General features: G+C 34.2%; 1 protein-coding gene and 1 non-coding gene across 2 annotated transcripts; one reads left to right on the forward strand and one right to left on the reverse strand.

The window, feature by feature from the left end:
- Positions 1–3,899: 3,899 nt before the first annotated feature.
- LOC145030064 (pleiotropic drug resistance protein 1-like) lies at positions 3,900–15,057 on the reverse strand. The gene is made up of 20 exons (XM_078978495.1): positions 14,369–15,057; positions 12,323–12,443; positions 11,880–11,968; positions 11,681–11,765; positions 9,190–9,349; positions 9,021–9,097; positions 8,891–8,944; positions 8,271–8,663; positions 7,904–8,185; positions 7,332–7,648; positions 7,093–7,253; positions 6,895–6,998; positions 6,661–6,811; positions 6,395–6,570; positions 5,967–6,299; positions 5,594–5,884; positions 5,037–5,482; positions 4,789–4,960; positions 4,436–4,690; positions 3,900–4,342 (listed from the first exon to the last, which is right to left on the reverse strand). The coding sequence occupies exons 1-20, from the start codon at positions 14,737–14,739 to the stop codon at positions 4,085–4,087; spliced, it is 4,296 nt and encodes a 1,431-aa protein (XP_078834621.1). The 5' UTR covers positions 14,740–15,057; the 3' UTR covers positions 3,900–4,084.
- Positions 15,058–39,629: 24,572 nt separating this feature from the next.
- LOC145027997 (small nucleolar RNA R71) lies at positions 39,630–39,736 on the forward strand. Its single transcript, XR_013675756.1, has one exon. It is a non-coding gene; the product is annotated as a small nucleolar RNA R71 (small nucleolar RNA).
- The last annotated feature ends 32,353 nt before the right edge of the window (positions 39,737–72,089 follow it).

Below are 72,089 nucleotides of genomic sequence, written 5' to 3' on the forward strand. Positions count from 1 at the left end.
AACCATCCAGTAAACAAATAAATAGATCTTACAGATCACTAAGCATAACATCATCCTATCTACCAGGATATCGATCTGATAAATCACTATAGCATAACATCATCCTATCTACCAAGATGCCGATTTAACAGATCTCAACAATACAAAGCATGCCTAACAGGATATCAATCCAAGGGTCAACATTGGTGCCTTCGACCCAAGTACAGTGAGGAAAACTCACCTCACACTGTTGAATCACACTGAAAGTCTTCGGCTGCTAGCTCACAAAAATCCCTACACTAACACAACAAAATAATCATCCAATTAACAATCGGATTAGAGTCCTAGACCAATAATCCACACTGAAGGTAAACGGCCACTTTACCCTTTCCCTAGATGGGCTAAGACCCATACCCAAATCTTGATCCAAAACGCCCAAAAATAAATAATCACTCAAGGCCTATAATTGGCCTAATTTTCCAAATTGGCCCAACTCCTATTTGGGCCTTAATCTAAGGTCCAACACTTACTTTGGCCCAAAATACTCATAATCAGATGGACCAATAAGGGCCCAAGCATCCAAGCCCAAAAGGTGGCCCAAAGCTTGAAGTCACTACTCAAAAACCCAACAGGCTGAGTACGCTGGGCATACCTACCTGTATGCTCAGCGTACTCTTCATGGACTAGAATCGCACCTTTTGACCTCCTATGCCCAGCGTATCCCTTGGTAAGCCCATCGTATGCGGTGACCATGCAACACTTGATTAAGGACTTATCCCATTCAATCTAACGTCCAACTTTCTGATCTAGGTCCAAAGAGGTGTTCCAAACCATAAAGTTTCCAACTTTATGGTCATGCATGTCTTAATAAGGCCCAACATCAAGATTTTAGCTTGTCTTAACCACTAAAGACCTCATGCATGCACTAAAAGAGCCAAGATAGCATTTTTATGACTTATAGCACCACATTCTTTCCGAAAGGATGGATAATCTGGTCTTAGAGTAGCACATACTCATTAACACCAAGAAAAAGGACTAAGAACATATAGATTTCTCTCATGGCAAGCTCTAAAAGAAAAAAAAGGCAAGATTGAAGCTTTATTAAGAAGGTAAGAATCCCAGATCCATAAGTTGCTCCTTCATCAAGGCTTCACCAAAGATTCTCTTCTTCCTCTAACACACCAAGAGCACACCAAAAAGCACACACTTGAGCTCAAAAAGGCACACTCAAAGAGTAGGGTTTGCAAAAATGTCCCAAGGGAGTGGAGGCTAAAAGGTGGAAAGGAAATGAGTTAATATGATGGTTAAATACCCTCCAAACCCTACTAGGGCTTGCCCTAGTACGCTCAACGTATACACATGTATGCTTAGCGTACTCCTCCAACTCATTTTACCAAAATGCCACTAGGGCTTCAAGGCATAATTTTTTCACTTAGGGATCAAATAGACTTATAATTTAAAACAAGGGATGAATTTGAAAATACCTGAAATTCGGGGTGTTACAATGATGTTGTCTTGGATAATGGTTTTATTAATTTAAAAATCGAAATTTTTAGTCTTAAAATTTGGGATGTTACATGATCGAGACTTCTGAGGTCTATTATGGTGGACAGGATTGAGGGATGGATCTAAAGCGGGTGTAGGGTGAGTTGTAGTTAGATTCCTGCTCTCGGGGTTGTGCACGCAGTCCTTGCAACAGAAGCTTCTGGACAATATCTTGCTATAGTCGGTTGTCCCTTTTGGGACAATGAAATGGAATCAAGAGGAGTGTGTGTTGCTCAGGTGGAGTATCAATTGAAGGGTGGGTTGGCTCATTGAATAAATCGCTATCATTACTAGGATTAGAACTATTGTTTATTTATTAATCTACTTTAGGGTATAATGGATGCACTATTACACGAGTTTTGGTTGAGTTGATGAGATTGTTCACGAATTATCGAGTAGAATCAGTTGATAGTGCTATATGTGCAACAATCTTCCTTCAATGTCGAGCAACAGATATTTTGGATCTATGAGTAGAGCGTTGGAGTAACGTTGACTAGTTTTCTGGAAGGACTTCAAATCTACATGGAATCCCATATCGGCGGGTCGCACCAATAAGGATGGAAAAGGGTCAGTCTAATCTCGGTTCTAATAGCATTCAAGAAGTTTGATTCGACTAGTGGAGTAATTGTAGGATCGATTTGATTATTTAAATTAGAAGGATTTCCTTGAGAAGGTTTTATGGTGGAGATGTTTATTGATATGGATGGTGATCGAACTAGAAAAGCTTAAGGTATGGACACTACGGATTGTGGATGTATAGTAAAAGTCTTGAAGTCATTTGGGAGGGGCTGATTCCAAGTAGGGGAGAACCGCTTGGAAATATAAGCAATAATTTCAAGTACGAATTAACTTGGAATTTATATCTTTGGACAAGCGAATAGTTGTCTTTTGATCATAATCAGGGAATCAAAGGTTGAGGATTCAAGTTATCTTGTTCAGGGACGTGAAGCAGAGGTAGGGCGCCTTTTGGATCCGCAGCTAGGCTCAGGTCAGGGGTCTTGACTCATAATGATCTTTGATTAGGAATTCTTGTAGATGGTTGGAAAAACCATAGGCTAGGTACATGACAGATGTGGAAGAACTGTGTATTGTAGTATGGTATGGATCCTATGGTTTTGGTAATTGGTAAGAGAGACGTTTTTAGATTCATTTAGGTTGGTGGGATGATGGTCGTATGTCTATAGGCCCACCAGATGCTAGGTAGGAATTTATATGGCTAAGATTGGGATTTGGCAAGAACGGTAAGGAATCATGAGCTCCGCATCCTAATGGTTGGTTGGTGTCACGATGTATCGTGAACCAGTGGAAGAATGATTCTCATGGGTGAAACTTGATGGTCAATTGTTGAGGCTCTTAGGTCTTGGATCGTTAGTCTTTTTGGCATGTTAAGGTGATAGTGCATTGATTAGGAGTCGAGTGACTCAGTGAGCAACCACCTTGGATCAGGTGGACAATAAGAGTTTGTTGGAGTGTTATTTGTGCATCATAAGTCTTTTACTGAATATTTGCTTTGTAAACCTTGTTTGCTTGTTGGGCATCTATTTGAAGCTTGGTTACCAATATGGAGTATCAGTTCTGAAATCCTGAGTCATGAAGTTCGTTGTAAATATTTTGAGACTTTTGTTAGGTGAGTATACACCTGATCTGACGAGGGATTTGGATACAACGTGGGATTCTTGACCATCTTTATACTCGTGGGAGTAGCTGGTCAGTGATAACGTGTCGAGAAATCAAGAGTGTATACAAGGTTTTTGGGCATAATTTACGGAATTTGGAATTTGGTGAAATTCACGATCATGGTGTTTTGAGTATTCTTCCTATATGATTGGGTGGTGTTCCTAGTCACGGGATTGAGGGTATGTGCGATGGTTGGATGATCATCAGCCCTAGGGGAGAATTGCAACATCCTATTTCGAAAAGTTCTTATTTCATGATTGTGGAAATTTAATGGATTAAATGGAGGCATTGGGCTTCGATGGAATGGAGCTTAGACTCTCTTGGAGGTGTATGATGTTGGATAAGTTATTTAAACCTTGGATAGTTCGACGAAAACTGATGGTAAAATGGAAGGGTTATGTTTCGTGATTCTTGCATAAATTAAGGATTTTAGTTTGCGATGTTTTTAGTCATAAATATCAATATAGAATTATAGAACTCGTCGATATCTTTCCATGTATAGCTTTAAAATCGTAGTATATGAATCCTACTTTAAGTTAATATCGTTACACTTAAAAATTCGTTTTTTTGATCTCGATTACCATGCACCTAAAAAGCTCACACAATCTTCAATATTTGAAAATTTAGAATATTATTCTTTGGAACATATAACAAACTTATTATACATTATAATCTCGATTACCATGCACCTAAAAAGCTCACACAATCTTCAATATTTGAAAATTTAGAATAATATTCTTTGGAACATATAACAAACTTAAAATACATACCTTTTACAATAATTTCACACAAGATTTTGTCTCACACAGTTTGTTTACAACTAAAAATAATAATTAAAAATGTTGTCGTACAAGATTGTTTATCGAAAAGTTTGCTTATCTTTTTATCTTTTCTGGAAATTGAAGGCTCTAATGCAGTAGGCAAAGATGAACCCGAAAAACAGAACCAGTCCAATATGCACTCCGGCGATGGCGGGCAGGAAATCATGCTTGTAACCAAAATACCGACGCAAGTAACCTTTCACTGTCTCACCACTCGTAAGCCTGTCGTCGAAGTCCCCAAACTGAGATATAACCATTCCGTAGAGGGTCCAGGCCAATGGGTTCCCCCAATAGTACCATCTCCACCACACCGGAATCCTCTGTAAAAACGGCAAAAGATCGTATTATATCAGAAGGTGCAAATGCAATTATTGAAGAGTTATAACGAATGTAAACAACAATGAGTAACTTACGGGTCTTGGAATGACGAATCCTGAAAAGACGTTGAAGAGTCCGTAAAACGAGGCAGCGATGATGGCAGCGATGTTGGCGTTTGGCGTAATGGCGACCGTCATCATACCGTAATATGTCATGTAGAGTAAAGAGCAGAACTGGAAGAACAAGTACCAGAAGAACTTGGCTGCTGTCCAGTCGAACCCAATCATGGCGTACACTATAATACTATACACTGCACTTTGTGCGAAAACGTATGGGATTTCAACCAGAACCTGCAAAAATTGTAAGAATGTAAGAATATCTGGATTTGAAAATGTAAGTCTCTGTACCGAAGAATTGTATGTGTAATGATGTTAGATTTAGTACGTACCTGAGCTAAGGCGTATGGCAAAGCAGAATACATTCCGGCAGCTCGTTCTCTGTAAAATACAGTGCGTTCGATATCTACAACTGGTTGCACCGCCGATGCGTTTTGGATAGCTAGGAAGAGGGTTGCCGCATAAATTGAACCTATTGCGTTAGTTAACTCCCGTTGGGTGTTCCTGAATATGTTTTGATCAAGATTAGTACAACGAAACATCGGATTAATTTCATAAGTTTAGGGAATTAGGGTTTTACTTTTTGCTACCGAGATCCCAGAACATGGTACCGAACATGACGGCGATGAAGGTGGTGAAGGCAAAACGAACAGCAGTGTAAGGAGGGTTTCTCCAGTAGGACAAACGTTGTTTCCATAAACAAGCCATACATTGAACAATGAACGACTGCGAGTATTGTGTCGGGAAATACAGATCGTTTGTTCCGGGACGTGGGACGCTTAATTCAGCGATAAGTGCTTTGTTTCTCCTGTAAAGATCCGAGTTGTGGTAGATTTCGGTGAAATCGACCCCTAAAGCCATTTCTTGTGCTGAAGCACTGACCTCCAACATCCATGTCGCAGGGTTATATCCGTCTTTTATCTTACTTATCCCATTAATATCCTCGAAATACTTGATCAGCTCACAAGAATGGCGACCCACAGGTCCCACGTATAATTCTTGTCCTCCTCGTTTCATTAAGAACAACTGCAATTAAACCGATTGTTTTTTTTTTTTTTTTTTTAAGTTATGAATAAATACCCAAATATAGTAGTCATTTGTAATAGCCAATTACGTGCACATGACTTTCTTTGTTACCTCATCAAAAGCTTCAAAGATATCAATGCTGGGTTGATGAATGGTGCAGACGACTGTTCTTCCTGTGTCCACGGTGTTCCTAACAGTTCTCATGACAATAGCAGCAGCACGAGCATCAAGCCCTGAAGTTGGCTCATCCATGAAGATTATAGACGGATTGGCTACAAGCTCAACAGCAATTGTCAACCGCTTTCTTTGTTCAGTCGATAGCCCATTGACACCTGGCAACCCGACCAACGCGTCTCTTAATGGGTTCAGCTCCACCAGATCCATAACCTCATCAACAAAACTCTGTGAACAACATCAAATTTTGCCATATGTAAACAAACGTGAATCTTTAAATGTCAAGACCAATATTGTGATGTACACGAACCTTTCGGGTTTGCTCGTCAACATCTGTAGCCAGCCTTAGCCAGGCAGAATAAAGCAAAGACTCGTAAACGGTAACTTGAGGCGAGTGGATGTCGTTTTGCTCACAGTAACCAGAAATTCGGGCAAAAGTTTCTTGTTTCTTTGGATACCCGGAAATCCTAACATCACCTTCAATATAACCACCAGTTTTTCTTCCAGCCAAAACATCCATCAGAGTTGTTTTTCCAGCACCACTGACTCCCATGAGAGCTGTAAGAACACCAGGTCGGAATGCTCCACTCACTCCTTTAAGCAGCAGTAATCTGTCTTCACTCACCCCTTGCTCTTTCATTTCCTACAACATTTATCATCATCATATGAATCACACTTGGAACAGATTTGGACTCTTTGCTTGCATAGTTTCTGTGTATCTCGAAATTAATTAATTACCTGTGGCATATCAACAGAGTATTTGACATCATTAAAGGTCATTGAATGTGGTTCAAACGGAAGAATCATCCCTTTCTTCTTGGTCTGAGTGGCATCATCTCCTGTTGTCATGGCTGACAATTCAACTTCTGTGTCATTATCAGCATGTGCTGCATTGGACTGACTTTTCCCGAATGCTGCAGGGTTTAAAAAATGTTACAAAATGAAGCATTTTTATTATAAATAGTACTCTCTGAAAATGGAAAATCAAAGATGGAGATACTCACGGCCAAGGATAGTCAGAGATAAAGCAAAACACAAGTTCAAGACAAGAATGAATCCCAACAAGGCCGCAATTGAAATCCAGTACCAATAAGCTTCCGCATAGAACCCTCCGGATGTGATAATAGTTTTTCCTAATGTGGTGCCATTCAATGGCTATAACACCAAAAGCATTCATAAAAATAAGCCTCATGATACATCCATATTTAACACATACAAATCATATTTCCTTGACTTACTGCTTTCCATTGATTCCCAAGAAATTCGTTCACTACAATTCCATTCATGGCGTACATCAGTGGGGATGACCAGTAACCCCACAACCACCATTTCTTTACATCCTCTTTAAAAAAAAAAAAAAAAAAAAAAAAACATGTTAGTTGACAATAATAAGCAGATCAATGGTCATTTCGGTGCGTTTGTTAAGTAATTATTACCTCTAACAATAACAAAGCCACCCAAAGCAAAGATTAAAAGTAGCGCGAACGAACCAAATGTGTTTGCAACAATCATATTTCGACCCAATGCTCCAATGAACCGAAACATTCCAGAAGACATCTGGTTAACAAGCAACAGAATAAGGTACTGCTTGAAGAATCTGCAAATTAAGCATATGCAAATCAGAAAATATGATTTTACAATATCTAATTGGTATTTTTTAAATGTAGTTACTTACCTTGCGATATTAGGATCGAACCCCACTACATAATATGTGAGAATCGTCCAAAGAGCAGCTTCGATAAAAGAAATGGGAATTTTGACGATCCAGGCGGGCAGAGCATAAGACCACGAAGGGTAAAATAGGTAGTCCCTTTGTTTGTAGTATACAGGAAGCTTTGCAATTGTCATTGATATTTCAGACAACCCATTAAACGTGATCATAATAATACCAAAGAAAAGAGCACCAACATATATCCCCCCATCTTCAGTAGTACGTCTATGCATCTCGGTTCGGAAAAACAGAGTCAAAGTGATGAACGACAACACAAGTAGCTGAAACAAAGCAAAACATCATAAAGTTTGTTAAAAATTTAAGCATTAGACAAACTTTTTAAGGCTGTTTTTGATGCTGATGATGTGAAAAGTATTTCCATCTTTCATATTTGTTGGTGGGACAAAAGATTTTAATTATTTGTCCTATATGATCCCAGTCCAATGCATGCGAAAAGCATCATAAGGCCGTTTATACTAACATATGGAACAAACAGGGGCCAAAAAGATGTTTTTTTAGCGAAATACTACACTCACTTGGAATAACTTGAAGATATAAATGAAAGAATTTCTCTTCATGAGCAATATTTCTCTATCGACACAAGCCTTCAAGAGCTCCTTTTTATTTAAACCGTATTTTTCGGTTGTAAGCGCGGCAGGGTGGCTTTTTGTTTTGTCATAAGCCGTTGTAATATCTTCTCTCATTTTCCTTCCAACATGAAACGATTCATACGCCTCAGCAAATTCTTTAGCTGTCACAAACCTATAAGGTTGCTCTCTTCTCATCCAGTATTGCTTTTGATCTTTCTTTGATGTCACCTGTAAACCAAATTTGTTAATAATTACTGAATACAAAAGATCATCATGGTTATAATTAAAATCATCATAATTCGGGTATGCTTACTTCCTGCAAGAAATCAGCAACCCCTTTCCTCTCGGGGCATTTGAATCCCAAAGATTCGAAAAACTCGAGCACATGTTCACGTGGGCCTTGATATACGATCTTCCCATCAGTCAGGAGGATGATGTCATCGAACAAGTCATATGTTTCGGGTGCTGGCTGAAGGAGAGAAATGACGGCTGTTCCTTCTAGAATGTGTAGCATCTGCTTAAGTGATTTCACGATTTGGAAAGTTGTAGAACTATCCAAACCAGTAGATATCTCGTCCATAAGAAGAACCTTTGATGGTCCCACAATCATTTCACCTGTTGTCACACGCTTCTTTTGGCCACCGGAAATACCCCTTACCATTTGATCCCCTACCATCGTATCAGCACAGATGTCCAACCCCAATAACTGTAACATATAATGTTTTATATTAGATCATGAAATGAGGGTAGTGGAGTACTATAAGTCCTAATTCTTTTTTGTTTGCATGTATTTATCATTGTGAGCTCACGTTTCATATCTAACATCCCATTTACCTCATTCGTATGTGGTATGTGGGTATTGTTGTTAGATCTCGACCGTTTTCATTCCCATTTTGTTATATGTAATTAAAGTATTGTGTATATTATCATTACCTTGAGAGTATAATCTGTTACCACACTAGCTTCTTGTCCTGCTACTGCTGCAGCCTAAATAGTAAGAAAAAAATCATAAGATTTCGGTAGTTTTCTCAATAAAAGATATTGTTGGAAACACGTTATTTACCTTCATGTAGATATCGATGTCAGGATCGGGTTTAATATTTGCGTCTTTTTCTCTTCTTGACAACTCTGCCAACATCTCTGTAATTCATATGATAAAACATTATTAACCTTTCGTGAAAAATGATTTATTTTAATTCATATATTGGAACACCATGGAAAATGAAACTAACCGTAACGTGATCCAACCCCTTGGCATCGTGCAGAGAAAGCCAAAGTTTCTCTTACTGTCATTTCTCCAATATGAACATCGTTTTGACTGATATAGGCAGCCGTTCTTTCGGGTACAAACTCGTGCAATTCATGCCCATTGTACGTCACCTTTCCCGAGTTCTGCATTTATACATTGCAACTTTAGGATAAAATAGAAGTCTCAAATTGGTACTTCTAGAGAAGACCCATCGAGAGGGTCAAAAGAGTAAAACTTAAAAATTAATCTAAAAGTAGAAAGGATCAACATATTCAAATAATTACAACCTACTAAACCTTTCATTTAAAAACATGATTATTATTTTAATAATATATATTCTAGTTAGTTGTATAATTTTAAACAATACACAAAAGGAATTAGCGAGCCAAGCCAAATTGGTTGGACCCATGTTGACCAGTGTAAGGCTTTCCGGTATACCGAGCACGAGGCTCGTCGTCGTGGTTGCTCGTTGTCGTGGAGGATTGTGGTCACCACCACATTTGACCGCAAACTCTTCCTCTCTTCCATCTTTCTCCTTCTCTGTCTTCTTTCTCGCTTTGACCACAATCTTCTCTAGTGCACACTATCTAGGTTGTAAGGGGAAGAGTAGTTGTTGTGACGTAGAGGTGGAAGAAGATCGTGGTAGTGAAGACCATTACGAATGACCTTATAAATTACCCACTTTAACATTTTACAAAAGGAGTTGACTTTTTTGACCAACGAAGTCCCGAAATTATTTGGACTCTAAATTTTGAGTTTTAATTCGTTTTGCCCCTTATGACTTCCTATAGACGGTTAATCGGTTTCCTGCCTATGCGACATCCTAAATTAGACACCGAACTTCTAATCATGCAATATTAGACCACAAACTCTGAAATTTTAATTTTTTTTGTTAAAACGAAACTTGATTTAAGTTTCTTTATTGTTTTTTAATAGTTTTAGTATTAATGTAAGTTTACACAGAAACTAATAAATTATGTAAGCATGTAAATCTATTTATTATAATTTAATAACAAACAACTTATATCAACTGAAAATATATATTGTTGTTCTTATCATGTATAACCTTATTTTATATATATATATATATATATATATATATATATATATATATATATATATATATATATATATATATATATATATATATATATATATATAGGTTCTATGGAAAATAAGAAACCCTAAAAATCATAAAAAGGCATAAAAAAAATACTTAGAGATCACAAATCCTTTATTCTTTAAAACCGCACCTTTTTATATAAATTCGCTGAATTTAAAAAAAAAACCAAAAAATACTTAAATAAATAAATAAAATAAAATAAAATAAAAAATACAAAAAAAATCGTTTTTTAGTTTTTTTACCGAATTTATAAAAAAAGCTGCGATTTAAAAGAATATAAAGTAAAAAAAAGATTTGTGATCTCTAAGTATTTTTTTATGTATTTTTATGATTTTTAGGGTTTCGTTAGGGTTTTGTGTGTATATATATATATATATATATATATATATATATATATATATATATATATATATATATATATATATATATATATATATATATATATATTGAAGTTATAAATTTTTTAATTTAGTTTAATCAAAATAAAAAAAATTAGAAAAATCATAAATAACCAAAATTATATAAAAATAGAAAAAAAAAAAAAAAAAAACTTAAACGCTAAAATTATAATATACTCTAATATATTCATAAACTTCACATTTTTTGAAAAATATCATAAAAATTATCAAAATAAAAGAAAAATAAATTAATAAAACTAAAAAAATGAAAAAAAAAAACAAACAAAATAAAATAAAACTTACAACAATTTAGCTTTGACTAAAAAAAAATTTTAAAAGAAATTCAAAAACAAGTTTATTTTTAATAAAATAAATAAATAAATATAAATAATTAAAATTAAATTTCGGTGTCTAATTTAGTATGATCATAAGTCCATGGTCTAGTTTAAGATGTCACGTTGGTAGGTGAATCGGGTGACCGGCTACAAGAGGTCTTAAGGGGTAAAACGAGTCAAAACTTAGACTTCATAGTCTAGTTTAACGTGATCACGTGATCAGATCTTTTAGTGATTAAATCAGATTAATTTTAAGACTTAGATAGTCAAAAAAGTCTTTTAAAAAACAATTCAATGACTATTTTACCACCTCTTTTTTCTCAAGGGATTAAAGGACTAAAAGTTGCCGAAAGTGTTTGCAAATGCTTATAATTCTCGATCATTTTGTCAATATCTTATTAATTAATACTTAATTATGTAATCATATTTAATCTATTAATTGTTTATAGAATCCAAGAAAATAGACAAAAACATGTTTGTCATTTCTCTTTTTGGAACGGCAGGAGACAAAAAATAAAATGTTTGTTAGTCAAACTAATCCAACCCAATCCATTTTGCGATGTTACCACCAACCTGACTAATCAACACATTTTGACACCTTGAGGATTGAAAGATTACCTTAAGCTCCTTTGCAAGCTTCCCACCCAAGGCTAACAAGAGTGTTGTCTTCCCCGAGCTTGGAGGACCCAAAAGTAATGTCATTCTACAAACACATGTACATCAAATTTGAGTACAAAAAATGGATCTTGATACTAATAAAGCAATCAAAATGTAGTTATAATAATGGATGATTCTGTTTTCTTTGTTCTAATCTCACCTGCTAGGTTTAACAACACCACTAACATCATCAAGGATAGTTATATGCTTTTTCGAATTCGGAAGTAGATGGAACATGCTCAAGAACCCCTATAGAACATAAACATAAACCAGAATTATGTAAGATTTTGAAATTTGTAGAAAGTATTTGTGCATTTTGAGTGTAGGAATAATAGTTTACAATCTGGTTTTAACTTTGCAAAAGTTTCGTTTAGGGTAATACGGACAAAGCTGGTTAAAATTACGGTCCATATTAACATGAACTTTTTTGTGTAAAGTTCAATCCTTTTCTAGGCGATTTTCAATATTACTGACCAAATTAAAAATTCGATAAAATTCGTTGTTATTTTTTATTTACAGTTAACGTGTAAATAAAATGTATATTAAATTTGGAAAACTACATTAAAAAAATGAAACATTTTTTTTTTGATTCGTGTTGCTTACCTCAAAAAAATCAATGTGAAAGTTAATGAAACTTGGTAAAGCTCTGCTGCCTGTGTTAACATCTGCCTCCACGGTCAAATGTTCAAATTTGACTTCAATTGTTGGCAAATCAATCCCAACCCTATAATATTATATATCAAAATTAGTTTAGTAGTTATTTATAATATTTTAAATATTAGAAGAATAGAAGTCACAAGATGAAAAAGGCGAAATAACAATTGAGGCACCGGAAACTAAGCTATAGGAATGAAAAGAATAATAATCATAAAAGTACGAATGAAAAATTATTCATACATACTTTTTTTTTTTTTTGTAACCATCACGTTTTATATAATTTTACGTTACAACCTTTTAATATATATATATATATATATATATATATATATATATATATATATATATATATATATATATATATATATATATATATATATATATATCCCCAAATTAAAATAATTGAACAATAGAGTACAAAGAAATCATATGAACAGTCAATAATACACCCATCTCAAACATCCTTTTAAATTATACGATTGATCATTTGATTTTAATTTTTGGAATGAATAGTCCATAACACACCCATGTCAAACGTCCTTTTAAATTATATGACTGATCCTTTGTTTTCAATTTTTGGAATATAATAGCTAATATATATTTATAAAAACAAAGTCTTTATTGCATGTTACGGTCAAGATTAACTATTAATACATCAACGGTTCAAATAACTTCACGAATCAATTTAACTAGAGATATACACGGTGAACATTTCAAAGTCAACTAACCCTATATTTTCAAGATTGGATTGTATCTTATAATATTTTTATAATCATAACTTTATAAAAGTAATTAATAAATTTATTGTTGCGGTTCAAAAGAAAAAAAAAAGAACCCACCCCATTTACCACTTAAAAGTTCATTATCTTTGACTGAACTTAATTTTGATCCATTTATCTACAATAGTTGATTTATGCTGTATTTTAATGTGTTTATCAAATGAATGAAATAAAATAGGACAAATTGTCTCAATTAAATTATTAAATTTATAATTTTGTTGTAAGTTTACAAATCGATTTATTTGCTTTAAGTGTTTTATGTTTATCACTTATTAACTAGACAAAAAATTAAAAATTAATGTGGCTTTTACATATATTAATAGCTTAGAAACATTTTTCTTACTCAATTTCCATTATTTCTTATTCTTTTTTTTTAGATCACTATAATTTTGCTCAATGGCTTCTTAAGGTCGTTTAAATAGTTAACCATCTAAGAATGGTATAACCGTGTAAGCAAGACAAAAAAAAATTTAAAAAAATCCTTGAGTTGATGTTAATGTGGACAACCTTTCTTGCTTTGATACACCACTTTAGGTTGATGAACCACTTAAGCGAGTTTGGCAAACCATTGTATAAAATTATGATGCTCTAAGAAAATAATAATAATAATAATAAAAGGAAGGTGAGTACAAATCTATTTAGGGGTTCAATTTAACTCAAAATGTTGCTAACTAGATCATATGTGAAAATCACATTTTCTGTTTGTCTAATCAATATATGAGAAACATGAAACACCTTAAGCAAATCAATTGATTAGTTAAATTTGCAATAAAGTTATAAACTTAATGACTTAATTGAGAAGAAAAATAAACATGATATTAAAATCAAAATTTTATACAAATTTAATATCTTTTATTCAATTTATCCAAATAAATACACATATGTTAGTTAAAAAGACAAAAGTGGAAAGCAACTCAAACGTACGTACATAAAAATGGCTACCACCTTATATTGTTGTAGTAGAAGTAGATTATGATATCAATACTACAATTTTTCTAATTATATTCACAAGTTAATCCTTTCGCCAACCAAAATACATACAGATGCTTTAATTCCTTCTCGGCTATATTTATTTCAACCAAAATTATCATATTTAGACCAATATTTATAATTTTTTGAAAAAAAAAAAACAATTAGAAACGTATTAGACTGTTGAACTCATGTCGACTTTTTTTTTTTTTTTTTTTTTTTTGATAAAGAGATCGAGCGTTACCGGTCAATTCTGTGCCTGAGCTTCAACAAGAACTTCTCATTATCTTCATCAGCCACTCTCACTAGTCTGTCAAGCAAATGTTGTCTCTGTTCAAATCCAAGATCATTGACATCAACTTCATTAGAAGGTCCTGTTGATCCAAACAGCAAACCTTTCCTTAAACGATCAAAAGTCGGTAGCTTCTCAAGTGAAGCCCATTTAAGAGCCTCTTCATCATCTTCTTCACGAGAAGATCTCGAAAACACATCCATGCCAGAATTCCTCCATACAGAAGTACTTCCAGATCTCAAACTCGATGTTCTTCCACTCGTTGCCCTTAAACTCGCTAACCTTATACTACTACTAGCTTTATATATATCACCCCCGTCCATTTCCACCACGAAATCAACTAACCCCAATCAAAACCCCTCAACTTTTGCAAAAAACGACACAATATGTTTAGCCCTTTGAAAGAAAAAAAGCTAAGAATCTTTGTGGGTGTTTCAAGAAATCCTTGAATCACCTCAAAATCAATAAGGGTATTGAGCTTTCAAATTCCTCAAAAACGACTGAAATCGAAATGGGTATAGAGAAATCGTGGAGAAAAGAATGGACTTATCTGAAATGAAAATGGCGGTTTAGTGTTTTTACAGTCGGGTGTTGGAAGAACTGTTTGGAGGCTTGATTATGGATGCAAAGAAATAAAAGGCTTGTTTGTATATTTATAAGGGAACGCGAAATGGTGTACATGAGAATCAACTCATTAAGTTGTATTAAATAAAGCTAATCTCGTGATCGGCAATATCATATGAGGTATAAATGTCTAGCCAATATTTACAAGTCACAACATATTCAAAAGGCAACATCAAAATAGTAAAAAAAATCAAAATGACCATATTTTTACATTGTTGTACCCTTTATAATCCATAGAAAATTTTAAGCACTTTTTTTTGTCATTTTATTTTGTTTAAAATCTTTTTTATTAAACATATTTTTTCTTTTTCTTTCTTTTTTTTGTCTTTTTTTTACCGTTTTGTTGTCTTTTATCTTTTTAATAGTTTGAATGATAAAAATAACACAAAGATACTCTTAATGAAAAAATAACACAAACGTAGTATGAATGAAAAAAAATAATGTATGAATAGTTCGAACGGAAAAATAACACAGAGATAATCGGAACTGAAAACAATGCAAAGATGGTTAGAACGAAAAAAAATAACACACTAATAGTTTAAATGAAAATAAAAATAATCTGAACGAAAACATATTTATAATAATAATAATAATAATTATTATTATTTATTTATTTATTAAAAATAATGAAAAAAAACAAAAAAAATATATAAAAATAAATAGTTAAAACAAAAATAGTTCAAACGAAAAAAATATTATGTGTTTATTAAAAATACTAAAAACAAAAAAATAACAAAAAAAATAGTAAAAAAAAAAAAAAGAGAGAGAGAGAGGGTAGAAACTAGAAGGAGAAATTTGAGGGGTGCATAAATGAAAAAAACCATTATATAATTTATTATAAATTGAGAAATAGTCTTAATGGTTTTGTCGGATTCTTAGGTTTAGTTCAAAATTTAAAAACTTAATAGATTATGTCCTCGTGCTTTTTGAATATTGCAATAATGACCATTCTAATTAACTCCATCATAAATTAAACATTAACTCTAAGTAAAATGATCAATATACCCCTTATTTTGTATTCTATGTTATTTTTTATAAGTTACAGTTTTCGACCCTATGGTTTGTCCCAATTCATATTTTTTGTCCAACATTTGGAATTTTGATGGGACCCATCATTGTGGATTTAATAAACAGCGGCGATCCTTAAGACATATCACGTTTATTTAAGTCGTCAAACACAATCTCATTCCCCTCACATGAAGGGCATTTTTGTCAATTTGCTTTTGCGTTTTACGTTGCCGCCATCCTCTTAATTACATTAGTATCCATCATTATTATACTCTAATGTACCTACTCAAGCATCCTAATAAACCTCATTATCCTTCCTTCTTCCTCATTTGTTCGTTAGGGTTACTTTGTCCAAACATTGAGAATGGGTCCAACATTATGGAGTGCGTAAAAAATGTTCCTTCACCAAGCCTGTGATTGTCATTCATGATCGTTCTTTTTCTTTGCTTAGGTCTTAATATAAGGTTATTTTGCCATTATGCAGAAGGTTTGCTCCATATTTTCACAATGCGTATGTAACGCCCGTAGATTAGGTAGTCAATTTAAGAACAATAAGCGTCAAAAATGACTTTTTGATGGAAGATTATTTTGAAGGAATAATCTATACTAAGTTTTAGTATATGTTACAAAGATTCCGTACATATAAAGAAGGCCGAAATCCGAATTATAACGAAGAAGTTGTCACATGTCGAAGTTTTGCGAAAGAACGGACACGATGCTGAATTACGTAAAAAGTGAATTTACGTTAGAGCGATGTTTATCCTTAGCGAACCACACGAAAGTCGTAGAATATGTTAAATCGTGAGCGTACATAAAAAGAACGCCCAAATCTGATTTCGTATGAGGAAATTATGATTTTTCGAAGTTTCGGCTTAGCAATGTACAACCCGAAGTTTGAATATGAGATCGAGCGATATTTAGCCGAAACAATCTGAACGAGAATCGACGATCTTGTTGATAGTAGTGCAACAGTAAAAAGACAAACGAAAACGGACGTCGGATGAAGAAGTTATCAATTTATAACGGAGTTTTCTTGTCTCGTCCTACTAAAAATAAATAATAATAATAATAATAATAAATTCAAAATTAGCCAACAGAGTCTAAACGAAAGTTGTAGAGCGTAGTCTCACCTACGCGTGGATAATAAGAACGTTGAAAACGAAGTTCATATGAGGAAGATATGAATTTTTGAAGTTTATTAAATAATTAAAATATTAAAATTAATTATAAATTTCGATATTATCCAAAGACGGTAGGGAGTCAGCGACCTTATCCAGGTTACGCCCTGCTTAACTAAAGATTACGCCCAGCGTAATTCAAGGTTTCAGCCCCTATAAATAGATGTCGAGTGCAACCGAGTTTTGGTGCTCGATTCTTCCCCTTCTCTCGCGTTTTTACCTCGTTTTACGTGCAAGAAATACCCCGAAGCCCCGGTATCATTCCCGAGATCCAAAGCAAGTCCCGAAGCCCCGAAGATCCCGAGAAGTGAATTTCCCAAGCCGAAGCTCTGCCCGCAAGAAGCCAATTTTTTTTGTGGATCTTCTAGATCCACCGAAGAATACTACTTCTACAAGCCGTAGTGTTGTCCGATCATCTTCTGATCAAGTGAGTGTATAGTTACTTTCCTCTAACACATAAATATAAAGTATTAGCTATGAAAATACGTGCTATGTGTTATATATTATTTGTCTATTTGAGATGGGCTTGGAATTGATGTTTTTATACGGGTGTTAAATGATTTAAACTGCGTTTGTATTTATATCTACAAATATGTTGGGTAGAACATGGGTAGATGGAATAGTTGGTGATGATGCGACTTTGTGCCTTGAATAAGCCTTGGTGACGATGCGACTTCGTGCCTATTTGATAAACCTTGGTGACTATGTGACGTAGTGTCTGTTGTGTAAACCCTGGTGACTATGAGACGTAGTGCCTATCGTATGAACCCTGGTGACTATGTGACGTAGTGCCTGTTGTATAAAACGTGGTAGCAAATGGACTTTGTGTCAGTTCCTTAGGTAAATCCTTAGGAATGTATGAATGAAGGATAGTGGGTTCTTAGGGTAAACCCTTGAGAAAATAAAGGAGATATGGGGATGGGTATTTGGGTTGATTGTTTGATAATTGAATATAATAAATGTATTATTGTGGGTTGAAAACCCTATATGCTCACCAGGCTCCCAAGCCTGACCCACTCAGTTTTCTTTGCATTACAGGTAATGGCACAAGGATATAAGTTGGTGGACTTGATGAGAGATTTTGGATTATAGATCAGTAGTTATAAATAACTGTTGTAAGGTCTATTTTATATTGTTTATGTTTTTGGTCTGTATCGGAACATGAAATCCTGAGGTTTTATTATTTAATGAAAATACATTCTCTTGAGACATGTTTTGATAAATTTTATCATATTTTGTTTTGGGAACAAATTCCGCAACTCTTTTAATCAAATGATTACTCTGATTTTATAAAACAAAGCATAAATAAATCGGTCTTTTCTGACCGTGAAATTGAGGATGTCATAGTTGGTATTAGAGCATTAGTTTAAGCGAACTAGGAATTTGTAGGATTTCTAGACTTAAACTTAGAATGCTAAGCGATGATTGTGAGATGAATGTCTACCATATTTTAAGACACGAGCACTAGTATATTTTAGGAAAGTTGCCTAAGATGCTTTTATGTGCTAAATGTTATATGTTGCCATATATGATATTATTTGTTCGGATCTATGGTCTGTTGTCGACCGGATCGGGAAACCTTATGTGTTTAGGATTCTAAGCGTACGACTACGGTATTAGAGCTAGCATGTAAACATTTCGAAGTGATAAGGATGATTTGAATATCTACTGTGAATGAGGATCTAAATTCACCTTGTTCGGTGTATAGATCATCAATGGTGAGAACGAGAAGTGGAGTTGAAAACGCTGACGAACACAGGAATCAAGCACATGTGATTGAACCAGTAGTTGTGGCAGCAGTAGCACCTGAACCAATGACAATGGTCGGAGTTCAAGTGATGATCCAGGCAATGTTGGATCATCAGATGGAAGAAAGCAGATGTCTGATTAGGCAGAATTGCGAAGAATTGTCAATTCAAGTTGAAGAGCCCGAAGTAAATGAAGGGTTGTCTGAAGGAGGAAACTACAGTAGGACCGTTGGTCAAGCCAACCCACCAATATTTCACCGAAACAACCAGGATGGAGGAAATGACGGACGTGGGTGCAAGTACAAGGATTTCATGGCATCCAAACCACCGTGTCTTTCTGGGAGCCCGACACCGGTGCATGTCATGGACTGGACCTCCGAGATGGAGACAATGTTTGAAAGTTGCGAGTGTAGCAACAGACAGAAGACCGCTCTTGCAATTCCTCTGTTAAAATCTGGAGTACTGAGCTGGTGGAAGTTACTGGTTGGTTCGATGCCCAAGGGGGAAGCTAGCAAAATGTCTTGGGAAGAGTTCGTGGTGCAACTGGAAATGCAATACTACTCTGAGCAGGATCTTCTGGAAATCAACAATGAGTTTTAGAATCTGAAGAAGGGAAAATTGAGCGTCACTGAATACATTACAAGTTTTACGGAGAAGATGAAGCTTATTCCATACCTAATTCCAACTGAACTTTCCAAGGTCAACAAGTTTGTCAATGGATTACCAACGGACTTTTGTCCGATAGTCAAGCAAGAAACCACTCTAAAAGTTGCCATCTGGGCAGCCAAAAATGTTGAGACCCAAATAAAAGAAAAGGGTCTGGAGAGAGCTGAAGTTGGAGAGAAAAGGAAACATGAAGGATCTTCAATGATCAACAAAGAAACCAAATTCTCGAAATCTGGAGGAAGAGATGAAGCTAAGTGGTGTGAGAAGTGTAAAAAGAAACACTTCGGGAAGTGTAGCGAGGAGACGACCTGCTACAAATGTGGGAAGACAGGGCATTTCGCCAAAAAATGCGCAGCTAACAAAAATGTGTGTTACGGATGTAACGAAGAAGGGCATGTTTCTAGAGAATGCCCAAAGAAAAACGCACCGCCACAGCCAAGGGCATTCCACATGCTCCTCGACGAAGCAGAAAACAATGGGAGGATTAAAAGATGAAGACTTCATATTAATATATAAAGTTTGTATCAAGAAGCATAGCATGTTAGAGGCATAGTATAGGGTGAACTTGAACTTTTGTGTAATAGTTTCAAGAAATAATATAAACCTTGGTTTTGTTATCTGATGTGTTAAATGATTATATGATTTATGTATGGTGACTTGGTTAACTACAAGACAATACTTGGGATGAGTATGAGTAGGTGTGAATGGTAGTAGAGATCCATACTACCGGAAGCACAGGACTCGCACTTGGATCAAGGAAAGTCGCAAGGTTACCAAGAAGCTTGTAATTGAGTTCGTTTTTATTCAAGTATGTCGTTACCATTGTTTCGGTAATGACTAGTAAGATGGTTGTTATTCTGATCCTAGTGGTCATATAAAATTGGGTCCGACTACGATGAGAGGTCATCGGGACACGACCCATCGGTCTATTACAATAGATAAAGGAATGTATTTATCCTAAGAAGAAGAAGGAGTCCACAATAAGGATTTATTTTGTAACTTGAAGGTTATTATTGAAAGTCCAACATAGTATGAAGAGCAGATGAAAGATTGAGCATCACAATTATTACTTAGGATGGAGAGATAACTTATGGAGTCAGTATACGAATCCTATTTTGTTGATGATTTCGGGACGTAATCATCCTATGGGGGAGATAATTGTAACGACCGTAGATTAGGACTAGTCAATTTAAGGACAATAAGCGTCAAAAATGACTTTGTGATGGAAGATTATTTTGAAGAAATAATCTTAACTAAGTTGTAGTATATGTTACAAAGATGTCGTACATATAAAGAACGTCGAAATTTGAACTATAACGAGTTTCGCGACAGAACCGACACGACGCTGAATGACGTAAAAAGTGAATTTACGTTAGAGCAATATTTAGCCTTAGCGATCTAAACGAAAGTTGTAGAATGCATTAAACCGAAAGTGTACATAAAAAGAACGCCCAAATCTGACTTCGTATGAGGAAGTTATGATTTTCCGAAGTTTCGCCTTAACAGTGTACAACCCGAAGTTCGAATATGAGATCGAACGATATTTAGCCGAAACAATCTAAACGAGAATAGAAGATCTTGTTGATAGCAGTGCAACAATAAAAAGACAAACGAAAACGGACGTCGGATGAAGAAGTTATGAATTTATAACGGAGTTTTCTTGTCCCGGCCTACTAAAAATAAATTCAAAATTAGCCGACGGAGTTTAAACAAAAGTTGTAAAGCGTAGTCTCACCTACTCGTGGATATAAAGAACGTCGAAAACGAAGTTCGTATGAGGAAGATATGAATTTTTGAAGTTTATTAAATAATTAAAATATTAAAATTAATTATAAATTTCGATATTATCCAAAGACGGTAGGGAGTCAGCGACCTTATCCAGGTTACGCCCTGCTTAACTAAAGATTACGCCCAACGTAATTCAAGGTTTCAGCCCCTATAAATAGATGTCGAGTGCAGCCGAGTTTTGGTGCTCGATTCTTCCCCTTCTCTCGCGTTTTTACCTCGTTTTGCGTGTAAGAAATACCCCGAAGCCCCGGTATCATTCCCGAGAAGTGAATTTCCCGAGCCGAAGCTCTGCCCGCGAGAAGCCAATTTTTTTGTGGATCTTCTAGATCCACCGAAGAATACTACTTCTACAAGTCGTAGTGTTGTCCAATCATCTTCTGATCAAGTGAGTGTATAGTTACTTTCCTCTAACACATAAATATAAAGTATTAGCTATGAAATACGTGCTATGTGTTATATATTATTTGTCTATTTGAGATGGGCTTGGAATTGATGTTTTTATACGGGTGTTAAATGATTTAAACTGCGCTTGTATTTATATATACAAATATGTTGGGTAGAACATGGGTAGATGGAATAGTTGGTGATGATGCGACTTTGTGCCTTGAATAAGCCTTGGTGACGATGCGACTTCGTGCCTATTTGATAAACCTTGGTGACTATGTGACGTAGTGTCTCTTGTGTAAACCCTGGTAACTATGAGACGTAGTGCCTATCGTATGAACCCTGGTGACTATGTGACGTAGTGCCTGTTGTATAAAACGTGGTAGCAAATGGACTTTGTGTCAGTTCCTTAGGTAAATCCTTAGGAATGTATGAATGAAGGATAGTGGGTTCTTAGGGTAAACCCTTGAGAAAATAAAGGAGATATGGGGATGGGTATTTGGGTTGATTGTTTGGTAATTGAATATAATAAATGTATTATTGTGGGTTGAAAACCCTATATGCTCACCAGGCTTCCAAGCCTGACCCACTCAGTTTTCTTTGCATTACAGGTAATGGCACAAGGGTATAAGTTGGTGGACTTGACGAGAGATTTTGGATTATAGATCAATAGTTATAAATAACTGTTGTAAGGTCTATTTTATATTGTTTATGTTTTTGGTCTGTATCGGAACATGAAATCCCGAGGTTTTATTATTTAATGAAAATACATTCTCTTGAGACATGTTTTGATAAATTTTATCATATTTTGTTTTGGGAACAAATTCCGCAACTCTTTTAATCAAATGATTACTCTGATTTTATAAAACAAAACATAAATAAATCGGTTTTTTCTGACCGTGAAATTGGGGATGTCACACATATGAAGCCTACGGTTTTAATATTTTTCGTTTTTTTAAAGTTATCTCCATATACAAAAACTACTCCTAATCAAGAATAACGTAAAATTTCGATAAAAAAATAGACATACATCGTTGTTCTTTGGGTGCTCCGTTGAAAGAAAATAATAGACAAACCAATGAAAAAATTGTAAAAAGCAACCTAATCTGAAAAAGTAATATATTTAGGGTTGAACATAGTGCGGTTCGGTACGGTTTTTGGCTAAAACCGAACCAAAAACCGCAGCTTCGGTTTTTTGAAGTTTAGAAACCGCACCGTTCGGTTTGTATGCGCTTTGGGTTTTGCGGGTTTTTATGCAGTTTTTTGCAGTTCGGTTTTTTTGCGGTTTTTTCTCAGTTTTTTATTTTGTTTTCTTTTGCATTTTTATTAAAACTCAGGTAACTCAACGAGTTACTTTGACTCGGATGATGAGTGTTAATCATTTCTTAAGAAACTTCATATAGAGATGAATCGATACCGTCACCTATTAGTTTGAACTCAAATGACATAACCACTAATCAAACATGTTTACAATGCTTGAATATAATACGAATTAAATATAATATTTGTTTAGTATGTACATGAGATAATATTAAATAATGTATTCATAAAAATGATACTATCATCACTAGTACTCTTCATATTCATATGTTAAAAAATACAATAAACTTGATTTGTTCTTATATATATATATATATATATATATATATATATGTGTGTGTGTGTGTGTGTTTGTGTGTATGTTTAAAAAAAATATAATCATCATTTAATACGATAGATATTTATATTTATAAAAAATTTAATCGTCATGAGTTCTTCATTCTTACAAATGTCAATACTATATATATATATATATATATATATATATATATATATATATATATATATATATATATATATATATGTTCGGTGCGGTTCATTTTTTGTGGTTTTTACAAGACTAAAAACCGCACCGTCGGTTTTTGTTTCTGTTTCGGTTTTTTGGCTTCGGTTTATGTGGTTTTTTCGGTTTGCGGTTCGGTTTTTGCTCATCCCTAAATATATTATATATTATGTACCAATGGGTCACGAAAGAATAGACGAGCTTGAAAACAGTAGCTCATTGCCCTAAAACCGTAGCCAACTCTCGTTCATCGTAGTCAATGCTCGTTGATCGTAGTCAACTTTGGTCGGACTACTCTTTAGTGGATTATTTTTGGCTAATGTATTTTTTGCTATTTTTGGATAAGTAATTAGAGAAAATGACTAGATTAGTAATTTATTCTACAACAAATTGTAAATATAGTGATATGATTAAAAAAATACTTCTTAAAATCAAATTCTCCTTAATAAATGAAGGTTTTTTTTTATCACATGTCAATCTTTAATTAATTTTAACATTTGTCTTCTTATGATATTTTTTAAATAAATAATATTCACATCAATTTATGGTTTTTTTAATTTTGAAAATTAAAAAGACACGTAATCTTTTAATTATATATATAAAGTATTAAATATAATAAATATTATAATAAATTGCAAGTAATATGTTTTCTCGTTCATTATTTTAAAATTTTATTTTAAAAATATTTATTATTTATATTTTATTATTTTATTTTTTTAATAAATTTGTACGATACATAGGATTACATCTAGTTTTTATAATAATATAATAACATTTGTTGTGATTTGTTATTTAATTTAATTCGAAGATAAGATATGGTTGTTTGGCAACTTTATCAAATATAAATTGCGACTTTTAAGGTAGCTTTTATTAATAAATAATTAAGGTTTATATTTTATTGCATTGTTTAAATTACTGAATTAACAATATTAGTTAAAGAGTCGTAGGTTTTGACAAATTATGGAAGAAAAATATTTTGAAAGTCATTGTTTGGATCCAATATTATAGAATGAATTGCCTTTTTGGTCCTTGAGTTTAGTAATTTTTGTAATATTAATCTCATTTTAAAAAATATATTATCCGTTTAAATCATTATCCCAAAAAAATAAAAAAACGTTATTTTTTTTCTCCCTAATTATAACTACTGCTATGATTTTTGTCTCAAAAGGGTAATCACTAAAACTCATTTACCCCTTCAATTTTTTAAGCTATAAATATTCAGTCCTTATGATCGGTTACTTCAGGTTAGCCGAGAAAAATAACTTAATAACGTAATATATTTTTTATTTGGTATACATTTAGTCCTTAATATATATATTTTTTTCAAAATAAGTCATTTTTGTTTTTGTACTCATTCAGTACTTATAAATGATATCTTTAGATTTTTCACACGATATCTTACGTGAAACAACCATTGATCTGGTGTCTGAGGCTGTTGATGCTTATATCCATCGCTATCGTGATTACTTGGTTGCGTAGGTCTTGTGGTTTGGCTTAGGTCTTGTGTTTTGAATATCATAAATTCTAAATACGATATCAGAATTAACGATCTTTACATCCATGTGTTTTTTTTTTTTTTAGTCTAGTACAACTTGTGTTAAGATTACTCCCGTTAAAATATTATATATTTTTAGTTATGATTTTATAAAAAAAAAAAAAAAAAAAAAAAAAAAAAAAAAAAAAAAAAAAAAACATATTTATACATACATTCATAAAAAATGTATGGATACAAAGATCATAAGTAAAAATATGGTACTTTTTAACGGGAGTAATCTAAATGAGAGTTGTAGCAGACTAAAATACGAATGCATGGATATAAAGATCGTTAAAATGCGAGGATCGTCTAAAGAAGTTATGACGTTCGGGACACATGATTTAACCAACCAAGAAGTCGAGATTATGATGAACATAAGCATCAAAAACCACAAACATCTCATTAACGATTGCACTATGTAAGATATCGTGAGGAAAACATTAATAAATCATTCATAAGTACAAAATAAGTATAAAAACAAATGACTTATTTTGCAAAAAATAAATAAATAAATAAGGACTAATTGTGTACAAAAATATTAAAGACTAAATGTGTACAAAGTGAGAAATATATTACTCTATTAAGAAATTTTACCGGCTAACTTGGAGTAGTCGGTCATAAATACTAAATGTGTACAGTTTAACAAGTTAAAAAGGGTAAATATAAACGAAAAAAATTCACTAACCAAATGTATACAAATCAAAAATATATTACTTTTTTAAATCATTATCCATATTTTCTTCTACCTTACATGTTTTTAACAAACTAAATTCTTTTATTATAATATAAATTAATTTATATTTTATGTTATTATATTTCATGTTTAAAGTCGAATAAATAAAATAATTAGAATTATAACTTATATGATTAAATGGTGATCTTAAAATATGTTTTTTTGAACAAAATAAACATTATAATTATTTTGCAAAAGATTCATCTTAATGTTTATTAATCTACCTCTTCTAATAAATGAAATCTAAAAATAACATGTGTCAGTTTATTAGAATATCTTTTTGACACGGGATATTTTTCTATACATTTTTATTATTTCCTTTTTTTTTTTAACAAATTAAATTCAATTCAAAATTTGAAAATACATAATTATATCATAGTAGCATTATCATGTTTATTTTGCTTAACAAATTAATTCATAATTACTTACAATGGATAATATTTTAGTTTTTTTTTACAATTATTATTTTTAATCTATATCAAAATTTAAAATATATTGACAGTGGTTTCTACGAGTTATAACCTAGTATTTTTAAAAAATGTAACATTTGTGACAAAATTGGTTATTCCTTTTTATAACCCCATATAAAAGTTTATGACATTTATTTTTTTAATAACGTAAAGTATGTAATGGTTCAAATAAAAACACAAAAATATTAAAAACTGAGAAAACATATCATTTATAATATTAATACATGAATATTTTAATATTGTTCATTTATTAAGATATTATAATATGGATCATATATTAAACTACTAATATTATAAAAAAAAAATATTACAATATTAATAGTTTAATAAATGAATCACAATTTGATATTGCGAATGAACCCATATTTCCAAACATTTGTATGACTTCTATTTGAACTTTTCCTATTCTTATGTAATAAAACATTCGCAATTCAATTTAATATAATTATTTTATTCTAATAAAAAAGTTGTTTTAATTCAAATATTAGGCAAATCCCTTCAAAATTTAAATTTATTTTTTTAATTTTATGTTAAATTTGAAGGCATAATAGCTTTATAAATTTAATATATCTTTTAATTGATAATTTATTTAAAATAATTGACTAATTATTATAAACCTATGTTACGAAAATTTAATTAACTTTCCAACTGTATTTTTCATGTATTATAAACCACAACTGTAAATAAAGATAATAGACAATAGCGAGCTTTGAAACGGACAATAACGGAGACGCGAGTTAAATTCAAACATCAATATTATAAGAAAATGTCACCTTCTAGACATACGAATTCATGTATACTATTAGTGACAGAGATATTTAGAAAAGTATTATAATCAGTTTAATATATTTTTTAAAGTTCTTCTAAAGTCTAAACCTATTCAAAGTTCTTATAATAATAACAATGATAAACTAAAAACTCTAGTGAGAAAAATCGCACTCCTTACGATCGCATTAAGATAAAAGGAATATATATATATATATATATATATATATATATATATATATATATATATATATATATATATAAAAGTTCAAGTGAGACAGTCTAATTTTATGATACTGTAAGGCTCAATCGTAACCATTCATTTGATAGATAAAACAAAAAACATTTTTAAAATACAAAATAATAGAAAGTTTTCGAAAACTTTTTTTCAAATATTATTTTCGGAATTTATATTTTCCAAAAAAAATAAAAAAATATATTTAAAATAATTACACTTTTTTACATATTCTACTAGAATAAATAGAATATTTTACATATTTGAGAAATCTAGTATATTATTCTAACATTCTAAAAATCACATTAGAATATTTACAATGTAATATTCTATTGAATATTTCACGTATTAAAAAAAAAACTGTAATTTTTTTTAATTTTTTTAAATAATTAAAGTTCCAAAAATAATAATTAAAAAAAGAATTTTTGGATTTTTTCCTTTTATTTTTTATTTTAAAATTATTTGTAGATTTAGTTTCACTGTTTCACAAAGTTAACATTGGTCTCAAATAAACCTGAACCTATATATATATATATATATATATATATATATATATATATATATATATATATATATATATATATATATATATATATATATATATATATATATATATATATATATATATATATATATGACGGTTCATTTGAAATAAAAAAAAATAGAGATCTTGAGATTCAACCTGAGTCATACAGTTCTCATTTACCGCTCTAACGTTCCATTGTACTGACAGTAGCAGTGTATGTTTAATCATAAATGATTATACATATATGTCTATTCATAGACTGAATAATCATATATGATTATTACAGTCTGTGGCAGAAAATGTGGTGGTCACAGAGGTGGCAGTAGTATAACTGATGGATGTGACAATGGTGGGTTGGCTGATGTCAAAGGTGGTGGTTGTGGTGGTGGAGCTGGCGGTTGTGGTGGTGGGGATGGTGCCAGGGAAGAAAGGAAGGGACGACGGTATATAATCATTTATAATTATAATTGATATGTCGCGTCGGTATGCTGGAGGGTTAGAACGGCATACTTGAAATATGTTGGTTGAGGTTTAATCTTAAGATCTCTCTCTCTCTCTCTCTCTCTATATATATATATATATATATATATATATATATATATATATATATATATATATATATATATATATATATATATATATATATATATATATATATATATATATATATATATATATATAGGTTTAGTTTCTATGGAAAACTAAAAAACCCAAAAAATCATAAAAAATACATAAAAAAAAAACTTAAACATCACAAAAAAAATGGCTTTATATACCAAATAATCGCACATTTTTATAAAAATTCACGTAAAATAATTTTCAAAGAAAACCAAAAAAAATGATTTATTAATTTTCTTTTCAACAAATTAAAAAAAAAAAAGTAGTGGTTTTTTTATATATAAAGTCAAAAGAAAGATTTGTGATGTCTTAGTCTTTTTTTCATGCATTTTTATGATTTTTAAGGTTTTTTCATAACCCTTCCATATATATATATATATATATATATATATATATATATATATATATATATATATATATATATATATATATATATATATATATATATATATATATATATATATATATATATATATATATATATGTTCATGTGAGACAGTCTAATTTTATGATACCGTGAGATACAATCCTAGACATTCATTTGGTAGATAAAAATAAAAACATTTTTAAAATACAAAATAATAGAAAATTTTCGAAAACTTTTTTTTGAAATGTTATTTTCGGAATTTATATTTTCCAAAAAAAATAAAAAAAATATTTAAAAAATTACACTTATTTTACATATTCTAGTAAAATAAATATAATATTTTACATATTTGAGAAATCTAGTATAATATTCTAACATTCTAAAAACCATATTAGGATATTTACAGTCTAATATTCTATTAGAATATTTCACGTATTTAAAAAAAACTGTAATTTATTTTTATTTTTAAATTTTTTTAAGTAATTAAAGTTCCGAAAATAATAATTAAAAAAAGAATTTTTGGATTTTTTTATTTTAAAATTATTTCTAGATTTAGTTTCACTGTCTCACAAAATTAGCATTGGTCTCAAAAAATAAAGTTCTTGAGATTCAACCTGAGTCATACAATTCTCATTATCGCTCTAACGTTCCAGTGTACCGACGGTAGCAGTGTATGTTTAATCATAAATGATTATACATATAAGTCTATTCATAGACTGAATAATCATATACGATTATTACAGTCTGTGGCAGAAAATGTGGTGGTCATAGTGGTGGCAGTAGTATAACTGATGGATGTGATTATCATATTTTGTCTTGGGAACAAATTCCGCAACTCTTTTAAATCAAAAGAATTTACTCTGAAATTACTTTAAAAGCATAAATGAAACCGGTCTTTTTCTGGCAGATATTTTGGGGATGTCACAATTGGTATCAGAGCATTAGTTTAAGCGTATTAGGAATTTGTAAGATTTCTAAACTTAAACTTAGAATGCTAAGTGAAGGTTGTTAGATGTGTGTCTATTATATTTTAGACACGAGCACTAATTTATTTTAGGAGAGTTGCCTAAAATGCTTTTATGTGCTAAATGTTACATGTTTCCATATATGATATTATTTGTTCGGATCTATGGTATGTTGCCAACCGGATCTAGAAACCTTATGTGTTTAGGATTCTAAGCGTATGACAACGGTATTATAACTAGCATGTAACTTTTCAGAGTGATAAGGATGATTTGAATATCTATCGTGAATGAGGATCTAATTTCACCTTATTCGGTGTATAGATCAAAAATGGTGAGAACAAGGAGTGGAGTTGGAAACATGGACGAAAACAGGAATCAAATACATGTAATAGAGCAAGTAGCTATTGCAGCAGCAACAACACCTGAGCCAATAACAATGGTCGGAGTGCAATTGATGATTCAAACAATGTTGGATCGTCATATGGAGGAAACTAGACGTCTGCTTAGGCAGAATCGTGAAGAACTATCAATTCACGTCGAAGAGCCCGAAGTAAATGGAGGGCAGTCTGAAGGAGGAAACTTTAGTGGGATCATTGGTCAAGACGACCCACCGATGGTTAGACACAACAACCAGTATGGGGGAAATGGTGGGCATGGGTGTAAGTATAAGGATTTGATGGCATCCAAGCCACCATGTCTATCCGGAAGCCCGACACCAGTGGAAGTGATTAATTGGATCTCCGAAATGGAGACTATGTTTGAAAGTTACGAGTGCAGCAACTGACAGAAGAACGCTCTTGCAATCTCTCTGTTAAAATTTGGGGTACTAAGCTATTGGAAGTTACTAGTTGACTCGATGCCCAAGGGAGAAGCTAGCAAGATGTCTTCGGAAGACTTTGTGGAACAGTTGAAATTACAATACTACTCAGAGCAGGACCTTCTGGAAATCATTAACGATTTTCAGAATTTGAAGAAGGGAAAGATGAGCATTATTGAATACACTGCAAGCTTCACAGAGAAGATGAAACTGGTTCCATACCTAGTTCCAACTGAACTAGCAAAGGTCAACAAATTTTCTCGCGGTTTACCAGCAGACTTTGGTCCAATGGTTAAGCAAGCAACGAACTTGAAAGCTGTCATCTGGGCTGCTAAGAATGTTGAGACCCAGATAAGGAAGAAAGGTCTGGAGAGGTCAGAGGTTGGTGAAAAGAGGAAATTCGATGGATGTTTAGGGTCCAACATGAAAAACAAGTTCTCGAAGTCTAGTTCGAGAGGTGAAGGAGGCGGAACGAAATGGTGCGACAAATGTAAGAAGAAGCATCATGGAAAATGCGAGGTAGTGGCCACATGTTTTAAATGTGGAAAGCCAGGGCACTATGCCAACGAATGCACCCTCACCAAAAAAGTTTGCTATGGGTGTGGTGAGGAGGGGCACATCTCAAGGGATTGCCCGAAGAAGAAGGAGGCAACTAGACCCAATATTCCAACAAAGTCGAAGGCGAGAGCCTTCCAGATGACAGTAGAAGCTGATAAAGATGAAGTTGATGTCACTTCAGGTACCTTTCTTGATAACAAATTGCCTGCCCAAATTTATTTGATTCTGGAGCCAACTACTCCTTTATTTCGCATGAATTTGGTAGAAAACTAGCATTTCCTGTTGATAGACTAGATAATGCTTTGTTAGTCGAAGTTGCTAGTGGCAAGTTTGTACCTGTTAGCTATCGAATGAAAAATATCTTAATTGACTTGAATGGGAATAAGTTTCACGAGGAATTATTGCCTATCGAACTTAACAGTTTCGAAATCGTGCTTGGAATGGATTGGCTTAGCGCCAATGACGCCGAGATATTGTGCAAGAAGAAGATAGTCAAAGTAAACCCACCTGGGAAAGAGTCGTTTATGGTGTATGGAGATAAATGTAGAGTAAATTTTGGGATCATTTCATTGATGAAAGCCAAAAAGCGTTTGGCCAAAGGATGTACGTCGTATCTAGCATTTGTGATAGATGCTAAGAAGGAGAAAAAGGCGATGCAGAGCATTCCTGTCGTATGTGAGTATCCGGAAGTATTTCCCGAAGATCTTCCGGGATTACCACCTGATAGACAAGTGGAGTTCAGAATAGACTTGTTACCAGGGACGACGCCAATAGCAAAAGCACCTTATCGATTAGCACCGACGGAGATGTAGGAAATGATGATGCAACTTCAGGAGTTATTGGACAAAGGTTTCATAAGACCTAGTTTATCACCCTGGGGAGCTCCGGTGTTATTCGTGAAGAAGAAAGATGGGAGTATGAGAATGTGCATCGATTACAGAGAGCTGAATAAAGCAACGATAAAGAATACATATCCATTGCCGAGGATTGATGACCTGTTTGATCAACTTAAAGGTTCGAGCTATTTCTCGAAGATCGATCTTAGGTCAGGATATCATCAGTTGAAAGTAAGAGAGCATGATATAGAAAAGACTGCATTCAGAACACGATATGGACACTATGAGTTTTTGGTTATGTCGTTTGGACTAACCAATGCTCCAGCAGCATTCATGGATTTAATGAACAGGGTTTGTAATGCGTTCCTTGATAAATCTGTGATAGTGTTCATAGATGACATTCTGATTTACTCAAAAAGTCGAGAGGAGCATGGCATACACTTGCGAGAAGTGTTGGAAGTGTTGAAGAAGGAGAAGTTGTATGCAAAGTTCTCCAAATGTGATTTTTGGATTCGAGAAGTCCAATTCTTGGGTCACGTGGTCAACCAAGAAGGGATAATGGTTGATCCAACAAAGATCGAAGCTGTGATGAAGTGGGAACAACCGAAAAGTCCCACTGAGATCCGAAGCTTTTTAGGATCAGCCGGATATTACCGAAGGTGTATCCAACGCTTTTCTTTGATCGCTACTCCATTAACACCCTTGACCCACAAAGGAGCTACTTATGCTTGGAATGATAAGCATAAAGAAGCATTCGAGAAGCTAAAGAAGAAACTATGTGAGGCACTGATACTTTCTCTACCCGATGGAGTTGAAGACTTCGCTATTTGTAGCGATGCGTCAGGTGTTGGATTGGGTTGTGTTTTGACCCACAGATATAAGGTGATTGTGTATGCATCTCGACAGCTGAAAGAGCATGAAAAGAACTACCCGACTCATGATTTGGAGTTGGCAGCGGTAGTTTTCGCTCTAAAAATATGGAGGCATTACCTCTATGGCACGAAGTGCAAACTTTTTACTGATCATAAGAGTCTCCAATATCACTTTAGGCAGAAAGAATTGAATATGAGACAACGACGTTGACTACAATTACTTAAAGACTACGACTGTGAGATACTTTACCACCCCGGTAAAGCAAATGTTGTAGCTGATGCTCTCAATCGGAAAGTCAATCTTGAAAGGAAAAGGCCAAGAGCGTTGAGAATAGAAGTTGTCTCAACCATTGTGGAGGGTATAAAGAAAGCTCAAGATGAAGCTTCATAGAAGAATGACCAAAAGGAAGAATGTTTGGGCAAAACGTTGGTGTTCGGTATAAATAGTCATTGATTGAAGGTGTTCCAAGATCGGATTTGGATACCTAAGACAGGAGAAGTCAGAGATCTTCTGATGAAAGAAGCTCACAAGACCATGTACTCGATTAATCCCGGTAGCACTAAAATGTATATGGACCTAAAACCCTATTATTGGTGGTCGACGATGAAGCTTGATGTTGCAAAGTATGTGGCCGAGTGTGTAACTTGTGCTAGAGTCAAGACACAACATTAGAAACCGTATGGGAGTTTAGAACCTTTGCCTGTGCCTATGGGTAAGTGGGAAGACATTGCTATAGATTTTGTCACTCAACTGCCCAGAACAAAAAGTGGTCACGACATGATTTGGGTGGTCGTTGATCGATTCACTAAGAGTGCGCATTTCATACCAGTCAATGAGAAATGGTCTATGGAAAACCTTGCGAATTCTTACGTGAAGGAAATTGTGAGGCTTCAAGGTGTTCCGTTAACGATTGTATCGGATCATGATAGCCGTTTCACCTCGAGGTTTTGGAAAAGTCTACAAGAGGAAATAGGTACCAAGTTGTGTTTAAGTACAACTTACCATCCGCAGACTGATGGTCAGAGAGAAAGAACGATACAAACACTTGAAGATATGCTAAGAGCATGTACCCTGGAATTCCTAGGTAATTGGGATGAACATTTACCTTTGGTAGAATTTTCCAACAATAATAGGTTTCACTCGAACATAAAGATGGCACCTTATCAAGCTTTCTACGGACAGAAGTGTCGTACGCCGTCTTGTTGGCTTGAGGTTGGGGAAAAGCAATTTATGGGACCCGAGATGGTTCATCAAACCGCTGAAAAGTTGAAAACAATTAGGGAAAGAATGTTAGTCGCTCAGGATCGTCAAAAGAGCTATGCTGACAAAAAGCGAAGACCGATGACTTTTGAAGTTGGAGATTCGGTTTTGCTTAAAGTATCGCCGCGGAAGGGACTTATAAGATTTTGTAAAAGGGGAAAATTAAGTCCAAGGTTTACTGGACCGTTTAAAGTTCTTCATAGGGTTGGGAACCAAACTTACAAGCTCGAACTACCAGAAGAACTGAAGGGAATTCATAACACTTTCCATGTGTGTTATTTGAAGAAGTTCACAGGAGAAGTACCCGACATAAATCCAATTTATGAGTTAAGAATTGATGAGAACAAGAGGTTGATTGAAGAACCTGAAGCAATCGTTGACCGAAAGACTAAGCAGTTGCAACGCATAAACCACTGCTAGCAACTCTTTCTTGGTAGTAGTATAGTTCTCTTGAGTTGGGTTCAAGGTTTTACTTGCATAATATATAGTCTAAAAATGCTTGTCAATTCTTTGTCCCAAAACATCTTCTACCGCGTAGTCACTAGCATCACACATTAGCTAGAAAGGAAGATTCCAATTTAGGGCTATAATAATAGGATTAGTGGTCAACCTTTCTTTTAACAACTGCAATGCTTGATGACATTCTTTATAGACTTCAAATGGAGCTTCCTTCAAAAGGAGTTGAGTCAAAGGCTTAGTGATCTTGGAAAAATCTTTAATAAAGCAACGATAAAATCTCGTGTGTCCAAGAAAGCTCCTTACCCCTTTTACATTTGTTGGGGGTGGTAGTTTAGTTATCGTGTCAACTTTTGTTTTATCTACCTCGATCCCCAACCTTGAAACCTTGTGTCATAGGACAAACCCTTCTTTTACCATGAAGTGACACTTTTCCCAATTTAGGACTAGGTTTGTCTTCTCGCATCGTGCTAGCATGAGATCTAAGTTGGATAAGAAATCCTCAAAAGAGGATCTAAAAACCGAGAAGTCATCCATGAAAACCTCCATAAATTTCTCGATCATATCGTGGAAGATAGCCATCATGCACCTTCGGAATGTAGCAAGTGCATTGCACAACCCAAAAGGCATGCGTCTGTATGCAAATGTCCCACTTGGGCATGTAAAAGTGGTTTTTTATTAATCTTGTGGGTCAATTGGAATTTGAAAATACCCGATAAACCATCAAGAAAACAATAGTATAGATGCTCGGAAAGTCTTTCTAGCATTTGGTCAATAAATGGTAACGGAAAGTGATCCTTGCGTGTAGCATCATTAAGCTTTCTGTAGTCGATACAAACACGCCACTCGGTTACTGTTCTTGTTAGGATTAACTCTTTATCTTCATTGGTAACCACCGTCATCCCTCCTTTATTTGGTACCACGTGCACTGGACTTACCCATGGGCTATCGGAGATTAAGTAAATGATATCAGCATCTAAAAGTTTAACTACCTCCTTTTTAACTACTTCTTGCGTATTTGGATTAAGTCTTCTTTGGCATTGAACTACAGCTTTAGCCCCATCTTCTAGGTTAATCTTATGAGAACAATAAGTTGGACTAATCCCCTTGATATCAGTTATCTTCCATGCTATGGCACCTTGTCTTTTATTTAGTACTCCCAAAAGGCTTTCTTTTTCATGTTTAGCTAGATCAGAAGCTATAATTACTATTTTTTTACCATCTTCAAGATATGCGTATTACAGATGATCCGGTAGAAGTTTTAGCTTAGATTTCATGTTCTGTATGTTGAACACGTCGAATCTAGTGAGGGGACTCGTCGACTCCCAAGCAAAATTTGTGTTTGGTCGTGTTTAGTACTTCTGATTAATTCATTATACTCAACTTTCTCGAGCAATCTCTCTATCTCTATAAGGTCTCTTTCAGCATCAAATTCCTCTTCAAAGGTAATGGTGGACTCGCTTGGCTTGTCTTCTTTCCATTCTTCCAATAATTCTTCCAACATGTCAACCGAGAATCTCGTGTCATCTGTAACGCCTGTGCTTCTGGGCTTGTCATTAATAGCAATGTATTAGTCTACGTTAACCTTTGTAACCCATTTTGAAATAATAAGAATGTATTATTTGAGTATTATATGTTTTGTGCTTAGTTGTGTGACTTAAATGAATTAAGAATAAAAAAACAAGTGTCAAAATAAAATAGTAGATAAAGCCGATATCTTTGGATAATGTTTTAGTAGTTGAAACGAGGTTTCCGAATATATAAAGAATTCCGAAATCCGAGTTATAACGAAGAAGTTATGATATGTCGAAGTTTCGCGACAGAACCGACACGACGTCGAATGACGTAAAATACGAATTTAAGATAGAAAGATATCTAGCCTTAGTAATCTAGACGAAAGTTGAAGATTTCATTAAACCGAGAGCATGCATAAAAAGAACGCCCAAATCTGACTTTGTATGAGGAAGTTATGATTTTTTGAAGTTTCGACTTAGCAGTATGTAGCCCGAATACTCGATTTGAGATCGAGCAGTTTTTAGCCGAAACAATCTAAACGAGAATCGAAGATCTCGTTAATATTAGTGAAACGATTAAAAGATAGGCGAAAACAGACGTCGGATGAAGAAGTTATCAATTTATAACGGAGTTTTCCTGTCCCGACCTACTAAAAATAATATATAAGTAATATATCTATAGTATATTAAAAATAAAGTCAAAATTAGCCATCAGAGTCTAAACGAGAGTTGTAGATCATAATCTCACCTACGCGTCGATATAAAGAACATCGAAAACGGAGTTCGTATGCCAAAGTTATGAATTTATGAAGTTCGGGACGTGAAACCCCAAAACTGCGAGATACCACGACGTGGCAAGCAGTGCTACGACGTGACAAGTCTTGTGACACCTCCTGGAGTCCCCCAGATGCAACTTGCAATGACGCATGCAGTGACGACCAAGCCCACGACGTGGAAAAAGGTGCCACGACGTGGCAAGGGCAAATTTTGCCCTATAAATAGATTTGAAGGGCCAGCCGTTTAGGGTTGCTATTTTCTCTCCACTCTCCCGTTCTACCTCGATTTACATGCAAAGAAGTACCCCCGAAGCCCCGGTATCATCCCGATACCCGAAGCGAGTCTCGAAGCCCGAAGATCCCGAGAAGAAAAGAGTTTCCGAGCCGAAGCTCTGCCCGCGAGTAGCCTAGTTTTTGTGAAGATCTTCCAGATCTACCGAAGAATACTACTTCTACAAGTCGTAGTGCTGTCTGATCATCTTCTGATCAAGTGAGTGTATATTCCTTTTCTTCTAACACATAGATATAAAGTATCTCCGAGTGAATACGTGTTATGTGCGTGTGTGTGTCTATATATATATATATATATATATATATATATATATATATATATATTATCTATTACTTGGAATGAATCTGTATATTTGGAACGAGTATTAAATGATTATCTTATCAGTTTTTAAGTTGCATATGTATGCATATGTATATTGTTATCTACAAAATGTTGGGTAGATAGTTGAAGTGTGATAAACTGATGAGAGGCCTCGATGTTGTTGATGTTGACCTAGTCATCTAGCGGAGTATGGATGACCACCACAGACTCTTTCTAGACAGTCCAGTGGAACGCTAGCAGGTTCATAACTTGTAGGTGTTGTGAACGATGTGTTCACCGGTGTACTCTATCCCCCTCATGGTTGCCTTTAGGACATCTATTGCTGAGGAAACCCCTTTGCAGTAATGTCTGTCCCGATGAAAATCCTAGATTAGGTCCCTTGTAATAGATGTTGTTTTAGGGATGTAAAGTGAGGATAACGGGAATGGGTAATCGGGTAATTGTTGGTTGTTGAAAATTAAATATAATTAATTATTTTGGGTTGTAAAACCTATATGCTCACCAGGCTCCCAAGCCTGACCCACTCAGTCTTATTTGTATTACAGGAGGTGGCGCGAGGGCGTAAGATGGATGAATCATCAAGTTGTTTTGTTTATGAGCCTGTATATGTATATAATTGTTGTATGGCTTGTAATATGTTGTTTATGCTTTTGGTCTGTTTATTGGAACATGACATCCTGAATATTTTTATATAATGAAAATGCATCTCTTGATGAAATGCTTTGATAAAATTTATTTTATCATATTTTGTTTTGGGAACAAATTCCGCAGCTCTTTTAAATCAAAAGAATTTACTCTGAAATTATTTTAAAAGAATAAATGAAACCGGTCTTTTCTGGCCGAGATTTTTGGGATGTCACATCATCATTATGCCTTGCATGCTTCAATGCTTGATCAACCCCAAATGTAACTGAATCGTCTCCCACTCGAAGGATAAGTTTAGAATCTCGCATGTCAACTATAGCACCCACGGTGTTGAGGAAAGGTCTTCCAAGTGTTATCAGGACATGAGGGTTATAGTACTATGAAGTCCGCGGGGAACACAAATTTATCAACTTTCACCAATAGATCTTTGCATATCCCCTTTGGAAATGTCACCGTTTATTTGCTAACTGAATTGCCATTCGAATTGGACTTAGCTCCTTAAGATTTAATTTCTTGAAGAATGAAGATGACATGAGGTTAACACTTGCCCCCGAATCAGCCAATGCATGTATAGTTGCTAAATTTCCAAATTGACAAGGCAAGGTCAAACTTCCCAGATCACCCTTCTTCCTAGGTAGTTTATTCAATATGGAGGCTGGACAATTCTTATTTAGAACAACCTCCTTTACTTCTTCCATCTTCTTTCTATTTGTAAGAAGCTCCTTTAGAAATTTGACATATTTAGGCATTTGTGCAACCGACTCGATGAATGGCATATTAATTTGAAGGGCCTTTATGTGTTCCAAGAACTTTTGGAAATCAACATCATGCTTTTCTTGTCTGGCTCGACCTAGAAATGGCAATGGAGGCTGATACGGTTTAATATGAGGCTTGTTTTTCTGTTCAGGTGGGGGACTCGTCAAGTCCATATCTGAGACTCGGAGAGTCGGATCTGGAATTTGCAATTTTTCAGTTTCTGCTTCTTCCTCTTGCACCAACTTAGGATCTTCTTTCTGAATAGGGGCCAGAGGATTTATAATCATTCCACTCCTAGTTGTTATGATGATTTATAACACACTTGTACTTTCGGTTCCCGTTCTCGTCAAGGTCACAATATTTAGTAAGGTGGGGGCCTCTAAAATTTTCACATCCCACTCTAATGGCATCGATGGATTGATCCATCATAGTCATTCTTCGATCCATGTTTTCCAACGTTGCCATCATTGCTACCATGTCATCAGAAATAGCATTCACTATCCCTTTAGTTGAGTCATTTCTTAGGTTATAATATTCTCTAGAGTGTTTAGAGAATTCTTCAATCAGTTCTTTTATCACTGGGGGAGGTTCTTTTTGAGTGGTCCTTGTGAATCAAGGAGTTGCCTTGTTGTTACATTCACTCCATCATAGAAAATAGAGACTTATTTTTGACTGTTTAAATCATGGTGTGGGTAGTTCCTTAGTAAGCCTTTGTATCTCTCTCATGCCTCATAAAGTGAATCTCCAGCTTGTTGCTCAAAATTGGTTATGGCTTTCTTCAATTTTGCTATTTTTGAGGGAGGGCAGAATTAATCAATAAACTATTCATGCATTTTAGCCCAAGTAGTGATGGATCCTGGAGGAAGTGATTTCAACCAATCTTTCGTGACTCCCTTAAATGTGACCGCTAACATACGAAGCAAAACAGTATCACGAGTCACATTAGGAATATTAAAGTAATTGGCTATGTCGTTGACCTCGTATAGATGCTTGTATGCATCTTTGTGATCTTTCCCGAAGAATGGGATTTCCTTAAGTTGGGAAAATATGTGGCCTTTAAGTTCAAAGTTGGCTGTTGCAGGAATCGCGTGTTGCAAGAGTCCTGGGTCGGTATCGTCACGCATCCTTTTCTTCCATTCACCCATAGGAACTTCATCGATATTAGCCATGGTGTTAGCAGGTTCACCATCAAATTCGCTATCTTCTTCGTATCCAGACTCGTATTCGGTTACTTTTGGAATTGGATTTTCTTCAAAATGTTCAAACTTGCTTTCCTCGCTCTTTTGACTGCTAGACTCACTTGTTTTCTTGCTTTTCTTCTTCACAAAGACTGATTTAAGGTCCTTGAAAGGTGATTTCCTTGACAGGTTAGTGTCTTCAACGGCTTTGTCTTTGTTCTTCCTAAGAGCGGATTCCGGATCTTCGTATGGAGGAACTAGAGGTGTGTTTGAACCTCGGGTCATGTAACACCTGCAATCAAAACAAGAAACACACGTAAAAAGAACAAAAATGAAATAAAAACAAAACTGGAAATCTGCCTTAGACTCGCCGAGTACCTGCGAGCGGACTCGACGAGTTCGAGGGTAAAACAGAAAAAAAAAAAAAAAAAAAAAAAAAAAAAAAAAAAAACCTAAAAAAAACAGAAAAACTAAAAACTTAAAATTACTAAAGCGGTAACTTTGTGCAAGATAAATCTCACACAAAAGATCGATAATACTAGTCATTAAGATTAATTTTAGAATCGTTCCCCGGCAACGGCGCTAAAAACTTGATGTGTGTGAAATGCACTAGTTTTGGTCCTACTTTTAAAATATATTTTAGACACACAAAGGCAGTGAACCTGTTAATTTTAGTGGTATAATTGAATAAGAAGGGTATCAAACACAAGGAACGACAATTAAGTTAATTACTAGAATTATCTAACGCAAGTAATAAAAGGGAAATGTTTTCTCTAGTTTTGCAATACTAGAAACTTAAACAATTAAACAAAACTCAAACTAAGCAACTAACAGCTAAAACAAATAAACAATCAACTAAATTCAATAATGGAGAAGACTTCTGTTTAGGTTCAATTCATTTACTCTTATGGTTGATTTCATGGCAAGTGCAATGGATTAATTGTAATTGGCTACCGATTAATGTGATTAGGTTCACGTTCGCTATTACTAATCCTTAGAAGACAAATCAATTCAAACAGTGGCCAATTGCTTAAACTAATTTGTTTCCTAGTTTATTGATTCGAATTAAGTAAGACTTATAGTTAGCTAATCAAATTACTTATTCAATTAACCCCTTGTTGATGGTTTGTTATACAAGCTCACACATTAACTTACCTATTTTCTAGATAACCCTAGTTTCAAATTCGCTATTCCTAGGCACATAACAATCTTTTCACATAAATCATATGAGATAAACAATTAAGAGATGATCATACAGCTTAATTTACTTGGTAATTAACTGAAAATAATTGTTGTTAACACATAAGGTTCTTTAACAAGCTTAACAAAACTAAAATCACGAATTTGCAATTAGTCCAACCATAAATCAAACCATAGTCATAAATTCATCAACCCTAAACATAAGATATGAGTTTTAGCTCATAATTACAGCAGGAAGTAACTCAAAAACGAAATCTAAAGGTTTACACATAGTTTAAACAAGAGATTAAGTAAAGAGTAAACTAAAATTGCCTTTTATCTTCTCAAGATTAAAAGCTAGGGTTGTTCCACGAATTCCAGAGCTCTAGCTATACCTTCAGTTGCAAAGTAATCCCAAAGGGTTCCAGAGAAGGTTTAAATTTCGGGTTTATGTATTCTATTTAGAGATTTCAGAAAACAGAGGCTACTCGCTGAGTCCAGTAACCGACTCGTCGAGTCCCTCATTAAAAACTCGTGTACAACAAGGTATTCTATATGCTTCGCGAATGTTCGTGTCTACTCGTCGTGTAGACCTCCGACTCGCTGAGTAGACATGGTTTTTGACTCTTTTTCTTCTTTCTTCAATTCCCGAGCTTCCGATTACATTTCCCGCTTCCTTTTGCTTCCGAGCACATCTTTTAGACTAAAAATACAATTTGAACATAATTAAGTACCTTTTGGCCATAAATTGCAATAAAATAGTCAAAATAGTATTAAGATTTAACACAAAATATATGACTAATTATGCACATATCAGTAAAGAAAATTTTAAAATATATTTTTAATCGGATAACCAAAATCATAAATTTTAATTATAAACAAACAATAGCTTTGCTTATTCCAAAATATTTAGTCCGATTGTCACCGGTTACATCATTTTGAGCAATTGAAGTATAAGTCACATATGCTTGTTTGTTTGTTTATTATTATTATTATTATTATTATTATTATTATTATTATTATTATAGAACGGTTCATTATATTGTTTGAATACTCCACGGAATCTCCATTCAAATCAAAAAAATGAATATCTTTTGTATTGAAATGTTTGTGTTTCCCTCTTGTGGATTTAGTTGTGTTATTTTCTTGAAATGTAACACATCTATTGGAAACAACTAAATCATTAGATAAGCTCAATGAATGTATTGGAAATGTTTGTGGAGTAATTTTGAAAGATGAGAATATGTTTAAAGTGAAATATAGCGAGCGCGTAAATGTATGATCAAATAAAAAATAATATATATTAATTAATAATGAAAGAATATGAATTCTATGACCACAGTTCAGATGCGTCTTGCGTACATTTAAAGTTGTTGAATTTTGAATTTTTTTGTCATTTGAAATTGGTAACATACTTCAACTCTTTATAATTATTCATTGGTTGTGGAGTTAAACATAATATAAAAGTAATTATGAAATACTTACCGTGACGAGTGATTTGTGAGAGTGACTGCATTGATGAAATAAATTAATATTGTACATTCAGGGTAGGGGTGTCAATTTATGACACGACACGACAAAAATACACGAAACGAAACGAAATTAGGACGAAATCAAAATTCGAATTCGTGTTCGTGTCGTGTTCGTGTCAAGATTAAAAAACACGATGTCGTGTCGTGTCGTGTTCGTGTTCATAAATCGATACGAAATTGACACGATTAAGCATGTGGTTGTCGGGTTTTTCATGTTTGTCGTGTTATATATCTTTAAGTATGAATGAAATACACTAATATTTATGTAGTATTATCTTTGTCGTGTCGTGTCGTGTTGTCGTTTTTTAATTGGTTCTTTTTCGTGTTAATGAAAAAAAACACGACATCGTATCGTGTCGTGTTCGTGTTATACAAAACTTTGTCGTGTCGTGTCGTGTCAGACAAAAACACGACACGACTGCCCGATTTGACAGCCCTAATTCAGGGTGTATAAGGTTATTAGAGGATGAGTTTGAAAGTGATTTAATAACTTTTCGAGTAATTTGACAATTAGGCGGTAGAAAGAAATTATTGTCTTTAAAAAAAATGTATTGTAAAAGACAAGCAAAATATAAATATTTAATATTAAAATACATATATTGAAAGTAAATTTATGATCAATAAAAGAAAAAGTTATAGTAAATAGTAATATAAGAATAGGAAAACAATTACCAGAGTTGTGATGCATCCTCACAGCCTTGAAACATGTATCATTTTGATTTGTTATGTCATTTGAAGCGGATGACGTACAAGAACCCCTTACAACTGTGAGTTAGTTACCATAACAATTAAAAATTTTGGAAATTACAATAGTCGTTATATGATTTTCAATAGCGGGGTGAAAATAATATAAAAGTAATTATTAAAAATTTACCATGATTTGTTATTTGTGAAATTGACGACCTTGATGAAATTGTTGTAGGTTACACATTCAAGTTTATTTGTTATGGATATCCCACAGAAGGCTCGAGTTCGACTCCTGGCAGCTCTAAATCTTCCGTCTCTGTTCAAGTTTTTTAATTAAAGAATGGGCACTGATGTGGTTGACATGTCAGCACGTCATGTCATCAGTTATGGCCTAGTAAGCAATTCCAGTTGGTTTGGTGACCGGCTGAGATGTGCTAAACCGGATAAAATGGTGAAAATGATAAAATCAACCAAAATATGAGGTATTAATGTATTATTGAGCCTAAAATTTTTTAAAAGGTAAAACAAAACATTTAATAAAAATTTGAAAGTTTTTATTTCATTTTCATTTAATGAAAATTTGAAAGTTTTTAATGAAAATTTGAAAGTTTTAATTTCATTTTCCCTAAATTCAAATAATTGTGTTTTAACCCAGAGAATGTTGGGTTATCTGGCCCATGTAATCATGTTCCTTGCGTTGTGGGCTGTTGGCTTTAAGAAAACGTAAAACTAAACATTAGGTCTGAGTCTATATCTCTACGTGATTATAGGCTTAAAAAAATAATAAATAAATAAATAAGTGGGCCTAAGGCACTTGAGGCTAAGCCTACGTTTTCTGTTGATAAATGAGAAAGAAATTATATATATTGTTTTGGATTTCTTTTATTCTAGGCTCTGATTTGTTTGAAACATCTTGTCATTATTTTCTGAATTTAATATTTGACTCTAATATTTGAAAATGGGTACTCCTATACGCAAAAAGGATTCGTATATAAAGGTCAAATATGACATTGACATTTGACAAGATCCCTCAACTTGCAAGATTTTTCAAAATACACCCTTAATGTTTATAGTATTTACTTTAAACTTTATTAATTTTTGTTATATGGTTAAATTAGTTTTATTTTATTTTATAATTTTTTCCTGTTTGTTTTCTATCAATCATCCGCCCTATAAATATGTCATATTAGAAAACTTATTATTTTTTTGTTTTTCTAAACCATTTAATATATATTAGTCAATATTTTTTTTTTATGTTTTATAACTTTAACTTTTTTCCCAATTAATTATATTATATTTTATTATATTATTAATTTTAATTTTGAATATATTATTTTAAACTATTGGTTATATCTATTAAATATTTAATGACATTTTATTTAAGAAATATAAATTTTAATAACAAAGTCGCGAGTTTCGCATAACAGGTAGATGTGATACCGTCGATATATTGATTCAATAAAACAGGTATCTTAACGTTTTATTACTAAATATTAATTAAAGATTACAATTTAAAAATTAAAATTTACAAATTTATTTATCGGCAACGTTTTATTAATATGTAATTTCACTATGTTGTATTATAATAAATAATATGTTATATTTTTAAAATATTTTTAAGATTTATATATATTTTAATTGTTTAGAATAAAAAAAATTAAGTAACTTAATAAATTAACTTATTGACTATAAAATAAAATAATGTATAAATAAAAAAAATAATAATATATGATTTGTTTGTTGATAAAAAAATGTTATTTTTAATATAAATTGTTATATTAACTTGAGAAAGAAAATTAAAAAAGAAAAAAGAAAAAACAAAAAGACATATGGTATTACATGGTTTAATGGGGATTGAACTTCTCATTCATTACATTCTAGCTACAATACATTTTTGTTTCATTCAATGTTATAGTACCACTTTTTAACCTATTAAACTCTTCATAAAACCCTCGAGATGATCAAACTTTATTATCATTTTTTAGCAAGGAAATTACTAAACTTAATCACGCCGTCAACAACTTCAGTTTCTGAACCTGCTACTCACAAAAATACTCGTGGGCACCCCTCCTTAAAGAAGAAACTTTTCAAGAAAACTCATATCGATTTAAACCACGACCCACCAACTCAACATCCACCACCTCAAGATCAACCGACTCAAGCGCCACCAACTCAATATCCGTCTCGACGTAGCATTTCTACTTATACGCTTGTTATATGCGGTCTAATTTGCACTGACGCATTCCCATCAAATTCTATATTTTACATTTTTGACAATTAATATCTTCAAATGGTCAAATTTAGTAACGGACATATATCAGTCAATCAATCATTTGTGTATTTGGAAATTGATTCGTGTATTTAGAAATATCCTATTTTTATTCAACACCCCACAACTTATAATAATAATCTATATTAAACCTTCAACTTTTTAATTCTTTTACTTTCAAACCTTTATTGCTAAAGTTATTTATATATAATAATATATTAAAAATATATATTTTTAACAACATTTTATAAATAATATTTTTAAAGTAAAAAAATTCCCGTAATTGTGTCCAAAATAATTGACACTATGAAAGAGAAAATTTGAATTCATGTTCATATCATGACATTATAAATATAAAAAAATATAAAAATTAAGCGAAAACAAAGGAGAATGTTTCAATCGTTATCTTTTAAAAATTATCTCTACCTATTTTCTCATATGGCCATAGGATGTTCCAGAAAAAACTTATGTAATTTTACTGAATTACCATCTACCCACCGTTTAATTAAATAAAAATGATATGGTTTATAAGAAATACCAAAATTACATTTCTTAATCATAGCATGGGGTGGTAGTGGTGGCGACGGTTGTAGTGGTAGCGATGCTGGACAAGGTGACGGATGTGGTGGCGGTGGTAGTGACAACGATGATGAAGGTGGTGGCAAGGATAGCGGTGGCACTGGTGGTAGCAGGGGTAGTTGAGGTTAGAGCGGCAGAAGTGAAATACATAGTTGAGTTTGAATCTCAAGATCTCTATTTTATTATCAATATATTACTTCTCCATTTTAAATTTTTTAGACCTCCTCATTAATGTGATGTTATTTGTTAATGTATTTATTCTCTATTATAAAGTTTAAGTTTTATATTAATGTTTGCATTAATTCACAAATAAAAAATGTCTAATATATTAAAAATTAATTTTACATATTTATTTGAATCAACGATTATAATTTCGCATAACTAAAAAACTATCTCTTAAATTTATAATTTATTTAAAATAACGGATTAATAATTTTAAATTTTTACTATAAAATTTAATTAAGTTTATAACCGTGGTTCCCACGGGTTATAAACTAGTGTGTGTATATATATATATATATATATATATATATATATATATATATATATATATATATATATATATATATTAAAGTTGTAAAATAGTATAAGGTTTGATTTTAAAATTATTACAAGTGTAAGGGCATTTAATGTAACTTGGAAAGGAATTTCTTCGTGAATTTGTATAACAGCGGTTTATGATACAAATTTAATATAAATATATTTAGAATAGTCAAATTTGGTAACTGTCATATCTCATTCAATCAATTCATTCGTGTATTTGGAAGTGAATTCGTCAATCAATTCATTCGTGTATTTGGAAGTGAATTCGTGCATTTAGAATATGAATTTTAGAAGATTTGTAATCACTTTCTCAATATAATATTCCGACTCTACCGCTGGGTTATACGAAAATTTTATTTTAAGAATAATTTTTTTTAAGGAGCAGTTTCTATCAAAACACATATATGAAAATATGAACTATGGTTTTTATGGGTGTTCTCTTTTCTGTGTTTTGCCTATTAAAAAATAAATAGATTTTCATATATGTTTGGTCATCGACACACATAAATGGTGAAAAGTATATTTCTTTTGAAAAAAAAAAAAAAAACATTCTGCTGGCTGAAAAACCATGCATAATTTTCGGCGAAATACCTATATTTCATCAAATGCACAAATAATAATTGTAATATTCAAAGAATTAATTTATTTTATAAATAATAAAATGACTACCTTGTAAAATTGGTCCTTGCGGTTTACCAAAAAGTGCGGTTTTAATATATTTTTTATGTCGTATGGTTAGCTCAAAATTGAAACTTCGATGCAGATTTGTTCCCTTCAAAATTAGAATGCACTTGAGAATGCTCTTATACCCTTACTAATTTTTTTTTCCATTTCTTTTAATTCTTTATCTATTTTTTAAAAAAAGAAAAAATATATTATCCAAACATGTTTGGACAAGCCATTGATTTGCTAAACACCACCAATTAAAGGCCTAAGTAGAAGTTACTATTTACTAACCGGCTAAGTATAGAAGTTACTATTTACTAACCGGCTAAGTGAGTGCATGTAGATATTTATGACTTTTCAATGTATAAATGTTTGATATTAAGTTTTTTTTCACGTTAAATGATTGTGTTCTCAGGTGGAGATTAGAAACGTATTGCTAGTAGTTTAATATGGAAACTTTAGCATACATTATGTTTATTGATTACAAGGCATTGCTACTAATTCTAATATGAAAGCTTTAGCATTTAATATGATTGATATCGAATATTAGGATAGTGGTATTATGTGTAAAACCGCAAATGAGTTTATTGGATATATATATATATATATATATATATATATATATATATATATATATATATATATATATATATACACACACACACACACACACACACACACACACACACACACACACACACGACGAATGCCCGTGTGTTGTGCGAAAAACACTTATATAGTTGAAGTCTTTACAAATATATGTTTTTGAAAAATATAACTATAATGTTGTTGAAAAATCTGATATCATAATTTGTATACTAATTTGATATAAAATATTGATCATTTTGAATTATATGATAATATATATACATTTATTATAACTGCATTATCTCAATAGTTTGAATGACTTCTACCCGCAAATTACACGTGAATAAATTTAAATATAATATATGATTTAATATTATTTATAGTTGTTATTATTGTTAATTAATTTTTTTAAAATTTATTTGCTTAATGTTTTAATTTCTATCTTTATAATTATTTAAAAAATCAAACAATGTTTTTTGATTTTAAATGTAACAATATAATAATTTATATTGAGTTATTTTTAATTATTGTTATTGTAGTTATTTTAAGCTACTTATTTGAAAACTTTTAACGATTATAAAAATATATTTGAGAAATATTTTAGTTAAATTGGATTACAGTTTAGGTTTTGCATTTATTACTACAATTTATCACTTTTAACTATTTACAAAATATTCTTTGGTTTTTTTAAGTGGAAATAAAATTTATATTTAAGCTGACACTCTAATTTATATTTAAATTAACAATATAAGTATTTTTGTCCATACTGTTCAAAAATTGTAGCTTTAAACTGATGATGGTTTACATACAACAATATTTTAAATCTAATAAATTAAGTATAATATATTAAAAGTTAAAGACATAACTTTATAAATATAAGTAAATATATTATTTTAAAATTGAAATTTAGTTTATTTATGATTACACTTTAGATTTGATATTTATTTAACCTTACTAACTAACTTATAATCATTATCAGAAAGACACTACAATTTATCACTTTTAACAATTTACAAAATATTTTTTGGATTGTTTAAGGTAAACTAAAATTTATAATTAAGTTGAGTCTGTAATGTTATATTTAAATTAATAATTTAAGTATTTTATACAAAATTTTCCAATATTGTATCTTTAAAATGATAACGATTTACTTCCAAAATATATTAACACTAATAAATTAAGTATAATATGTTAAATGTTAAAAAACATAACTTTATAAATAGAAGTAAATATATTATTTTAATATTGAAATTTACTTTATATATGATTACACTTTAGGTTTGATATTTATTTAATCTTATTAACCATTTATAATTATTAATAGAAAGTAATTGAAAAGTCATGCGAGTTTCAATTGAATATGGTGAAAGGTAAAATGCAAGGGAATTTCAAATGCATGAGGTTCAAGGAAAAATGCTAGCTTTATAAGATATATATATATATATATATATATATATATATATATATATATATATATATATATATATAGTAGTGGCGTGATATACTCCAAAGTGAGTATTAGAGATCACAGTTGTGGATTCATGACAATTATCGAAATTCTATTTCTTGTAATTAGTAGTTGCCAGTGAATTTATTCATGTTATAGAAACTAGTGACAGGTTACGGTCAAAAGTTACCTAATGACAAGTTATAATTACAAATTCTTATAGAGAAACCCGATTTATAGATTCCAGTAGCAGGACATAATGACATGAGGTAATGATTTCTCATCAGCTTCAGGATAATTGTATTCTCGAAGATAGTAAAGATTTGATTATGGATTAATTAGAGGTATTGATTCTTATATGTCCAATTTTATGTTTTTGGATACTAGGCCCTATGGGTGCAGTGCATGGTAATTTATGTGAGTGTAGTCTTATCTGTAGGGTTATGTTCATGAATGCAATCTCCTTTGTATAGTTATATTCATGAGTGTAGTCTTAACAATAGAGTTATGTCTGTGGGTGTAGGGTTATGTCTTCGAGTGTAGTCTTATCTAAAGGTTAGATGTTGGGATACGAAAGCACAACATGTATAATTTTATTTGTAAGGTTATGCTTTAGGAGTGTGGCATTCCTCATCTTCGTTTATTATGACATGTTCAGATGTTAAAAAGGTTGCCAATGTGTTTTCAGTGTAATATTGAAAGCATGTTTGTGTTGTTTTGTTAAGGTAAAACCCATGTAGCTCACCAGACTTTTCGAATTACGTGTTAGTTTAAATGTGTTATTTACTTAGGTATCAAAGTAAAGTTTATAGAGATGATGATAAAGAAGGTTCATATAAGACTTAGCGAAGCCTTCAGATGGTTTGATATATTCTCTTGTACTATGGTTGTTGATATTATTGTTGCAACACCAAACAATTGTAAATTCTCATAAATCAAAGAGAGATTTTTATACAACTAGATCTTACTATGATCGATTTTTACAGTAACTGATCAAGAATGATAAATATTAAAAAGATAAAAGTATGGGTGTTACAGTTGACATCCTGACGTACATCAGCATCCTTTCTTTTATTTATGTTTAATTATATTTTGTGTTTTTATCATTATTGAATTAAAAATAGAATATAAAATATATATATATATATATATATATATATATATATATATATATATATATATATATATATAGACATATTCACCAAACAATTAACACTTCTTTTTTGTTTAATTTTTAGTTATTTTATACATAAATTTACATGTTTAATCAAATTAAGCTATCACTTAATATCTATAACAGGATTGTACTTATGTTTTTATATTATCAAATAAATCTATAAGTATTATCCAATATAACTTATCATCTTTTTCAATAAAATAGAAAATAATTCTTAGAGATAAAATAAAATCAATTACCTAGTGTCGTACAGGACAAAACACTAATCACTCATATAAAGTATTCGGTTTTCAAGTTTTGGGGGTTCAATTAAGAGATGGTCATGAGAGAGTATATGATGTACTTCGATATATTACGTACAGTGGCGGAACCAGAAAATTTTGCAAGGGGTAGCACAAAATAAAATTTTCGATAAAAGATAACAAGATAAGTGTTTAAAAATTACAATTTTAATAGAAATAACAAACTACCGCAAAAGTCTAACATTTCAAAGTTGACCTCTTCGTTTACCCATTTTTTGAAAGCGCTCCATCACTCGTTCAATCTTAACATCCACAAATGCTTCTTTTTCTACACTACAAATCAAAACATCATTCATAAAATCATCACCTATTTTATTACGCAAGTTGGTTTTCAAGAGCTTCATTGTGGAAAAACATCTCTAAATGGTTGCAGTTGCAATGGGCAAAACCAAAGTCAACTTTAATAACCTATAAACCAAAGGAAAAGAACAATGTTTTCTAGTTTCCACCATTAAACGAGAATGTAACACCCCAAAAATACAAGCCAAAAATTTCGTTTTTAAAATTATTTAACAACCATACTATCATCATCATAAAACAAAGTCATCAAACATGTATCTCAAAATCTCATAAAATCTGTCAACATATAACTGTCTCATATAAAATATCAGAGTAAGTTCCCAGGCTAATACAACTGTGGTGGGTGTCATGTCATCAACACGAGCCCTTCGCTTTGCTAGTTAAAGTACTTGAAACCAACACTGGAATTGTAAGCACGAAGGTTAGTGAGTTCCTCCAAACTACCACATACCACACAAAGCATATATGCAAATTTTCATAACTCTAGGACTACTCCCAACTGCATCGGGCTCACCCCGGCATCGGGATTACACCGACACATACATAGCATAGCATATAACATAAACACATATCATAATCACATAATCTGCATCGGGCTTGCCCCGACATTGGACCGTAGTCCGGAACAACAACATATAGCACATAAACTAGCATACATCGGGCTTGCCTCGAAATACATAATACATGGCATAATAATTAACTTACATCGGGATTGCCCCCTGCATCAGGCTTACCCAGGAACACATAACATTTAAACATGCATGAATCACAAAGACATCAAGCATACATAACTACTTCTCGGGACCGCCCCAACATCAGACTGTAGTCCGAAACATATAAAATGCATCGGGCTAACCCCGGCTTACTCTAGTACTTAAACGGGCCATCCTTGGTGCCTTAGACCCGTTTCTACTGAAGGAAAACTCACCTCTCAATTCGGTTGTTGAAAACTTGTGTGAGGTAATCTCCACTTGATGCTCCGATGTCTCCGCGCCAACTCTATTGAGAACTGTTGGATTAGGTGTCTAAGCACATAACTATAATTGGTAGGTACTTGAATTGATAGTAGCAATATCCTTTTGGATTGCCTTCAAACCTTGCAATGGAATAGGATAATTGTTGGAGAGAGAAGAATGATTTATTAATTTATTACTTGGTTAATAAATTAATTTGAAATCAAAATAAATGATTTATTAATGTATTATGGATATAATATATTGATTAGAAATCATATTGTTTAATTAATATTTAATTAGAAATTAATTTGGAATTAATTTTAGGATTAAAGGAATTAATTGAAACTGTCGGGACTAAAGGTGACAATGTTCAAAAGTTGAGCATTGAAGCATTCTAGAACCTCCCTTAGAGGTGGGGAACGAAATCTAGAGTGTCCTAGGGTTTCCTTGGGCTCTAAGGGTGCCTTGGAAGCCTTAGGCAGGAAGTTAAAGGATTAGGATTATCTAAGATACACCTATCTTATCCTAAACCTTCTTTATCACCTATATAAACCCTTATAGGGTTGGATTTCGTCGAAGGCACTCCAAGAGAGGCTTAGAGCTGAATTTTCCACTTCCCTTCTCTCTCCATAGTAATCCTTGGTTGCTAGGTTTGTTTGTGAGCCATCAGAGGCGCGACACTTGTGGCGCTTGCTACCAAAGTTCAAGATCTTCAAGGATTTGATTGTTATTACAATATAACAATCAAGGTATGTATCCTAACCCTAATTATATGTTAATTTTGAAAATTACATGTGCCTCCTAGGGTTTTCTAGTTTTTGTGTTCAATGCTTGTATGTCTAATAGTGAAAAACATAGATCCTCAAATTAGGGTTGCATGCACACAAAGGATTGTTTGCTATGTATAAAACCCATCAGTGGTATCAGAGCCTTAGGTTTTTGTTTTCAATTAGATTTGATACACATGTATGAATATGACAATTAAGGTTTATGGCTAATAAACACTGGAGGCTTGATTATCAAAATTAGGGTTTCTAAACCCTAGATTTTGAAATTTTGGTAGGGTTTCCTAAACCCTTATCCTTTGGCCCCAGGATTTCGATTATAGGGTTGCCTAACCCTAGAATTTTGAAATTTGCCTTGTCCCCTAGATAGGATTCCCAAATTTTAGGGATTTGGATAATGTCATATCTTGTAATTATCTTTGATTCCTTAAATAGATAATTAAAGATCTTATGAATTATCTCATTCCATAAATTTTCAAATCTTAGGGAATATGGGATTAGATTAAATTAATTGTTTAATTTAACAGATAATCTTACAAGATTTATGTAACGACCCAAAATTTAAGACCAAAAATTTTTTTTAATAAAACATTACTTAAAGCAAAGTCATCATTCCAAAACATAATATGAGTATAATTTTTCAAAACACATGTTCATTATCAGAGTAAACATTCCCGGTTGTCTAATCTATGGTGTGTGCCATGCGATCACCCCGAGCTCTTCCCTCCGCTACCGGAAGTACCTGAAACCAAAACTGAAAACCGTAAGCACGAAGCTTAGTGAGTTCCCCACCCTACCACATACCATGCATAATCACATACTGCACATACTGGGCCACGCCCACTATCTTGGGCCTCGCCACCTACCTCGGGCCTTGCCCGCTACAACGGCCCCGCCGCTCCAGGCCCCGCCTGACTTCGAGCCCCGCTCGGATACAAATATGTTTTACTTAGGCCTCGCCTGTCACAGGGCCTCGCCCGCCAACAAATAATAACACATAAACATATCACAACACATAACTAAACACATGCAACTGGTTATGTCCTAAGGCCTCGCCTATCCTGGGCCTCGCTCATGTCCTGCTACTGATGAGTCATGGAACCCCGTCCACGCCCCTAATGGTAGTGAGATACGGGCCCAACCCATTCTCACTCCTGTTCTAGTTTGGGCCTCGCCCCTGTTCTGCTACTAATGAGATATGGAACCCCATCCACACTCTGCTATTGGTGAGATACGGGACCCCGCCCACACTCGCCTCCCTACCAGGTACATACATGTATCATACAGACAACAAGTATAATCTATCATATAAACAAATCCTTGGGCACCTGCCCGCTATTACTGGACCTCGTCCTGAATATCATACTAGTATACTGTGCCTAGGTCTCACCCCTGGGTCTTCTATTCATAACTACATGGGCCGACATTTTGGCCTTAGACCCATTCACACAAAGGGAAACTCACCTGCACTGACTGAACTTGCTGATGATCTCACTAGCTATTGCCTGACAACTCACTGAACTCCTGCTCCCCTTGCTCCCCGAACTACCAATATCAAAGCAATACTGAGTCTAACTGACCCCCGAAAGACAACCAAGTCAACCCTGGTCAAAGTCAACCTTCCAGGTCAACCCTACTCGCCGAGTCACCCTACTGACTCACCGAGTTCACAATGTTCAGATTCCTTCCATTCGCGTCTCGACTCGCCGAGTCAATCCATGACTCGCCGAGTCTACCGATTTCTGAGTCCTGACCTGTCCAACTCACTGAGTCTCCACCCGACTCACTGATTCGAGTCTCAACTTGAAGGGTTTGGGGTTTCGCAACCTGACTCGCCGAGTCCAAGAACAGACTTGCCGAGTACAAGGCAATCTTCATCTGACTCGACGAGTTGCTCATCCCACTCGTCGAGTGGATCCACAACTTCATGCTACTCCCCGAGTTCACTCAAAGGACTCGTCGAGTCTATTCAAATCCCTTTACATGCAGAGGAATTTTGAGTCATGCAGGGACTCCAAACTGTATATCTACCCTTCCCAAGCCTATTCCTCACATAAAGTTGCAAACTTTACGTGTAGAGAAGGAGATATAGGCAAAATACACCATGAACTAGGGTTTAAGGCAAAGAGGCTCTGTAACGCCTATGTTTCTGGGCCTGTCATTAATGATGATATAATAGTCTATGTTAACCTTTGTAACCCATTTTGAAATAATAGAAGTGTATTATTTGAGTATTATGTGTTTTGTGCTTAATTGCTTAATTATGTGGTTTGATTAATTAAGAATAAAAATAAGCGTCAAAATTTAAGTATAAAATAAACTTGATATCTTTAGATAATGTTGTAGTAGTTGAAACAAGGTTTTCGAGGATATAAAGAATGCCGAAATCCGAGTTATAATAAAGAAGTTATGACCTGTCGAAGTTTCACGACAAAACCAGCAATGCTGAATGACGTAAAAAGTGCAATTTACGTTAGAGCAATATTTAGCCTTAGTGATCTAAATGATATTCGAAGATCTCATTGTTAGTATCAAAGCGATAAAAAGTTAGGCGAGAACGGACGCCAAACGAAGAAGTTATGAATTTATAACGAAATTTTCTGTCCCAGCCTATTAAAAATAAATAATAAAAATAAATTCAAAATTAGCCGACGGAGTCTAAACGAAAGTTGTAGAGCGTAGTCTCACCTTCGCGTGGATATAAAGAACGTCGAAAACGGAGTTCGTATAAGGAAGATATGAATTTTCGAAGTTTATTAAATAATTAATAATTAAATTTAATTATTAAGTCTCGGTATTATCCGGATGCGAGTCACCGGACTCATCCGAGGTACGCCCCGCGTACTCGTGTATGCCCCACGTACAGCGAAGAATGACGACACCCTCACTTGAGGACTTCGGATGACGCATGCAGTGACGTTTCGGAGGCCTACGCCCCGCGTATTGCGAGGCCTCAGCCTCCTATAAATAGGATGCGAGGGGTCCGGGCTTATTGGCTCATTTCTCCTCCATTTCGTGCCGAAGCTCTGCATTTTAACCCCCGAAGCCACCCCGAAGCCCCGGTAATATTCCCGAGTCCCGAAGCAAGTCCCGAGATCCCAAAGATCCCGAGAAGTGCGGTTTCCGAGCCGAAGCTCTGCCTGCGAGAAGTTCGATTTTTGTAGAGATCTTCCAGATCTGCTGAGGATTACTACTTTTGCAAGTCGTAGTGTTGTCCGATCATCTTCTGATCATGTGAGTGTATACTACCTTTCATAAACACGATAATAATACAAGTATGGTTTGAGTGTATTAAGTATATTGTTGTTTATATGTGTGAGTGTGTGGTTACTTTCTTCTAACGCATAATTATGAAGTATTTTATACGAGATACGTGTTATGTGTATATTTTGTTGTTATGTATGTGAATGTATATTCACTTTCTTCTATCTTACAGATCTGATTATTTCTATATGAAATACGTGTTATGTGTGTGTGCCTCATCTGTTATGTGGAAAATGTATTGATTGAGCATGCTATATAGATTTTGAAACTATGTATAAAAATGTATGTTTTATCTACTAATATGTTGGGTAGAACATGGGTAGATAGTTGGTGTGTAATAAACAGATGAGAGGCCTCGATGTTGTTTTGATCCAGTCATCTAGCGGAATTTAGATGACGACCACGGACTTTTCTAGATAGTCCAGTGGAACGCTAGCAGGCTCATAACCTGTAGGTGTTAATGAACTTGGGTGTTCATGATGGGTTTTGGTCATAAGACATCCTATGTGCTCATACAAACCCTAATGCTTGGATCTAGGTTTCTCTATTGTACATGCTTTGAATCCAAGACTATAAACCCTATTTCTAGCATATAAGTAATCATATTAACATGTAATTAGGTTTAAGATCATACCTTGATTGTTATGTAGCAATAACAATCCCAATTCCTCCTTGAATTGACTTTGGAAGGCTTAGAGTCACAAGTGTCACTCCTCTAATGGCTTACAAACACCATAAGCAAATGGAGAAGGTATAAAGAGAGAGGTGAGAGGTTAGAATTCGTATCTAGGACCTCTTGGGAGGGATACACGAATTCATGACCCTAGGGGTGTTTATATAGGTGTAGAGATAGGGTTTCAGTCATTATCCTTATCTAGTTGATTATCCATTAAGCAACCAATAAGATAATCCTTGAATCCTTATCATACTCGAATTATAAGGCTTTCCAACCTTAAATTCACCCACCATATAAATAAGATAATCCTTACCTTATTTTGTAACTATCACATAATTACAAATCAGCCCCTCTAGTTTAATTAATTACATTTGATCACAAAACTAATTCTCAATTAATTATTGACCAATATTAATTAAACAAATATGATTTCTCCTTTAATATATTATTCTTATAACATATTAATAAATCATATTATCCTTTCTCTCTTTATTCATTTCTCCAATCAAGTTGCTTTGGTGAAGGCAACCCAAAAGGACCATGCACCATCGGGTCAAGTACATACCAAAATAGTTATGGACTTAGACACTAATCCAACAGTTCATTCGTTGTATTCCATCCCCCTCATGGTTGCCTTATTTGACTTATATTGCTGAGGAACCCCCGAAGCATGTGTTGTCACCTCGATGAAATATTCTTAGACTAGGTCCCTTGTGTTAGTTATTTTAGGGACATAAATAGAGAATAACGGGAATGGGTAATTGGGTTATTGTTGGTTGATAATAATTAATTTAATTATTTATTGTGGGTTGAAAACCCTATATGCTCACCAGGCTCCCAAACCTGACCCACTCAGTTTTATTTGTGTTACAGGAAGTGGCGCAAGGGCGTAAGATGGATGAACCATCAATTTGTTTTGTTTACAAGTCTGTATATGTATATATTTGTTGAATGACTTGTAATGTTATCATTTATGCTTATTGTTCTGTATCGGAACATGACACCCCGAGTTTTGATTATATAATGAAAATACATTTCTTTTATGAAATGCTTTGGTAATAATTGTTTTATCATGTTTTGTTTTTGGGAACAAATTCCACAACTCTTTCAAATCAAAAGGATTTACTCTGAAATTATTTTAAAAGCATAAATGAAAATCGGTATTTTCTGGCCGAGATTTTTGGGATGTCACAGTTGGTATCAGAGCATTAGTTTAAGCGAACTAGGAATTTGTAGGATTTCTAGACTTAAATTTAGAATGCTAAATGAAATTTTGAGATGTGTGTCTGTTATATTTTAGACACGAGCACTAGTTTATTTTAGGAAAGTTGCCTAAAATGCTTTATGTGCTAAATGTTATATGTTTCCATATATAATATTATTTGTTCGGATCTATGGTCTGTTGTCGACCGGATCTAGCAACTTTATGTGTGTAGGATTCTAAGCGTACGTCTACGATATTAGAACTAGCATGTAAACGTTTCGGAGTGATAAGGATGATTTGAATATCTATCGTGAATAAGGATCTAATTTCACCTTATTCGGTGTGTAGATCAAAAATGGTGAGAACAAGAAGTGGAGTTGGAAATGCTGATGAAAACAGGAATCAACCACCAATGATTGAACAGTTACCTGTTGTAGCTGCAGCACCGGAGCTAATAACAATGGCTGGTGTACAAATGATGATTCAAACAATGTTGGATCATCAAATGGAGGAGACTAGGCGGTTGCTTCAACAGAATCGTGAATAACTGTCAATTCATGTGGAAAAGCCCGAATTAAATGAAGGGCACTCGGAAGGTGGAAACTTCAGTGGGTCTGTTGGTCAAGCCAACCCACCGATAGTTAGGCGAGACAACCATGATGGAATGGGATGAAAGTACAAGGACTTTCTAACTTGCAAACCATCGACCTTCAATGGAAAGGAGGATCCGATAGGAGTTATGGATTGGATCTCAGAAATGGAATTGGCCTTCATGACTTGTGGCTGCAGAGGCAAGTTGCAGACCATCTATGCTATGCGTCAATTTCGAGGTGGAGCCGTTCGTTGGTGGAACACTCCAGGGAAGACTTTAAGCCCAAATGAGCCACTGCAATTGTCATGGGCAGGGTTCTTGGTGCAGTTCAAGTGCAAGTTCTGCTCGGCTCAAAATCTATTGGAACTAGAGAACAAGTTTCTAACATTGACGAAGGGCAGCATGTCAGTTGATGAATACACCAATAACTTCACCGATAAGATGGAGTTTGCCTTGCGTATCGTTCCAGACGAGCTGACAAAGGTGGACCGGTATGCGAAGGGACTCCCATGGGAGTACGAGGTGCCAGTACGTCAGGCACACACTCTAGAGACAACTATCTGGGCTGCTAAGTCTGTTGAGAACATGATTAAGGGGAGAACCACCAACAAGGTTAAGGTTGGTGAGAAGAGAAAGTTTGAGGGAACATCTGGTTCCAGTAAGAAAAACAAATTTTCGAAATCTGATTCGAAAAAGTTTAGTGGAGGAAAAGGAGGCGAAGTGAAGTGGTGTGATAAGTGTAAGAAAAAGCACTTTGGAAAGTATAGCGAGGATGTAACCTGCTACAAGTGTGAAAAAGGAGATCTAGGCAAAATACACCATGAACTAGGGTTTAAGGCAAAGAGGCTCCATGATCCACTCAAGGGCTGATACTTTGTGCTTCTCAAGACCATCATATGCTTAGATTTGAAGTAGCAACTTCAGATCTGGCTTCTAACTTGAAAGAATAACATCATGGCTAAAAACCCCAACAACAACACGTAGATCTAGGTGAAAAGAGGGGTCCAAGAACTAGTTTATTACCTCCAAATGCTCAGAATGAACTCACAATCCCAGATCTATAGTCCTTTCTTGCCCCTCCAAGCTCCTTCTTCCTTCTACAAGCTTCAATGCACCTTCCAAGGCAACAAATGGCTCAATCAATGGATGTGACGGCTAGGGTTTGATGTCCTAAGTGAAAGAGGCAGTAAAGGAACCTTAGGGGAGAGAATGAGGCGTTTAAATAGGCTCCAAGTCCCGATTTTAGGGTTTTCCTCGTTCAGACCAGACTCGTCGATTCACCTTGGCCGACTCGCCGAGTCGGTCACTTACTCCTCGACCCGGATCCCGCTCGGACTCGCCGAGTTCATCCTTGGACTCGCCGAGCCGCCCTTAAAATTAGGGTTTTCTTTCTTTTCTTGGCCTTCCAAACTTTGGGTGTTACAATTTAATAATTTTAAATTAATTGTTTAATTTTGGATAATTATTAAATTAATATTTTAGTATTTAAGAGTTTAAAATTAAAAAGTTTTAATTTTCAAAAAACTTAAATATGATTAAAACCCTACTATTTTAAAAGTATAAAATACACCCTTATACTATATGTAACATTAAAAGTCTATTATTATTATTATTATTATTATTATTATTATTATTATTATTATTATTATCATTACTACTACTACTACTATTATTATTATTATTATTATTATTATTATTATTATATGTGTGTGTGTGAGAGAGAGAGAGAGAGAGTAAAGAGTCAGTCTTACCGTTAGTAGGCCTCATTCACGAAGTTGGTCTATAAGGGGTGTTTAAGAAAATTGCCTATAAAATGGTGATTGAATGGGTATCCATTCTTACCCACCGCACTCTTGACTAGTGGAGGGTCGTTATCCGAACGGGTAGGATATGACGAAACCTTCTATTATAACTATAATGAAGTACAAAGTAACTACATGCTTTTACAAATTCCCAAATTCTAGTTATTTTAGGCAAAATGTGAAATTGTATGCTAATCCATGGAATTACACTTCGTACCCTCGTCAAACGTTAGTGGCTTGATGTTTATCATAGATCAATGGAGCGTGTGTGGCTAACCGACGTATTGATTAGGTGATAGTAGCATTGAGTGCACCGTGTTGATTTGCATGGTTATTCACACCTTATTTGTGATCGTCGGTATCCCAGCCGCAAACTTGAAGGGCATAATCTAGATTAAACATGCCATTGAAAAGTTCCGTGAATCTCAAAGGATCTAGGAATTTTCAATACATTTAAAACTTCAATTTTTTTTTGCATTTTTCATGGTGGAAATTGGTAAATCGTCATTTATCTACCTTCAAATATTCTGCAACTAGATTACGGCATCCCTCTTCTAGGTTGTAGAGTATTGTGTTGGATCCTAGCCTTGATGTTTTATTTGGGGGTTACATCAAGGATTCTTATCAACTAATTTGAATTTCTCCCGTTTTGTAGATGTCTAGTTCTGACAATCATGGTCTTCCTGAATTATTTGAAGACGATATTCCATGATATGATCGAGGAACAAGAGATCATGTTTCACTTCCTCCACCTCCTCAGATTATTCTGCCTAACCCACAAGTTCAAGCGCACTCAAGCCATTTTGGCAAGTAAACACGAAGATGGGAAACATGTGTAACGTCCGCGTTTCCAGGCTAAGCATTATCAGTGATGGAATAGTCTAGGTTAACCCTTGTAACTCTTTTTGGAGTATTAATGATGAAATATTTGATTATTATGTGAATTATGTGTTTATTTTCTTAATTATTATAATTTAATGAATTAAGAATAAAATAAGCGTCAAAATTAAAGTATGAGATAAGCCCGATATCTTTGCATAAAGATGTAGTGGTTGAAACAAGAATTCTGAAGATATAAAGAATGTCGAAATCCAAGTTATAACAAAGATGTTATGACCCATCGAAGTTTCGCGACAGAACCAGGAATGTTGAATGACATAAAAAGTGAAATTTACGTTAAAGCGATGTTTATCCTTAGTGATCTAAACGAAAGTCGCAGAGTTCATTAAACCGAGAGCGTGCATAAAAAGAACCCCCAAATCTGACTTCCTATGAGAAAGTTATGATTTTTCTAAGTTTCGACTTAGCAGTATGCAGCCCGAATACTCGATTTGAGATCGAGCGGGTTTTATCCGAAATAATCTAAACGAGAATCGAAGATCTCGTTAATAGTAGTGAAACGATAAAAAGATAGGCGAAAACGGACGTCGGATGAAGAAGTTATGAAATTATAACGGAATTTTCCTGTCCCGACCTTTTAAAAATAAATAATAAAAATAAAGTCAAAGTTATTCGACGACTCTAAACGAAAGTTGTAGAGCGTAGTCTCACCTATGCGGTGATATAAAGAACTTCGAAAACGGAGTTCGTATGAGGAAGATATGAATTTTTGAAGTTTATTAAATATTTTCTATATTTAATTTAAATATAAAATAACCGATATTATCCATGGGGGAAGTCAGCGAGTTGATCCACATTACGCCCAGCGTAAATCGGGTTTCAGCCCCCTATAAAAGGATGTCGAGGGCAGCCGATTCTTTTGCTCATTTCTTCCCTTTCTCTCGCGTTTTTGCATCGTTTTTTGTTCAAGAATTATCCCGAAGCCCTGGTATCATTCCCGAGCCCGGAAGCAAGTCCCGAATCCCCGAATATCCCGAGAAGTGCAATTACCGAGCCAAACCTCTGCCCGCGAGAAGCTCAATTTTTTTTGAAGATCTTCCAGATCAACCGAAGAATACTACTTCTACAAGTCGTAGTGTTGTCCGATCATCTTCTGATCAAGTGAGTGTGTAGTTACTTTCTTCTAACACATAATTACGAAGTATTTTATACGAAATACAGGTTATGTGTATATGTTTTTGTTATATGTGTGAATTTATTCTCTATGAAATATGTGTTATGTGTATGTGTCTCATTTGTTGTTTGGAATATGTATTGAATGAGAATGCTATACAGGTTTTAAACTGTGTATAAAAATATATATTTTTATCTACTAATATGTCGGGTAGAACATGGGTAGATAGTTGTGTGATAAACAGATGAGAGGGCTGATGTTGTTTTTGATATAGTCATCTAGTGGAGTTTAGATGACGACCATAGATTTTTCTAGACAGTCATGTGGAACGCTAGCAGGTTCGCCACCTATAGGTGTTAATGAACTTGGGTGTTCAATCGTTGTACTCCATCCCCCTCATGGTTGCCTTATTTGACATATATTGTCGGGAAACCCCTGAATGCATGTGTTGTCACCCCGATGAAATATTATAAGACTAGGTGCATTGTGTTAGTTGTTTTAGGGTCGTAAAGTGAGAATAACGGGAATGGGTAATTGGGTTATTGTTGGTTGGTGGAATTAAATATAATTATTTATTGTGGGTTGAAAACCCTAAATGCTCACCAGGCTCTCAAGCCTGACCCACTCATTTTATTTGTATTACAGGAAATGGTGCAAGGGAATAATATGGATAAATCATCAAGTTGTTTTATTTACAAGTTTGTATGTGTATATATTTGTTGAATGAGTTGTAATGTTATCGTTTATGCTTTATGGTCTGTATCTATATAATGAAAATACATTTCTTCATGAAATGCTTTGGTAAATATTATTTTATCACGTTTTGTTTTTGGGAACAAATTCCGAAACTGTTTTAATCAAAGGATTATTCTGAAATCATTTTAAAAGCATAAATTAAACTGGTCTTCTCTGGTCGTGATTTTGGGGATGTCACAGTTGGTATCAGAGCATTAGTTTAAGCGAACTAGGAATTTGTAGGATTTCTAGAGTTAAACTTAAAATGCTAAGTGGAATTTTGAGATGTGTGTCTATTATGTTTTAGATATGAGCACTAGTTTATTTTAGGAAAGTTGCCTAAAATGCTTTTATGTGCTAACTGTTATATGTTGTCATATATGATATTATTTGTTCGGATCTATGGTCTGTTGTCGTCCGGATCTGAAACCCTTATGTTTGTAGGATTCTAAGCGTACGTCTACGATATTAGAACTAGCATGTAAACGTTTTCGAGTGATAAGGATGATTTGAATATCTATCGAGTGGAGTTGGAAATGCTGATGAAAACAGGAATCAACCACCAGTGATTGAGCAAATACCTATCGTAACAGAAACACCTGAGCCGATAACAATGGCTGGTGTACAATTGATGATTCAGATGATGTTGGATCGTTAGATGGATGAAACAAGACATCTGCTTCAATAGAATCGTGAAGAACTGTTAATTCAAGTGGAAGAGCCCGAGGTGAATGAAGGGAACTCTGAAGGTGGAAACTTCAGTGGGTCTGTTGGTCAAGCTAACTCACCGATAGTTTGGCAAAACAACCATGATGGAAGGAATGATGGAATGGGATGCAAGTACAAGGACTTTATGACTTGCAAACCATCAACCTTCACTGGAAAGGAGGACCTGATCGGAGTGATGGATTGGATCTCCGAAATGGAGTTAGCCTTCATGACTTGTGGCTGCAGAGGCAAGTTGCAGACTACCTTTGCAGTGCGTCAGTTCCGAGGTGGAGCCGTTCATTGGTGGAACACTCTAGGGAAGACTTTAAGCCCTAATGAGCCACTGCAATTGTCATGGGCAGAGTTCTTAGTGCAGTTCAAGCGCAAGTTCTGCTCGGCTCAAAATCTGATGGAGTTCGAGAATTAGTTTCTGACATTGATGAAAGGCAGCATGTTAGTTGATGAATACACTAATAACTTTACAAACAAGATGGAGTTTGCTTTGTGCATCATTCCAGATGAGCTGGCGAAGGTTGACCGGTACGCAAAGGGACTTTCATGGGAGTAGGAAGTGCCAGTTCGTCAGGCACCTACTCTAGAGGCAACTATTTGGGCCGCCAAGTCTGTTGAGGATATGATTAAGGGAAGAACCGCCAGCAAGGTTGAAGTTGGCAAGAAGAGAAAGTTTGAAGGAACTTCAGGTTCCAATAAGAAAAGCAAATTTTCGAAGTCTGATTCTAAAAAGTTTGGAGGAAAAGGAGGCGAAACGAAATGGTGTGAGAAGTGCAAGAAAAAGCACTTTGGGAAATGTAGTGAGGTTGTAACTTGCTACAAGTGTGGAAAAATTGGGCATTTTGCCAATGAGTCTCCGTCCAACAAAAGGATGTGTTTTGGATGTAATGAAGAGAGGCACATTTTGAAAGACTGTCCGAAAAAGAAGGAGGCAACTAAGCCCAACATTCCACCAAAGCCGAAGGCAAGAGCCTTCCAGATGACACTTGAGGCTGCGAAAGATGAAGCTGATGTCGCTTCAGGTACCTTTCTCGTAAACGAATTACCTGCTCAAATTTTGTTTGATTCTGGAACCAACTACTCCTTTATTTCGCTTGAGTTTGGTAGGAAACTAGCTTTGCCTGTTGTTAGACTAGATAATGCTTTCTTAGTCGAAGTTGCTAGTGGCAAGTTTGTACCTGTTAGCTATCGTATGAAAAAACATCTTAATCGATCTTAATGGAAATAAGTTTCACGAGGAATTATTGCCTACCGAACTTAATGGTTTCGACGTCGTTCTGGGAATGGATTGGCTTAGCGCCAATGACGCCGAGATATTGTGCAGAAAGAAGATAGTAAAAGTAAACCCGCCAGGGAAAGAGTCGTTTATAGTGTATGGGGACAAACACATAGTGAATTCTGGAATCATTTCCCTAATAAAAGCCAGAAAGTGTTTGACCAAGGGATGTACATCATATTTAGCATTCGTGATTGATGCTAAGAAGGAAAAGAAGGTGATATAGAGTATTCCTGTCGTATGTGATTATTCGGAAGTATTTCCTGAAGATCTTCCTAGATTACCACCTGATAGACAAGTGGAGTTTAGAATAGACTTGTTACCAGCAACCACGCTAATAGCAAAATCACCTTATCGATTAGCACCGACGGAGATGAAGGAGCTGATGATGCAACTTCAGGAGTTATTGGACAAAGGTTTCATTAGACCTAGTTCATCACCCTGGGGAGATCCAATGTTATTCATGAAGAAGAAAGATGGAAGTATGAGAATGTGCATCGATTACAGAGAGCTAAACAAGGCAACAATAAAGAATAGATATCCATTGCCAAGGATTGATGACCTGTTCGATCAACTACAAGGTTCAAGTTATTTTTCAAAGATCGACCTATGGTCAGGATATCATCAGCTGAAGGTGAAAGAGCAAGATATAGAGAAGACTGCATTCAAAACACGATATGGACACTACGAGTTTTTGGTTATGTCGTTTGGACTAACCAATGCTCCAGCAGCATTCATGGATTTAATGAACAGGGTTTGTAATCTGTTCCTAGATAAATCTGTGATAATGTTCACAGACAACATTCTAATTTACTCGAAAAGCCAGGAGGAGCATGGCAGACACTTGCGAGAAGTGTTAGAAGTATTGAAGAAGGAGAAGCTGTATGCAAAGTTCTCCAAATGTGATTTTTAGATTCGTAAAGTCCAATTCATGGGTCATGTGGTCAACCAAGAAGGGATAATGGTTGATCCAACAAAGATTGAAGTTGTAATGAAGTAGGAACAACCAAAAAGTCCCACGGAGATCCGAAGCTTTTTAGGATTAGCCGGATATTACCGAAGGTTTATCCAAGGCTTTTCTTCGATTGCTACTCCATTAACAACTTTGAACCATAAAGGAGCTACTTATGCTTGGAGCGATAAGAATAAAGAAGCATTCGAGAAGCTAAAGAAGAAGCTATGCGAGGCACCGATACTTTCTCTACCCGATGGAGTTGAAGACTTCGCTGTTTATAGCGATACATCTGGGGTTGGATTGGGTTGTGTTTTGACCCAAAGAGAAAAGGTGATAGCATATGTGTCTCGTCAGCTGAAGGAGCATGAAAAGAATTACCCGAATCATGATTTGGAGTTGGCAGCGGTAGTTTTCGCTATGAAAATATGGAGGCATTACCTCTATGGCACAAAGTGCAAACTTTTCACTGATCATAAGAGTCTCCAATACCTCTTTAATCAGAAAGAGTTCAATATGAGGCAACGACGCTGGCTGGAGTTACTCAAGGACTACGACTGTGAGACACTTTACCACCTTGGTAAAGCTAATGTTGTTGCTGATGCTCTTAGTCGAAAAGTCAATGTTGAGAGATAAAGGCCAAGAGCGTTGAGAATAGAAGTTGTCCCGACAATTGTGGAGAGTATAAAGAAAGCTCAAGAGCAAGCTTCTGAGAAGAATGACCGAAAGGAGGAATGTTTGGGCAAAACATTGGTGTTCGGTATAAACAATCATGGACTGAAGGTGTTCCAAGATCGGATTTGGACACCTAAGACAGGAGGAGTTAGAGATCTTCTGATGGAAGAAGCTCACAAAACCATGTACTCGATTCATCCTGGTAGCACTAAAATGTATAGGGACCTGAAACCTTACTACTGGTGGCCAACGATGAAGCTTGATGTTGCAAAGTATGTGGCCGAGTGTGTGACTTATGCGAGAGTCAAGACACAACATCAGAAACCATACGGGAGTTTAGAACCTTTACCTGTGCCTATGGGTAAATGGGAAGACATTGCGATGGATTTTGTCACTAAACTACCCAGAACAAAGAATGGTCATGGCATGATTTGGGTGGTCGTTGATCGATTCACTAAGAGTGCGCATTTCATAGCAGCCAATGAGAAATGGTCTATGAAAAAGCTTGCAAATTCTTATATGAAGGAAATTGTGAGGCTTCACGGTGTTCCGTTAACGATTGTGTCAGATCGTGACATCCGTTTCACCTCACGATTTTGGAAAAGTCTACAAGAGGAATTGGGTACCAAGTTGTGTTTAAGCACAACTTACCATCCACAGACTGCTGGTCAGAGCGAACGAACAATACAAACACTGGAAGATATGCTGAGGGCATGTACCATAGAATTCCTGGGATGAACATTTACATTTGGTAGAATTTTCCTACAATAATAGTTTCCACTTGAGCATAAAGATGGCACCTTATCTAGCTTTGTACGGACAAAAATGTCGTACGCCGTCTTGTTGGCTTGAGGCTGGGGAAAAGCAGTTTATGGGGCCCGAGATGGTCCATCAAACCGCTGAAAAGTTGAAAATAATTAGAAAAAGAATGTTAGCAGCTCAGGATCGTCAAAAGAGCTATGCTGACAAGAAGCGAAGGTCGATGACTTTTGAAGTTGGAGATTCGGTTTTACTTAAAGTCTCACCGTGGAAGGGACTTATAAGATTTGGTAAATGGGAAAAGTTGAGTTCAAGGTTTATTTGACCGTTTAAAGTTCTTCAGAGAATTGGGAACCAAGCTTACAAGCTCGAATTACCCGAAGAACTGAATGGAATTCACAACACTTTTCACGTGTGTTATTTGAGAAAGTTCACGGGAGAAGTTCCCGATATAATTCCAATTTCTGAATTGAGAATTGATGAAAACAAGAGGTTAATTGAAGAACCAGAGGCAATTATTGACCGAAAGACTAAGAAGCTTCGACGCAAGATGGTCGAATTAGTGCATGTCCGTTGGAAACATTTGAATGGGCCAAATCTCACTTGGGAAACGGAGAGTGGCATGTCCAGTCGCTATCCGCATTTGTTTGTTGATGTGTGATTCCGGGGAAGGAATCACCTAAGAGGGAGAGAATTGTAATGCCCGCGTTACAGGCTAGGCATTATTATTGATGTAATAGTCTAGGTTAACCGTTGTAACTATTTTTGGAGTATTAATGATGAAATATTTGAGTATTATGTGAATTAGGTGTTTATTTTATTAATTATTATAATTTAATGAATTAAGAATAAAATAAGCGTCGAAATTAAATTATGAGATAAGCCCGATATCTTTGCATAAAGATGTAGTGGTTGAAACAAGAATTCCGAAGATATAAAGAATGTCGAAATCCAAGTTATAACAAAGATGTTATGACCCGTCGAAGTTTCGCGACAGAACCAGGAACCCTGAATGACGTAAAAAGTGAAATTTACGTTAAAGCGATGTTTAGCCTTAGTGATCTAAACGAAAGTCGTAGAATTCGTTAAACCGAGAGCGTGCATAAAAAGAACCCCCAAATCTGACTTCGTATGAGGAAGTTATGATTTTTCTAAGTGTCGACTTAGCAGTATGCAACCCGAATACTCGATTTGAGACCGAGCGGGTTTTAGCCGAAATAATCTAAACAAGAATCAAAGATCTCGTTAATAGTAGTGAAACGATAAAAAGATAGGCGAAAACGGACGTCCGATGAAGAAGTTATGAATTTATAACGGAATGTTCCTGTCCCGGCCTAGTAAAAATAAATAATAAAAATAAAGTCAAAGTTATTCAACGAGTCTAAACGAAAGTTGTAGAGCGTAGTCTCACCTACACGGGGATATAAAGAACGTCGAAAACGGAGTTCGTATGAGGAAGATATGAATTTTTGAAGTTTATTAAATATTTTCGATATTTAATTTAAATACAAAATAACCGATATGATCCATGGGGGGAGTCAACGAGTTGATCCACATTACGCCCAACGTAATGCAATTTACGCCCAACATAAATCGGGTTTCAGCCCCCTATAAAAGGATGTCGCAGGCAGCCGATTCTTTTGCTCATTTCTTCCGTTTCTCTCGCGTTTTTGCATCGTTTTTCGTGCAAGAATTATCCCGAAGCCCCGGTATCATTCCCGAGCCTGGAAGCGAGTCCCGAATCCCCGAAGATCCCGAGAAGTGCAATTCCCGAGCCGAAGCTCTGCCCGCGAGGAGTTCGGTCTTTGTGAAGATCTTCCAGATCTGCCGAAGAATACTACTTCTACAAGTCGTAGTGCTGTCCGATCATCTTCTGATCAAGTGAGTGTGTAGTCACTTTCTTCTAACGCATAATTACGAAGTATTTTATACGAAATACAGGTTATATGTATATGTTGTTGTTATATGCGTGAATGTATATTCACTTTCTTCTATCTCATAGATATGATTTATTCTCTATGAAATATGTGTTATGTGTATGTGTCTCATCTGTTGTTTGGAATATGTATTGAATGAGAATGCTATACAGGTTTTAACCTATGTATAAAAATATATATATTTTTATCTACTATGTCGGGTAGAACATGGGTAGATAGTTGTGTGATAAACAGATGAGAGGGTTGATGTTGTTTTTGATATAGTCATCTAGCGGAGTTTAGATGACGACCACAAACTTTTCTAGACAGTCATGTGGAACGCTAGCAGGTTCGCCACCTATAGGTGTTAATGAACTTGGGTGTTCATTCGTTGTACTCCATCCCCCTCATGGTTGCCTTATTTGACATATATTACCGAGAAACCCCTGAATGCATGTGTTGTCACCCCGATGAAATATTATAAGACTAGGTCCATTGTGTTAGTTGTTTTAGGGTCATAAAGTGAGAATAACAGGAATGGATAATTGGGTTATTGTTGGTTGGTGGAATTAAATATAATTATTTATTGTGGGTTGAAAACCCTAAATGCTCACCAGACTCTCAAGCCTGACCCACTCAGTTTATTTGTATTACATGAAGTGGTGCAAGGGCATAAGATGGATAAATCATCAAGTTGTTTTGTTTACAAGTTTTTCTATGTATATATTTGTTGAATGACTTCTAATGTTATCGTTTATGCTTTATGGTCTGTATCGGAACATGACATCCCGAGTTTTGGTTATATAATGAAAATACATTTCTTTATGAAATGCTTTGGTAAATATTATTTTATCACGTTTTGTTTTTGGGAACAAATTCCGCAACTGTTTTAATCAAAGGATTACTATGAAATCATTTTAAAAGCATAAATTAAACCAGTCTTTTCTAGCTGTGATTTTGAGGATGTCACAACCTGTGTGTGCACACATCTTAGAGATGAAGTCACCCATTAACAGGTTAAGGATGGTGGGTGTCAAGATTTCAGGTGAGTTAGCTGTTGATTGGGTTCTTCAGTCCCTTCCTAAATCATATAGTGAGTTTGTAAGTGAGTACTATATGATGGAACACGATGTGACCCTAATTGATATCACCTATTTGCTTATAGCTGCTGAATCAGCAATGATTTGGCATGTTGGTCAAGCAAATTTGTCTGGTGAATCAAACTCCTAAGATTCAATGGACACTCGCAACATTGGAAGTCTAAAAAAGACTAAGTATGAGATTGTCCATGTAATGTGCCAATAGAGTCTATTTGCTTTATTTCCAAGATAAGGGGCATTGGAGACGAAGCTGCCCTATTTACCTTAGAGATCTAAGAGATGGGAGAGTCAAAACGTATGGTTCTACTTCAGGTAAATCCACTAACTAACTCTATATGTTCCTATTTTTTTTATTCTTATAGCATGATGTGATAAGATTACATTTTGATGTTTTGTAGAATCGAAGAAAAGAAAGGAAGCTTAAGGAAGAAACATGTTGAATCTGATCATGAAGAAATGGATGTCTATCGCCTGGATTCAAAGATTGGATTTGTGATCTGCTACTTTAGAGTTAAGATATATTGCTAAGAGATATGTAATAGCATAGTTTTTCATTTGAATTGGATTGTAAGGACAAAGTTTTTCCGCAATAAAATAAATTTTTTTTGTCTTATTTATTTATCCTTGCAATGGCATGTATCAAAAATTGGTGTTTGTATATTTCTATTGTTACCAATAACGAATTTGATTCTTAATTATGTTATTTGTGGAAATGTCGAGAATTTGCCAGATTAGGAAAGATTCTTATCGCCCAAGTTTCAATTGGACAGAAACTTGGAATCGTACAACTTGGTTTGTGTGATGAATGAGAAACTTTATATTTGGAAATTCAAAACTAATTCACTGACAAAGAGTCAAGTGAAGGACTAAGAGATCAAGTTCGCAATGTTGTGCAATGGTCTAGTCCAACACAAAGAAAAATAATAGATTCGTCATGATTTGCCAAAAGCTTGGTGAATATGGTTATGCTTACAAGTTTAAGTATAATTCTGCATCATTGGAAAGGTCTCAATGAAAGGCAAGACAAATAAAAAGGATCAATAAGGCAGAAAGATAAACATTTCTCCATTTTAAGAAGAGAGGAGAGTACCTTTTATCATGTTTTATGATTGAATTAATGATTAAGAACCATAGCTCAATTGATCCTCTATGTGAGTCTTAGTGCATTTGTATGACTAAGAAGAGGAACTAGAATTGTTGAAATGTTTAAAATCGAAAAAGTTGATCATACTTCGTTCCAATATCGAGTCTTAGAGTTAAGATGG

This window comes from Lactuca saligna, chromosome 1 (assembly GCF_052625555.1).
Source record: "Lactuca saligna cultivar CGN05327 chromosome 1, ASM5262555v1, whole genome shotgun sequence".
NCBI classification, from domain to species: Eukaryota; Viridiplantae; Streptophyta; class Magnoliopsida; order Asterales; family Asteraceae; genus Lactuca; species Lactuca saligna.

Bases quoted from the DNA above. Each gene is read 5' to 3' on its own strand.
- LOC145030064 (XM_078978495.1), bottom strand. From the start codon at position 14,739: ATGGACGGGGGTGATATATATAAAGCTAGTAGTAGTATAAGGTTAGCG. The intron at 11,969-12,322 runs GTAAGCAACACG...TATGTTCTATAG, and splicing joins TTCACATTGATTTTTTTGAG to GGGTTCTTGAGCATGTTCCA. The intron at 9,098-9,189 runs GTTAGTTTCATT...TATGAATTACAG, and splicing joins AGGGGTTGGATCACGTTACG to AGATGTTGGCAGAGTTGTCA.